Source organism: Apium graveolens, chromosome 11, assembly GCF_009905375.1.
Source record: "Apium graveolens cultivar Ventura chromosome 11, ASM990537v1, whole genome shotgun sequence".
In the NCBI taxonomy this organism is placed as follows: Eukaryota; Viridiplantae; Streptophyta; class Magnoliopsida; order Apiales; family Apiaceae; genus Apium; species Apium graveolens.
This window is the reverse complement of record NC_133657.1, coordinates 15,627,203-15,699,291: the sequence shown is the minus strand read 5'-3', so window position 1 is coordinate 15,699,291 and position 72,089 is coordinate 15,627,203.

Genomic DNA, 72,089 nt, shown 5'->3' with positions numbered 1-72,089 from the left:
GCTAGTAGCCGACTCATTTTATATGAGTAGTCTAGGGTTGAACGAGATGGACGAAATGCACTCGTTCAAAAATTTGAAAAAAAAAGAAGAAAAAGAAAAAAAAATGTGTTTATGTATAATTGATCACAAGTGGCCTCTTTAATACTCGAGTTATTAAGTTCTTAGGGGACTTTGTGCCTAGTGACCTAAGGCTTTTTATAGTCTGGGATCCACTAACCTAACGCTCGCTAAATGGGTATTATTGTATAAGTCTTTGGACCTCACTCATTGCACGGTCAAATAAGCATATTTGTGTTGTTTTGTGAATAAAAGCATGAATCCATGTAAAACTCCGATATAAGAATTAAAGTGTTGTAAGTTATTTTAAGTCTAGCTTTTATTCTATGTATAACCCTGCGATTGCTTTGAAGAGTAGTGAGTCATGATCATTGATCTAGTTGTGATAGTATATCTTTAAGCATTTGCACACACGCACGTTCTGGCTTGTAAGTTAATTTGTGGGGCTTTATTGAACTTTATGCGAATAACTGCATTTGTTGAGATGTTGCTTGTTGGTTGGTTTATTTATTCTATGGGGATCGTTGCATTCATATAGTTTGTATTCACGTATTTTTATTTCTTGTTCTTTGAGTCTGTTTATGCTTGAGGACAAGCATCGGTTCAAGTTTGGGGGTATGTTGAGTGGCATTTGTGACACTTTATAGCACTCCGTAAAGCTTTGAATTGGTGTTTTGTACTCGAGTTGTTAGTATTTTTAACGTGTTTTTGTAGTGTTTTTGTTCAGGCATTCATCATGAATACAGGTGAATTAGCATTGTTTTGATGCTGATATGGTGTTAGGATGATGTCTAGAATAAAAGATCGTGAAAAGACGAACTCAAACCAATAAGAAATGAAGAAGTCAAAAATTTTACCAGAGAGACTGCACGCCCGTGCTGTAGTAGCGCGCGGCCGCGCCCAAAGAGCAGAATGTCAGCGCGCCCACGCTGGTGAAGCGCGCGCCGCACTAGGTCGGGAAAATTAAATCTTGTTTCTTTCGGAATTTTGATCTGTTGGATTTCTACTCTATATGGGCTGCTATATATAAATAACTTATGTTTATTTTTCATAACAAGACGTACCAGAGCTTAAGGAGAAGGCGGAAGACGAGCATAGAGCATAATTCATCCAAGGCGAAGAAGATCTAGTTTATACTTGTGATTCTTTGTTTTAAGTTGTAACTTTGGATGCTAATTTTCTTATTTGTGAACCTATACTCTTGTTTCGTACTTGGTTTATTATTTATTCAGTATAAACACTATGTTTATTATACCATGCTTTCATCGGAACCCACGTTGATGATGAGTCCGATTATGGGCTAATTATTATCGTGGGGTTCTAACGGATTTATTTATGGATTTCTTTAGTTGATTCGTTTTGATGCCTTACTGTGTGGTGATTGTATGGTAGCCTAGTATTGGTTGTGCTTATTCATCTTATGAGCGTCGCGAACTTATAAGATAGTGTGTTAATCTTTAATAAAGCGAAAGTGAATTTAAGGGTTTAAAACTTGCCATGCTAGGATAGGTTCATGTATTTGATATGCATGATTCGTAGGTAATTTTAACCATCTTACTTGCCCTATGTAATCACGATAGATAATTTGTACGTTAAACCGTTATGTTGTCAAATTCTATAGACATTTAGGGTCTCAATATAATTACTATCTATTCAGCTTCTATCTCTTTTGTGGATGTTTGGTAGTATGGTATTCGTACAACGAAAGTTGGCGTTTATCAGTTTTGTGTTATCTGATTAGTTTCATCACCATTACATGCTTAAGTTAAGAACAAAAAGGCTATTGAATGAAGTATTTAATGAAGTTAGAATCCCATATTTGTATCATAGAGTATTCAACTCTCTTTATTCTTTTAGTTAGTGTTCTTTAGTATAATCTTTTTGTTAATCTTAGTTAAACAACCTCAATTTGTTATTCGTCTTAGCATTGGATAATAACCATACTATTGTTGTATAAATACATTGATTAAAGTTAACCTAAACCAGTCCATGTGGAATGAACTAGAAATAATTATATATTACTTGCGATCGCGTATACTTGCATGAATATTAGCGCGTGTTCTGCCCTAACATGAGCTCATCATGCGAGTGCTGGATCAGGATATAACTTTTTGCTAAAGTCTGATGCCTTAGAAAAGGCCTTGTTGGGGAATTCAGATAGTGAAGATGATGAAGGTGATGAGCAGTTGCAATATCTGAATGCTTCTTCCTGGAAGCGGAAGATGGATATGACTTTTGAATCTCTTGGAATGGAGGAGCTGAACAAATCTCTAAAGCGCCTCAAGCCATCTATTGAGGAAGCTGCTACACTTGAGCTTAAACCATTGCCTGAACACTTAAGGTATGCTTTTTTAGGTGATGTATCTACCTTGCCTATGATTATTGCATCTGACCTTTCAGGTAGTGATTAGGAAAAATTCTTAAGAATTCTGAGAGAGTTCAAATCGGCAATTGGATGGACGATAGCAGATATTAAGGGAATCAGCCCTTCCTATTGTATGCATAAAATTCTACTAGAGGAAGGTAGAAAGCCTACTATTGAGCAACAAAGGAGACACAATCCGATCATGAAAGAAGTTGTGAAGAAGGAAATTCTTAAATGGCTGGATGCAGGGATCATCTATCTCATTTCTGACAGTTCTTGGGTGAGTCCAGTTCAGTGTGTGTCGAAGAAAAAAGGTATCACGGTTGTAGATAATGAGAAGAATGAGCTCATTCCTACTCGAATAGTCACGGGGTGGAGAGTTTGCATAGATTATAGGAATCTGAACAAGGCCACGAAAAAGGATCACTTCCCTCTGCCTTCTATAATCAGATGCTTGATAGGTTGGCTGGGCATGAGTCCTATTTTCTTCTGGATGGCTAGTCGGGCTATAATCAGATTTGCATTGCTCCGGAAAATCAGGAAAAGTCTGCTTTCACTTGTCCATTTGGTACTTTCACCTTTAGAAAAGTTTCTTTTGGGTTTTATGGAGCACCGACCACATTTTAGAGATACATGATGGCTATTTTCTCTGACATGATTGGTCAGAATGTGGAGGTGTTCATTGATGACTTCTTTGTGTTTGGCGATTCATTTGATGAGTGCTTGCAGAATCTTGGTGATGTTTTTAAAAGGTGTGTTGAGACCAATCTGGTTCTCAACTGGGAGAAGTGTCACTTTATGGTGCGACAGGGCATTATTCTTGGTCACAATATCTCTAGTAAGGGTCTTGAGGTAGACAAAGCCAAGGTGAGGGTCATTGAAAATCTTCCTCCGCCAAATTTCTGTTAAGGGAGTTCGCAGCTTTCTTGGTCATGCAGGTTTCTATAGGCAGTTCATCAGGGACTTTTAAAAAATCTCTAAACCTTTGTGCAATCTTCTGGAGAAGGATGTCCCATTCAATTTTGATGACGAGTGCCTAGCTGCTTTTGAGTTTTTGAAGAAGAGTTTGATTACGGCACCTGTCATAACTGCACCTGATTGGAATGGATCTTTTGAGATGATGTGCGATGCAAGTGACTATGTAGTTGGAGAAGTTCTTCGGCAGAGAAATAACAACATATTTCATGTGGTCTACGATGCTAGTAAGACCCTCAATGGTGCTCAACTGAATTATACTACTACTGTGAAAGAACTTTTCGCTATTGTCTACGGTTTTGAGAAGTTTTGATCTTATTTGCTTGGGACAAAGGTGATAGTTTTCACTGATCACGCCGCTATTCGATATCTCGCATCGAAGAAAGATTTGAAGCCTAGATAGATTAGATGGGTTCTTTTCTTTTAGGAGTTTGAATTAGAGATCAAGTACAGAAAAGGTACTGAGAATCAAGTCGCTGATCATTTCTCTCGTTTGGAAGATCCAAGTGCAACTTCACAGGATAAGACATTGATAAATGAGTCTTTTCCCGATGAGCAGCTGTTTGGAGTGCAAGAGAAAGAACCGTGTTTTGCAGATATTGTGATTTACCTTGTGAGTAATATTATGCATCCAGACTTGTCGTACGCTCAAAGGAAGAAGTTTCTTCATGAGGTGAAGTGGTACATGTGGGATGACCATATCTGTTTAGGCAAGGAGCTGACCAAATCATCAGGAGATGTATTCCGTACAGCGAAACGGGGGGGACCTTGTGAGACTATCATTCGACTGCTTATGGAGGCCACTATGGTGGAGAGAAGACAGCAACTCGTGTCCTTCAAGCGGGATTCTTCTGGCCTACATTGTTTAAGGATGTGTATCACTTTGTTTTGAAGTATGATCGATGCCAACATGTGGGTAATATGTCCAAGAGGGATGAGATGCCTCTTAATGTGCTTTTCGAGGTTGAGGTCCTTGATGTTTGGGGAATCGACTTCATGGGGCCGTTTGTCTCATCTTGAAATTATCATTATATCTTGTTGGCGGTCGATTATGTGTCGAAATAGGTTGAAGTCAAGACTTTACCGCTAAATGATGCGAAGGCAGTGCTTAATTTTCTTCATAAGCAGATATTCACACGATTTGGGACTCCAAGAGTCATAATCAGTGATGAAGGATCGCATTTTTACAATAGCAAGTTCACTGCTATGATGCAAAGGTATAATTTGAATCATTGCATCGCTACAGCCTACCATCCTCGGACTACTGGTCAAGATGAGGCGTCTAACAGAGAGATCAAGCGTATTCTAGAGAAAGTAGTGTGTCCATCAAGGAAGGATTGGTCTTTGAAGCTTGATAAAGCTGTTTGGGCGTATAGAACAGTATACAAGACTATGTTAGGAATGTCGCTGTTTTAGTTGGTTTATGGTAAGGGGTGTCATTTGCCTGTGGAGCTCGATGAATTTCGGCTTCAAGCGTATGAAAACAACAAAATATATAAGGAGAAAGTCAAGAGGTGGCATTAGGGGTCTGGTGCATAATCGTTTGTGACGGGGCAGCAATTTATTTTGTTCAACTCTCGTCTCCGTCTTTTTCCTAGAAAATTGAAGTCGAGATGGTCCGGGCCTTTAATAATCAAAACTGTGTTTCCACATGGAGCTGTGGAGATTTTTGAGAATGATCCAGGCCAAGCGTTCAAAGTGAATGGTCAGAGGTTGAAGCACTACTATGGGGATACGGCAAACCATGAGGTGGGTTAGTGTCGTTCTATTGTCTACTTGATCTCGAGATTCTACGTCAAGCTAACGATATAAAGCAAGCGCTTCTTGGGAGGCAACCCAAGTTTTTTGTACATTAGTAGATAGATGAAGAAGAAAGAAAGGAGAAAAACACAAAAAAATCAGAAAATCAGAAAAATTCAGTGCCAACTACAGTAGCACGGCGCGCCCGTGCTGAGAAACGGGGCGGCCTCGCAGAAAAGTCAGAAGCACGGCACGCCTGCGCTGGCATGCGGGTCGGCCGCGCTGGTTTTCCAGAAGCACGGAGTGCCCGCGCTGCCAGGCGGGTCGGCCGTGCTGAGTCACTGTATGCGAAAAAAATATAAGTCAGAATAAAGAGAAAATCGAGGACTTTACTCCAAAATCAATTTAAACCCAATTTTTACTCACCCATATCCCATATTTCCCTCTCCAAATCAAACCCATTATTCCCATTATTCTCATAATCAATTCCCAATCCTTTTCCATAATCAATTATATTCCTAAACTCCTATATATACACACACTTATACATAAATTTCTTCATCACTTCTCAAACACACAAATCTCTCTTATAAACTTCTATTCTCTCAAGCTTATTCAATCTCAATGGCACCAAAAAGACAGCGAACCTAAGTGAGCAGCAACACCACTGATTCTTCGAGTGCGGGTGGTGTGAGCCCTAGACTTTCAACTCCCGAGGCTGAGGTAGAGTATGTGAGGCTGCTTTTAAAGCCTATAGCCAAGGAGTGTGGTTTTCTTCCATCGGGGAAATATGGTAAGTTGTTGGAGATGATCTTGGAGATGAGCTGGGTTTCTTTTTACGAGACACCCGTTGTTGTGCCCATGAGTGTTGTGCATGAGTTCTACGCGAATACTAAGGTGGAGAAGAACGGTTTCACGGTGTTTAGGGGGATGACGGTGGAGTACAGTGCTGAGGCTATTCATAGGGCAATTGAGCAGCCCGAGAAATGGCCAGATCAGGAGAACTGGAACGAGAAGACTACGGAGAAGTTTAACTTGGATTTGATTGTTGCTACCCTGTGTGCCTGAGACTCATTTGAAGTTCAAGAAGGGCACGAATGAGTATGCCACTTTCCCTGCATCGTGCATAATTAGGTTTGCGCGTGCATCGAATTCTTTTATTTGTGCTTACATCATGCCATCTTCTCACGTGCATGATGTTACTGTGGAGCGTGCACGTTTGTTATGGGGCATTCTACAGGAAGACTATGTGGATCTTGGGATGGTGATTCATCAAGGTATTATGAGGTTTTTGCGAGGGATTACTACGGGTTTGATACCCTATGCATCCATTATGACGAAGTAGTGTGTGTCGGTTGGCGTTCATTGGCCCGCACATGAGCAGCTGCAGCTCCCGAGTGCCCCGATTGATAGTTCGACGTTGTTGAATATGATGGAGTGGTATGGTGGGAAGCCTGATCCTAAGGGACTTGGATATTCTTATGACCATCTGTCAGGTGGAAGGCCAGCGGATCAGACATATGGTGGTGGGACTTCGCAGGCCCATCGAGCAGCTTTGAGAGCTCAGTTGGGAGAGGAGAATGGTCCTTCGGGATCACAGTAGCAGCAGTAGGAGGAAGCACATGGAAATGCTGGTTTGAGTACGACGCAGCATAGGCATTTAGCTAGGGGGATGGATGCGATGCATGATATCCATAGCAGGTTTGCACATGACCTCACCCAGGCGTTGGGGACTACATTCAGAGACACATGAGTTGACATCCAGTGGCCAGTATTCGGTGAGGATTCTGTATATCCGCCGTCAGATACTCCTGACACTCCACCCCTTGAGGGTGATAACCCTGATTCTGATTAGGTATGCCTGATTTCTTGCTATTACCTTCACTGAGGATAGTGAATATTTTAAGTTTAGGGGGAGTAGTTAAGGATTATATGTTTTGTGTGAGTCTCATATACTTTGCATATTCATGATAGTTTAGTTCATATAGTTGCATATTTGCCATGTAGTAGTTTTTTTTATTTTTGTAGTTTTTTTATTTTGGTATGATAGTTTGTTGCATATAGTTCATGCATTTGCATAATAACATGATCTCTTAGATGATTTTGCCGATTGATTTGTGATGTTGATGCTAGTGTAGTGATGTCGTGCTTAGTGATGTTAAGTCGTATCGAGTTGATTTGCATGCTAGAGATAATTGTATTTCACTAAGTCTTATAGGTTGCTTGAGTGCCAGATCATGGTCATGGTTAATTTGTTTGTCGAGGTTTAATCACTTGTTTATATTTAAAATTTGGGATATTCTTTTAATGATAAAATAATATGGATATTTAAAAATTGGAGAAAATTGGATTTCATTGCTAGTTGTTGTGGCTAGGTGTCAAATGGCCAGTAGCCGGCTCATTTTATATGAGTAATCTAGGGTTGAACGAGATGGAGCGAAACACACTCGTTCAAAAATTATGAAAAAAAAGAGAAAAAAATAAATAAATATGTGTTTATGCATAATTGATCACGAGTGGGCTCTTTAATTCTCGAGTTATTAAGTTCTTATGGGACTTTGTGCCTAGTGACCTAAGGCTTTTTATAGTCTGGGATCCACTAAACTAACGCTCGCTACATGGATATTATTGTATAAGTCTTTTATGGACCTCACTCATTGCACGGTCAAATAAGCATATTTGTGTTGTTTTGTGTTGTGAATAAAAGCATGGATCCATGTGAAACTCCGATATAAGAATTAAAGTGTTATAAGTTATTTTGAGTTTAGCTTTTATTCTATTTTTAACCTTGAAATTGCCTTGATGAGTAGTGAGTCATGATTATTGATCTAGTTGTGATGGTATATCTGTAAGCATTTGCATATACACACGTTTCTGGATTGTAAGTTGATTTGTGGAAGTTGATTGATCTTTATGCGAATAACTTTATTTGTTAAGATGTTGCTTGTTGATTGGTTTAGTTATTCTATAGGGATCGTTGAATTCATATAGTTGCATTTATGCATTTTTATTTCTTGTTCTTTGAGTCTGTTTATGCTTGAGGATAATCATCGATTCAAGTTTGGGAAGGTGTGGTCTGATAATTTTCCTAAGTTATCGACAAGTCAACATTCACTAGAGAACTCTGAGTTATCGATAAGTCAAATTCCACTAGAGAACTCAGAGATATCGACAAGTCAAAATTCACTAGAGAACTCTAAGATATTGAAAAGTCAAATTTGATTTGAGAACTCTGAGATATCGACAAGTCAAGAAGCCACTAGAGAACTCAGAGATATCGATAAGTCAAAGTGAAGATATGAAGACTAGAGATCTCGACAAGCCAAATTCTCTTATAGAGAACTGGGAGACCTCTACAAGCCAAATTAACTATAGAATACTAGAGATCTCGATAAGCCATATACTTATCGAGATGTCAAGTTCTCTATAGATCAAACTAGAGATCTCGAGGTAAAATCTCAAAGTACAAAATTGTAGATCAGTTCAATATTCAAGATTAACAATCAACAAATAATCCAAAGAGCTGGATTGACAAGTCTACAAAAAGCAGTTTGAAGGATGTGCAAGATCAATTGTGAAGATTAACTGACAAAGGAAGATCAAAGTAAACACATGATGCTAAGATATGCTAAGCCAGAAATGGAAGATACACTTTTCCTAAAATGGAACAAGTGACAGTTTACTAAAGTTAATAGCATATCTTATTGTACACTGTGTAAACCGGCAGTTAACTGAATTATAAAGTTAACACTGGTCCTTTAGTCAGTCGTAACAAATTAGATAGAAAATCTTGTAACTCTCTCAAGAAGAAGCTAAGCTCTTTATCAACAAAGAGCCTAGAAATTTTGTAGCAAAACATTCTTAATTTTAATATAAAATTAAGTGAGTTTTGAAGATCTGTGTTCTTTATTCTTGCAAGTTTAATTTCTGCATGAATACATTTTCACTACAAGATTTAATTTACTTTGTTCAACCATAAAAGATTCAAGAAAAGACTAAAAACATTAAAACACATTCACCCCCCCTATGTGTAATTCATTACCTAACAAGTGGTATTAGAGAAAAATCTGAAAATAAACAGATTCAAGATCTTGAAAGAATGAATACATAGAAAATCAATACTATCAAAATTCCTACCTTTTACAAAGCTAACTATACTCTTTGGAAAAAGAAAATGTTGATGTTTATTAGGATGGCCAACCCACTCTATATACAGATTTTCAAAAATGGGCCCTTCACTCCTATGGTTAGAGTTGAAGAAACAACAGATGGTGATATGGTCATTCCAGCTCATTATGCTCCAAAAGACCCTTTTGAGTATTCTGAGCCTGAAAAGGAGAAAGTTTCCCTGGATAGTGGCTTGCAATTGATATTGATTGAGTCACTTGATAATGTGATGTACAACAACATTGTCAACTATGACACTGCCAAACAAATATGGGAAAAGATTAAAATACTCTGTGAGGGAACTGAGGAAGTTAGATCTAATCAAAGAAGGATACTGATTTTACAATATGAGGGTTTCATGGCCAAGCTAAAAGAAAGTATAACTGATGTGTTTGAAAGATTCAATAAGCTGATAAATGACTTGCAGCTTCATGACAAATACTATAAAGCTGAAGAAGTGAACTTAAAGTTCTTTCTTACTCTTCCTGATCATTTGGAACATAAAAGTTGGAATTATTCAGTCTATTTTTGGTCAAACTGGGTATTTATTTGACATCTCGATAAGTTAATTTTTAGTTCTCTATAAGAGTAATTTAAAATGATTTCTCGATATATTTTTCATTTCTTAAAATAACTTCTCGATAGACAAATTCCAAACATCTATTTTTGAGTTCTCGATAAGTCATTTGCTTTTACTATAAATACCCAAACTTCTCGATATATATACATACTTACAATCTTCGAGATCTCAAGTGACCTAGCCTTTCAAGCAAAAACTGATTTCTCTTCCAGTTTTATTCCTTTCTCAAGAAAATTTCTTACCCATTCATTCTCATCAATCAACAATGGCACTCAATGTTACAAGAGCCTCTATTCCAGAGAAAGGAACCAATTACCTCGCTTATATTGATCCTAACCAAGCTCATTGAAAGAGATATGTCCTAAGTCCAATCATGTATGAGGATTTAGGAATAACTTTTATGTAATCCATTTTGATTTCATTGATATTAATAAAAGAATTGTTTTGTTTTTATTCCGGGCTCTATCTATTTTAAGTGTTTAAATAAGATATACCACAGTTAAGAGTAAAGCTTTTTATGGATTGTGATGAGATCATAATAATGAGACCTAAAAGATGATAACTCTAAACTTAAATTGTTCCTGGTCGTAGGATTACTAACTGGTAATTAATAATCCGCAAAGATCGGTACATACTATGCTTGCTTCATTATGAAGGATGTCTGTTCTCATAGACATTTGTGTGGTGACACTATAGCTAGTATGTAGGTGCTTATTATAGAATAAGTTCACTGAACATGACTCACACAGCTGAACAACTGATGGAGTTCACTCACGTGTCAGCAGTTGTTCATATAGTGATAGTTGTACAAGTATCCTTAGACTTGAGGTCATCATAGTTATCTTGTGTACACTGAACTATGCTTTGGTTTAGTTCTTAGTCTCCAGGGACAATTATAAGGGCTCTACTGGGTATAGGAATTTATACACGAAGATAGTATATGATCAATAAAGGATCTACCCCTTCCAGTGAAGGAAAAGAATGTTCAATGCTGATCCACTTATGCTAGTTCAGGAATCTCTGGCCAGAGTGAATGAAATTAGAAAGGAGTTTCTAATTTACATTAAATAGAACTAAGCATAGTGAATGGGAAAGCAAGTGATTAAATAAGATAGGCTTGACACAAGTTCCATGCCTTGTATTTAATCGTGATATTGCAGGGTAGAAGAAATTGATTGTACGGTATTCTAAGCAGTGAATTCGTATTATCCGGATAGTCGTGATATGCTTAGAAGTATCCCTCACGATGTAGAATAAATATGATTAATTAATTAATTATATTTAATAAATTAGAGAATTTATATAAATAATGATAAAATAGTTTTATTATTATTTATTTCAACTACTGGCTTAATATTGAACCTATAGGGTCACACCATAAAAGAGAATGATTTAATGGTGGAGGAAATAATTAATAATGGCTGATAATTATTTATTTATGAAATAAATAATTAATTGGCAAATTTAATAATTGATTAAATGAGATTTAATTGATTATAAATTAATTAAGAAAAGTTCTTAATATTATTAATTAAGAATTTAATTTTTGGAAATTAAATCAATTGAGAGAATTATTTCTAAAGTGTTTAGAAAAAGGATTAATAATTAAAAGATGTTTTAATTATTAGTGAGAATAATAAAGGGTTAATAATAATAATATTTTATGGGAAAATTTTCAGCTGGAAATTTTGCCTATAAATATACTATTATAAACCCTATTTTTGCCTCAACCTAAAAATTTTACAAAACCCTAATTCTCTCCACCCCCTCCTCCTCCATTACATCGTTTACTTGGTGGATACTGGTGGAGTGCTTCACACTTGAGGAGCAGCTGCTAGGGACCTCCGCTCGTGGTTCTTGGATCGATTTTAAAAGTTAGAAACGATCTCTCAATTTAATTCATGATCTGTATGCATCTTATATGGATTTTATATCGTAAAAATTGTTTTTCCATGCTTCCATGATGTTTAAAATCCTACAATGGTATCAGATCATAGGTTGTATGCATATAGATCTGTGATAAAAATTTCAGAATTTTATGTGCTTGTATGAATTAATTATGATTTTTACAAGTTATATCATGGATTAATTATGACTGATTAGAAATTGTTTCTCAGAATTATTTTGATTTTAGATCTGGGTTCTACAAGTGTTGTAGATCGTCTGGGTATTTTTTTCATAATTTTATGATGTATGGATTAATTGTTATGAATTTTTGAAGTTATTTTAATTAAATTCGTAATTAAATATATATATAATCTGTTAGTATATATATATTTATGCTGCTGTGTTTTTAAAAGAAGAGCAATGTTAGTCTATATTGATTGGTGAGGCACGGCCTCCAATGAAGAAATCGGCAGCAGTACAAAGGCGGCGATGACAGTCTGAAACGGGCAGAGGAGCGCGCGACTGACGTGCGCGCGTGGGGCACACGCACTCGTGTCACGCGCGCCGCATGTCAGACACGCACGGGTTAATGGTCAGCCCTGTGCTGACATCATGCTGATGTCATCAGATGACGTCATGCTGACATCAGCTTAGGGTTTAGGGCACGTGTGCGCGTGGGGGCGCGGGGGCGACAGTCTGACACGCGCCTGACAGCGCGTGTGCGCGTGGCGGCACGTGGGTTTTCTTCTCGGGGCGCGTGTGGGCGCGTTCTTTGTCAGAATGAGGCGTTTTAGGTGTCGTTGGATTCGTCTTTTCGAGACGCATCTAATGGTATATTATATGATATTTTCTGAAATTGTTTCGAACTGTTTATAGCTAACAATAGTGTTTTAAAGTTGTTTTTGACTATTTTAATTGCTTTTAAATGCCTCATGTGATACATAGAGATGTATAATGCTTAGACCAACATGCTACATGATGTAACATGCTACATGATGTAACATGCCTACCTTTACGTTTATTCATGCTTATATATGTGATATATGCTTAGTTTATCATGTAATGATAGATTTAGGTGAACTTAATTAATATAAGGCGTTTGTTAGACAATCTAGTATAGTGAAATTGTTTCATGACCTTAATATAAATATTATGAATACGATCATGAGATTCTTGTGTTTATGAAACACGTAATTGAATATGAATTTTTAATATTGAGAGAAAGGATGATTCTGTCAACAACAGATTTCTATCTGTAAGAAAGGGTTATTAAGTGACGCCTCTTGACAATGCTCCACCCGATCTGGGAATCATCTGATTATCGATTATTGATTTGAAATATTTAATTTAAAAGGAAGAATCTCTTTATAATATGATTATGATTGTAACGTAATATAATCCCTTTAAAATTAAATAATATCAAGTAGTAATTGGCCAATGACACAATGGGCTTGTGTCGGTCATAGCCTTCCAACATGGTAGAAAGTGGTTCTTATTTTTAAATCATTGTCGTTTCGTGCTACAGCCGAGGGCTTTGATTTCGAAATAAGAAATACTTGTCTATTACATAGAGATGTGTACATTGAATTAGAATCTAAAGGTCGTTACATGCTACAGCCGTGGGCCGTTGGAGACTGATTCAATTGTACAAAATGTTGGGTTAGACTTGACTTAGAATATTGAGTTTGTCGTGCCACAGCCGTGACTCAATTATTCAAGAGGCTAAAGTTATATTAGGGAATAACATAAGATGTAATTGACAAGAGTTGTCTGCCTATTGAACATCACATGACGTTTCGTGCTACAGCCGAGGTTGTGTGATGGAATGTAGGATCCCTATTCCCACTAGCATTATAAATGCTTAATTTTCAATTAGGGGTTGTATAAATTAGATAAACTGGTGGGAGCCACTTATGAATAAAGACCCGATTCATATAGTGTTTTGAAATGAAATTGAATATTTGTTAAGTGTTGTTATGTGTTTACCATTTACAGATTTACTATATTCGTTATGTCTTCTGCACTATCACTCCGGAGCATACTAGATGATCACAAGTTGACTGGTCCTAATTTAGCTGTTTGCTTTCATGGTAACAAGTTGGGGCACTGGAAGAGGAACTGCAAGGTTTACCTTGCAGAATTGAAAAAGAAGAAGGGTAGTGAGACTACCGCTTCTGATTCAGGCATGTTCATGATCGAAGTTAATATGTCACTAGGTTAAATTTCTACTTGGGTATTAGATACCGCCTGTGGTTCTCATATTTGCAATTCGTTGCAAGGACTAAAGGGAAGTAGGACTCTTGAAAAAGATGAGGTGATTCTACGTATGGGCAATGGAGCAAGGGTTGCGGCCTTATTTGTAGGATCATTTAGTTTACATATGCCTACGGCCAAGACTATTATTCTGAATAATAGTTATTACGGTCCCTTTATTGTGAGGAATATTGTTTCTATTCCTATGTTGGATTTGGATGGTTTTTCATTTATTATTAAGAATAATGAATGTTCTATTCTTAGAGATAATTTTCTTTATTTACGTGGTATTGTAAATAATGGTTTGTATGTATGTGACGTAGAGTATGATTTACTTCAGATTGAACAAACTAATAAAAGAAAACGAGATGATGAAAATCTGACCTATTTATGGCACTGTAGGCTAGGTCATATTAGTGAAAATAGACTGCGGACATTGCATAAGGAAGGGTTACTTGACCCCTTTGATTTTGAATCATATCCTACATGCGAGTCTTGTCTATTGGGTAAAATGACCAAATCTGCATTTAGTGGACATGGAGAGAGGGCTACAGATTTGCTAGGATTGGTACACACAGATGTATGTGGACCAATGTCTACGCAAGCCATGGGTGGATTTTCATACTTCAGTACTTTCATAGATGATAGATCTAGATTCGGATATGTGTATTTGATGAAACACAAGTCTGAAGCCTTTGAAAAGTTCAAAGAATATAAACATGAAGTGGAGAAACAAACCAAACACAGTATTATAACTCTTCGATCAGATCGAGGTGGTGAATACTTGAATGGAGAGTTTCTAGATTATCTCAAAGAAAATGGTATAGTCTCCCAGTGGACTCCTCCATATACTCCACAGTTGAATGTGGTATCTGAAAGGAGAAATCGAACTTTGTTAGACATGGTTCGGTCCATGATGAGCTATGCGAATCTTCCAGTATTCCTATGGGGTTATACATTGGAAACCTCAGCATATTTACTGAATAAGGTGCCTTCCAAATCTGTTCCTCAAACTCCATATGAGATATGGAAAGAAAGGAAACCGAGTCTTAAACACGTTAAGATTTGGGGATGTCCAGCTTATGTCAAGAAAGTTGACCCAGATAAGCTGGAATCTCGATCCGTAAAATGTAATTTTGTGGGATATCCTAAAGAGACTTTGGGGTATTACTTTTACACCGATCATCGGGTGTTTGTCTCCAGACATGCTACCTTCTTGGAAAAGCAGTTTATCCTTGAAGGAAATAGTGGGAGCAAACTTGAACTTGATGAAGTTCAAGAAGCACAAACTACTACGGATCAAGTGGAAACACATGTTCAGACTGAACAACCTTCTGTGGAACAGCCCATTCGTAGGAAAGGGAGAGTGTATCGCCAACCTGAGAGGTATTATGGCCTTGTCATTGAGAATGGCAATGAGTTGTCAATCATTGATGATGACGACCCTGTGACCTATAATGAGGCTATGAGTAGTGTTGACTCAGAGAAATGGCATAGTGCCATGAAATCCGAAATGGAATCTATGTATACCAACCAAGTATGGACTCTGGTTGAGGCGCCTGAAGGTGTTAAGCCTATTGGGTGCAAGTGGGTATACAAAAGAAAGATTGGAGCAGATGGCCAGGTGGAGTCCTATAAGGCCAGGCTCGTGGCAAAAGGATTCAAACAAAGGCAAGGGATTGACTTTGATGAAACATTTTCGCCTGTAGCCCTGTTAAAATCAATTCAGATTTTGCTTGCGATTGCTGCTTACTACGACTATGAGATCTGGCAAATGGACGTGAAAATGGCCTTCCTCAATGGGGAACTTGAGGAAGAAGTGTATATGACACAGCCAGAGGGTTTTCTTTCCAAGGAAAATGAACACCTAGTGTGTAAGCTGCTGCGAACCATATATGGTTTAAGGCAAGCTTCTCATAGATGGAACATCCGTTTTGATGAGACAATCAAAGAGTTTGGTTTTATCAAAAACATAGATGAACCATGTGTCTACAAGAAGGTTAGTGGGAGCGCGGTAATATTTCTTGTATTGTATGTAGATGACATACTTCTTATAGGAAATGATATACCGATGCTGCAATCAGTCAAAATATGGCTATCAAAGAACTTCACCATGAAGGACTTGGGAGAAGCATTCTACATTCTCGGTATGAAGATCTATAGAGATAGATCTAGAAGAATGATAGGTCTTACTCAGGGTACATACATCCCGAAAGTGCTTAAAAGGTTTAGCATGGAAAACTCCAAAAGAGGTCTCATACCGATGAGCCATGGAGTGTCCCTTTCCGAAAAAATGTCTCCTAAGACACCTGAGGAAAGAGAGCGTATGAGTAAGATTCCTTATGCTTCAGGAATAGGATCCATCATGTACGCGATGTTGTGTACAAGGCCTGATGTTGCTTATTCAATTAGTGTGACGAGCAGATATAAGTCCAATCCAGGTGAAAACCACTGGAAAGCAGTGAAAAATATCCTTAAGTACTTGCGAAGGACTCGAGACATTTTTCTTGTTTTTGGTGGTGAATCTGAGTTGAAAATAGAGGGTTATACTGACTCTAGTTTTCAATCAGAAAGTGATAGCAAATCCATGTCAGGGTACGTGTTTACTCTGAATGGTGGTGTGATTAGTTGGAAGAGTTCCAAACAGTCTACAACGGCTGACTCCATAGCGGAAGCAGAATATATAGCTGCAAGTGAGGCTGCAAAAGAAGCCGTTTGGTTGAGGAAATTTGTTTCAGAGTTGGGAGTTGTTCCTAGTGTTGAAGATCCTATTATGTTGTATTGTGATAACAACGCAGTAATAGCACAAGCCAAGGAACCTAGGTCTCATAAAAATTCCAAACATGTCCTGCGGCGCTTTCATCTGATTAGGGAGATTGTTGAAAGAGGAGATGTCAACGTCGAGAAAGTTGACACACATAACAACGTAGCAAACCCACTCACAAAGCCACTTTCTCAAAGTCACTTTGATCGTCATAAAGACAAGATGGGTATTAGATACCAGAGTGATTGGCTTTAGTACAAGTGGGAGATTGAAAGAGATATGTCCTAAGTCCAATAATGTATAAGGATTTAGGAATAACTTTTATGTAATCTGTTTTGATTTCATTGATATTAATAAAAGACTTGTTTTATTTTTATTGCGAGCTCTATCTATTTTAAGTGTTTAAATAAGATATACCACAGTTTAGAGTAAAGCTTTATATGGATTGTGATGAGATCATAATAATGAGACCTAAAAGATGATAACTCTAAACTTAAATTGTTCCTGGTCATAGGATTACTAACTGGTAATTAATAATCCGTAAAGATCGGTACATACTATGCTTGCTTCATTATGAAGGATGTCTGTTCTCATAGACATTTGTGTGGTGACACTATAGCTAGTATGTAGGTGCTTATTATAGAATAATTTCACTGAACATGACTCACACAGCTGAACAACTGATAAAGTTCACTCACGTGTCAGCAGTTGTTCACATAGTGATATTGTACAAGTATCCTTAGACTTGAGGTCATCATAGTCATCTTGTGTACACTGAACTATGCTTTGGTTTAGTTCTTAGTCTCCAGGGACAATTATAAGGGCTCTACTGGGTATAGGAATTTATACACGAAGATAGTGTATGATCAATAAAGGATCTACCCCTTCCAGTGAAGGAAGAGAATGTTCAATGCTGATCCGCTTATGCTAGTTCAGGAATCTCTAGCCAGAGTGAATGAAATTAGAAAGGAGTTTCTAATTTACATTAAATAGAACTAAGCATAGTGAATGGGAAAGCAAGTGATTAAATAAGATAGGCTTGACACAAGTTCCATGCCTTGTATTTAATCGTGACATTGCAGGGTAGAAGGAATTGATTGTACGGTAACTACTCACTGAATAGGTTCTTGGTATTCTAAGCAGTGAATTCGTATTATCCGGATAGTCGCGATATGCTGAGAAGTTTCCCTCACGATGTAGAATAAATATGATTAATTAATTAATCATATTTAATGAATTAGAGAATTTATATAAATAATGATAAAATAGTTTTATTATTATTTATTTCTACTACCGGCTTAATATTGAACCTACAGGGTCACACCATAAAAGAGAATGATTTAATGGTGAAGGAAATAATTAATAATGGCTGATAATTATTTATTTATGAAATAAATTATTAATTGGAAAATTTAATAATTGATTAAATGAGATTTAATTGATTATAAATTAATTAAGAAAAGTTCTTAATATTATTAATTAAGAATTTAATTTTTGGAAATTAAATCAAGTGAGAGAATTATTTCTAAAGTGGTTAGAAAAAGGATTAATAATTAAAAGGTGTTTTAATTATTAGTGAGAACTAGCATGAAAACCCGTGCGAGGCACGGGTCATGTTCTAGTATAAATTTTAAATTTTCGAGAGTTTATGGTGTGTATGATATTCATTATTTGGTGATGAATATGTTGTACTTTAACTATATAATTACCTAGTTATAGATGAAAACTATCCATAATTGAAATATTTTTATTTTGCGAAATGAGTAGTGTAGATACTTAATAGTTTACAAGATTGTGCACAATGTTTATAAACGACTTACTTGTGTTTTTGGTCTATATTTGCAAAGAGTCACATAAATAACAAAACTGTGGACAAAAAATTTCTTTATATACCCAATTCATAAAAGTAGAGTTTTTTTCCAGCTTACATAGTTTCATCCATACATAACAGTTCTCGTGTGAAATATTTATTGGTACATGATGTGATTTTGATTTGAAATGTATATTGGTACATGATGGTCTATTTATCAAATTTTCTTCTCTATAATTGGGTTTATGTGTCCCTGATATACTTCATCGATTCAACATATGTGGAATGTTGTTTGCAATTCACTAAAGGTATGCTCTACTTTATAATCTAATCTAACTTGCTTGTTTTATTTTAAATCATAAAGTAATATAATATAATTTGAATAAATAAATACAAAAAAATAATGTGTTTAAATATTTTTGATAAGTAATAATAATTAAAATACCAAATATTTCTATAATACGCGACACGCGCACACACGTGTCACGTGTATGAGTGGAAATATAAAATTAGGTGGGCGCGTGATCTGATTTTCATATGTAGTAGTTTATTATTATTATTTAACACTACTTTGAAATATAGTTCATCTATATATTATATATAATTTATTCATACTATAATATGAAATAATATATTATAATCCGAATTAAGATATGTAAAACTAAAATTATGATAAAAAATTGATAATAAATCATAACAATAATACCAAATATTATTTTATTCACGCGGCACACACACACATACATACCATCTGTATGATTGAAAACACAAGTAACGTAATTTTCAGTGTAATTATTTATGTATAGTAAATTTACATTATTATTTTATTTTTACACTAAATCAAATAATTTAGAATTGTATAAAGAGACCTTATATGATACATAATATATTACAATCTGAATCAATAAGTATACAAATTTGATCAATATTAAAATATTTTAATAGAAACACAATAATTAAACTATCAAAAATTTCTTCATTCATGTGATATGCACACTCTTATAATTTGTGATATAAAACACAAATGAGTGATTTTCAATTGGTAAGAAAATGTCTAAATTAGTGTATATACTCAATTTTGAAAGCCCTAAATATTAATTATATTTTTAAAAGTAAGCACAATGATAAGTTTGTCATTATATTTTAATTCATGTGACACTCATACACACATATAATTTGAATGATTAAAAAACACATGTGAGTGTTTATTCTAGTGGTAGGAGATGTGCAATCTAGTGTATAGATTCAAGTTCGAATCCATTTAAATAATTATTTTTAAAAAAATTGTAAGTCTAATGAAAATTTAGACATTTTAAACTGAATAAATTATTTTAATATTTATATGGAATAAAATGTCTTTCGAACAAATAGCCCCATGTTGGGCTATCACGGGTCATTATCTAATAATGTTTTAGAATACACAACGTATAATTTAAAAAAATTTAGTTTGTGCCGATTTGTTAGAAATAAAGTATATAGCCCCTAATAATTTAAAATAAAGTGTACGAAAAATATCAGTGGAAACAACTTATTCTCAATCATTTTCTAGCCCATTGACTAAATTCGAAAGTAAAAAAATACATTTTTAGCTTGATAAAGCTCTGACATCATTTGTGAAAAATGGTCAAATTTTGGGTATTTTTTAGAAATTAAGTGACATTCTGATGCTGAGTTCAGAATAAGCTCAAATATATTAGCCCAAACAAAAATTTGAAATAGTTTTACCCGTAAGTACACATAATAGTACTCGGTTTATCTTATTATTGTTGACTTTTATAACTTTACAGTCAATTTGATTAGATGACTAAAGTAGAAAATATAAAAAGAAATATATGATTAAAATTTGGAGAAAAATATCCCAAAATACGTACTTAAGAGTGTTATATGAGCACATAATGTATTTTTACTAGTCTAATTTTTTAATCAAATTCCGTAATCATGAAAATACCCATGCATTTGAGAGCATTAAGCCGTGAAAATATTCGTTAGTCACAATATATATAATTCCAAATATTAACTTCTTTGAGATAGACAATCATATCTCATATGTGTATGATTAACAATATATATGGTTGCGTGACTTATTGGTATTATGTTGTGTAGAGTATTTTTAAGACCGGGTTCGATTCCCACTAAAAGCATGATAAATGTAAAAAAAGACAGATAATTAAAAATTATTCGTTAGTCACAGTAAATATAATACTAAATATTAACTTTTTCAAGACACACAAGCATATCTAACATCTATATGATTAACAACTATATGATTTAATACCTTAGTGGTATGCTGTTGTATAGAGTCTTGCATAGATAATTAAAAATTATTCATTAGTTAGAGTAGATATAATACTAAATATTAATTTCTTCAAGACACACAAGCATATCTAATATGTATATGATTGACAACTCATATGATTTAGTACCTTAGTGGTATGCTCTTGTATAGAGTATTTGCAAGACCAGGGTTCGATTCTCACTAAAAGCATTTTTTTTATAAATGGTAACTATAAGGGCAATTTAGACATTTCAAGCTAAATAAAATGTCTCACCATTTAAATTGAATAAAATATCTCACAAATGCCCTATATTGGGCTATTATATATATAATATAATAGATAATAGATAATAAAGGGTTAATAATAATAATATTTTATGGGAAAATTTTCAGCTGAAAATTTTGCCTATAAATATACTATTATAAACCCTATTTTTGCCTCAACCTACAAATTTTACAAAACCCTAATTCTCTCCACCTTCTCCTCCTCCATTACATCATTTTCTTGGTGGATACCGGTGGAGTGCTTCACACTTGAGGAGCAGCTGCTAGGGACCTCCGCTCGTGGTTCTTGGATCGCTTTTAAAGGTTAGAAACGATCCCTCAATTTAATTCATGATCTGTATGCGTATTATATGGATTTTATATCGTAAAAATTGTTTTTCCATGCTTCCGTGATGTTTAAAATCCTACACTCATGACAGTTTTAAGGGGTTTGTGAAACTTTTGGCTGAGTCTTATCTTGCAAGAGCTTTGACTACAAATTCAGTCTTGTACCTAGACGTGTTGCATGAGTTCTGGACAACAGCTGTGGTAAGGACTGTTATAAATGACAATTATGTATCTCTGGTGGTAAGTTGCTCAGTTGGAGGTCAACAAATTGAATTTAATGAGCAAGATGTGAATAGAGCTTTGGGGCTGCCAACTGAGAATCTAGTGGAGGTGCCAACTCCTGTTGAGCTGACTGAGTTTATGGACTTCATCAATTATGGTGGAAGAATCAACCTATCAAGATTAAACAGGACCAATCTAAGGAAGGAGTGGTCCTTTATCTTTGATTCCGTGGTAAGGGCCTTCACCTGCAGGAAAACAGGGTATGACAACATTTCAAGTGTTGTGCAAAAGATGGTGTATTCAATTGCCCACAACAGACCCTTGAATGTTGGTCTGTTGATCCTGGAAGAACTTACAACCAGGCTAACAATGCCCCTGTCAGCTAGAGGTAAGGAAATTTTCTTTTCTAGATTTATTATGTCCACTTTAAATCATAAAGTAGCAGACATACACTTGTTGAATGGTATAGATAGCACAAAAATAGGCAATTGTAAGCAATTATCCAAAATAATATTTGGTTCACTTACTACAAAGAATAAGGTAAATGTAATTTTAAGAATCACTCCATTCATGCTGGAGAGGTTTAGGACTTACCCTTACCATATGCCTGACATGAGATCCAACATACAATCTAGCACAACTATGATCCCTGAACCTGTGGAAGTACAAGCACAGGAACACCAACAGGGATCTTCCCAAGCTGAAGCCATTCTTTCAAAAACTGTAGAAGCTAGGAAACCAACCACCTCATCTTCTTAAAAGGATGAGGTGAGTAAAAGGAAGAGAAAGGGGGTAACCTTACCAGTTATATCTGAGAATGGTGAGGATATAGCAGAAGTTGAGTCACCCTTGGTCAAGAGATCCAAAAGGAGTAAGAAAACTGTGACTGGTGGTGCAAGACACACAAGGGTTTGAGACTGGTGCACATGGCAGTAACCTAGTCAAATCCACTTCCAATTCAATTGGAGGTTCCCACAACTAGTGTGGAACAACAACTAGCCATTACCATAGAGCAATCTGTGAGTAAAACTGTGACTTCAGTCACAGGTGTTTCTGAACCTTCAACTTCATAACCTCAACAATCACACCTCATCTCTCAATGGCTCCAAGACACTGAAAATCATCCATCTACAATTGAAGATCTTAGGGTTGATCAACTTGGTGGCCTGGCTCAAATCTCACAGCAGCTTCTCACATCAAATATGTCCAATCAAGATTACCAAGCTATCATGATCTCCTACCAGGATGATGTGGAAGAAAATCAGGCAAAGATTGTGGATGAAGCTGGTCAGGATGCTAACTGTGATGCTTGGTTGGACAAGGATTACACAATTGAGATGGATGCCTTATTAGCAAAATTCAGAGAAGAGTACATTACTATCTTGGGAAGCAATGCAAGATGTCTCACTCCACAAGAGGTTTATGATGCCATCAATGAGGTCTACAAGGCTCAAATCCAGGCTTTCCGCAACTTTGGAAAAGCTCTACAAATAACATTGAATGGTCATCAGGACAAAGTAATGAAGATGGTCAGGGAAAAGATGGACCAAATCATCCCTTCACAAACTGAGATCAAAAATCAATTTAAGACCTTCTCACAGCAAATGTCTAGGTATGATCTCAGTGGGGTTGATAAAAGTGTAACTCAACTCAAGGACTCTTTTGTAGCCTTGCACAATCAAGTTCAAAATCATATCACTAAATCTAATGACACAAGGTTGAAGTTGGATCATATACACACTGCAAGATACACTCCTTCTCCTTTGGTCATGGATGAGATTCAGAAATTTGTGCAAGCTAACTTTGGCCAATCTACTGCTATCTCTGCTCCAAGCTCTTCCTCTTCAGACATTCAAGCACTCAAGAATAAGTAGCTTCTTTGGAAACCTCCAATGCTTCTCTCAGCACTCAAGTTCAAGCTTTGACTTCTCTAGTCAAAAGTCAACAGACAGACATCAAGACCCTGGTGGACTCTCACAAGCACCTCCAAATGCAAAACTCTGTTGCTTTGGGAGCCATCATGGGCAAGCTCAACATTCCTCTACCATCACTTCCAGAACATATAAGGCCTGAAATTCCTACTCCCCTTCTCATGCCTGCCAACAAGACTAAGGGGGAGATAGAGGCTAGGCTAGCACAATCCAGATCATCACAACAAGTCCAGGGTGCTACAAAGAATTTAAATCAAGAAGTGGATCTTGACATAGAGAGATTTATTAGGGTTGCTGAAGGACCAAGTCTGAGCAGAGATTTTGATGAATTGTTTAAAGCCCTAAAAGTTTCTCTCAATGATAATCACTTCTCATACAAAATGACCCTGGACAAAACAATAAATTTCTTAAGGGTGGTCATGGTGAATCAAGACAATTTTCTACAAAAGAGGATTGTGATCAATATCAATGTTTCAGGGATAGACAGATGTATGCAGGTGTCCCTCAATTAACTTGTCTCAAGGAGGGCATCTGAGTTGGACATTATGATCAACAAAGTCAGAGTTGTAACTCATTAAACACCCTGTTGCTAACTGAATTGAAGAATGCACAAGTGGCTGCTTTTTCCTAAAGCTTATCTTCAGCCAAGCAAGGGTATAGCATACATCTGTCCAAACACCAGACATTTCAAACATTTTTAAATCCCCAAACAATGTGTCATGGCCAACAAGAAGCTTATCATGATTCTGGAAACTGGCTTAAAATCAAAGAAGAATAAGAATAATAATGATATAGAGATGATAAAGCTGTTGATGAGGTACTTGAATGATGTTGAAGCCAACTTGTCCAAAACTCAAATCAACAAGGATGATTTGGATGATGATGAGCAGAAGAAAGATGATCAAAATCCTTCTGGCTCAAATCCAAGTCAATTCACTAAGCCATCTGGCAACAAGAGTGGTGAGAAGAAGAAGGAGGATGATAAGAAGTATGATGAGAAGAAGAGAACTAGTGAAAGGAGGACTAAGAGAAGTAATGATGGTTCAGAACCACACCAAACCCTAAAAATACAAACATAACTAGCTCAAAACTCAGCTCAACCTATAATATCAACTATCTTAAACATCAAACTACCTCAAACCTCAAAGCCAAAATTTCTGTATAAATAAACAGCCAACTCTTTCCTAAAAATTCCAATCACCACAGGCAAAATAAGTCTCAAGAAAATCACAACCCTACCTTTAGCCAAACCTTCACTAAAAGTCAATCTTAAATCTGTTGGGATAAAGCCTAAGAAAGTCAAGCTTACAAAGAAAGGAGAAGTCACTGAAAGGGCCATCTGGAACTGTTTCAAGCAATCTGACTTTATGCCTTTAAATTTGTGCATCTCAGATGAAGATAATTTTCAACAACTTGCTGAGGAAATAGTCAGAGTCTGGGTTGTATGTCATAAGGAAGTTAGAATTTTCTATGAAGATGGATCCTTCACCTTTATTGGCAGTGATTTAATGGACTCTCTTTCTTCCACAGAAATTAAGAGAATAATAAGTTTTCTAAAGGACAAAGATACTGCCACAAGGGCATGGAGATCAGTTATAGCTGAATGGTTGATTGAAAGGGAAGAAACAAGGAAAAGAAATGAGGCTGGATCTGAAGAAAAAAGGAGGAGGTATGATGAAGAAATAGAGATGTACATAAAAAGATCAGAAGAGCTTAAAAAAAGGAATGGGCAGAATCTCTAAGGATGGGAAATTTCTAAACATCAAAGCTGGTGGATTCTCAAGATTTATAATAGATTTTCTAGATAATGGTTATCCCAAGGTAGCAAGACAAAACTTGTAGAAGCTCTAAGTGGAACACCTATTATAGAAGAACTGGAAATTCTTGATCACTTGAAGGATGTTCTTAGGGAAGAAGCAGATACAAAAATTGTCTTTACCTGATACTTGTAACCATTGAACTTTGTAAATCTAATGGTGTACAAAAGTTTTAATTCTATCAAGTTCTGTGTATTAATTTTATTTTCCATCATTTTAAACTTAGGGTTAGTCTTGTCAACAGGCATGAATTTGTGTTAAGCAATCTTCTCACAAATTGGGGGAGATTTTTGTGCAAGATATGCCTGTACTTTAAAAAGACTAAGACAATTTGTCAACCCTAAGTAAGTTGTATTATTATCTTAATATGTATTTTGTACTTGTAACACTTAAAGTCTGTAAAAATATTAAAGAAGCAGACTGGAGTCTTTTTCTATAAACAGTGTCAAGCCTAAGAATTATATCTGGAAGAAGATCAAGAAGATCATGCCTCAGAAGAATTATGAAGAAGCTTGGAGTTGAATAAATCTGTTTTAGGAAAAATATTCTAAGTCAAGATCTCTACAAGTCACAGATTTAGTGTTATAGAGAAGTCATTCGAGAACTCCAGAATGACTTATAGAGAACTCAAGAAAACTTATAGAGAACTCAGAGATATCGACAAGCCAAATTGAAGACATGAAGATTGGAGATATCGACAAGTCATTTCTTCACTAGAGAACTCAGAGTTATCGACAAGTCAACATTCATTAGAGAACTCTGAGTTATCGATAAGTCACATTCTACTAGAGAACTCAGAGATATCGATAAGTCAAAATTCACTAGAGAACTCCGAGATATCGACAAATCAAATTTAATTTGAGAACTCTGAGATATCGATAATTCAAGAATCCACTAGAGAACTCAGAGATATCGATAAGTCAAAGTGGAAATATGAAGTCTAGAGATCTCGACAAGCCAAATTCTCTTATAGAGAAATGGGAGACCTCTACAAGCCAAATTAACTATAGAATACTAGAGATCTCGATAAGCCAATATACTTATCGAGATGCCAATTTCTCTATAGACCAAACTGGAGATCTCAAGGTAAAATCTCAAAATACAGAATTGCAGATCAGTTCAATATCCAAGATTAACAATTAACAAACAATCCAAACAGCTGGATTGACAAGTCTACAAAAAGCAGATTGAAGGATGTGCAAGATCAATGGTGAAGATTAACTGATAAAGGAAGATCAAAGTAAACACATGATGCTAAGATATGCTAAACCAGAAATGAAAGATACACTTTTCCTAAAATGGAAATGACAAGTGACAATTTACTAAAGTTAATAGCATGTCTTATTGTACACTGTGTAAACCAGCAGTTAACTGAATTATAAAGTAAACACTTGTCCTTCAGTCAGTTGTAACAATTTAGATAGAAAATCTTGTAACTCTCTCAAGAAGAAGCTAAGCTCTTTATCAACAAAGAGCCTAGAAATTTTGTAGCAAAACATTCTTAATTTTAATATAAAATTAAGTAAGTTTTGAAGATCTGTGTTCTTTATTCTTGCAAGTTTATTTTTGCATGAACACATTTTCACTACAAGATTTAATTTACTTTGTTCAACCATAAAAGATTCAAGAAAAGCATAAAAAAGTAAAACACATTCACCCCCTCCCCTCTGTGTGTGATTCATTACCTAACAAAGACTATTTGACAAATCTATTTATATTATAGTTCATAGAGTCTAAATAGTTTTATTGGGTTTTGCCTGATATTTTATATATGAATTCTGATGTATGTTCATTTTGAAGTTAAGGTTTTATTGTGACACCCTTCAAACCCGGGTCAGAAGTTTAGGGTTCACAACCCACAAACACACAATATATAAACTTGTATATACAATACTATATGCATTGACCATTCTTTACACAATCACGGATCACAACAGGTTAAAGTATGAAAAACAAGCCATAACCTTAACTTTTATTACATCGTACCAAATCCCAACTAGTTCGACTTACAGCTGATGATGATATCATTCTTACAATCTTACATAACTCATTTACACTATAAAGCTCCTGCTAACTCAGTCCATCTTATTCTGGAATCCTAGCTTGCACACTAGACTGGGAATCCTTGTTACCAACAATTTCCTTTTCAATTGTAAAATAACATAAACAGATTTGCAAAAGTGAGCTAACTAGCTCAGCAAGTCATAATAGCAATAACTGAGGTTCAACAATGATCAATTAAAATGATTCAAAAGAATCAAGTATCTGGATAAGCAATGATTAGAATTGGATATTCTCTTTTCATTTTAAAAACTAAGGTTAGGCTGCTGATCAGTCACGCACTAACCCCGAGCAAGGCTCCCAGCTCTGCTCTATATACTGGATCCAAGGCACGCATTGGCCTAATATGACCACGAATCTGGTCCATATTTATAAAACCATCCAATTCTAAAACAATTCAATATGATAACCATTGTAATTCAATAAAAACAGAATCATGATTAACATTCATAAAGCATTTATCTCAAAGCATAAAACTTTTCACAGGTATCACCAGGGTGTATCAAGGTGTAAATATGAAGAACGGCTTCAAGCCTGATGAAGAATCAAGTATCTGAAGAACAATGGTTCAAAGATAATACAGGGTATAGATCTTTGATGTGATAGGGTATTCCTGGGTGTATAAGTTTCTGTATGCTCAAGAAATTATGTTAAAATACTTGAATTATGGTGTGTATGTATTTGTGGAGTAGTATAATATTTGTATGGTGTAATATCCGGGAAATCAACCGTTGGTGGTTTACAAGAAATAAAGCTTACTGCTCAAGTTCAATGATACGATCAGGGTTCAAGGTTGAATAGTTTAAAGCGCTTGCAATATAAAACAAGATTTATTTTGAATACTAGCAAAATATTATGAGAAAGTTCAGAAATATTTGCAATATATCTCGAAGAAAGGTTCAGAAGTACTTGCCTTATCACAGATGATTTCCAACTTTATTTGTACTCATCTAACAGTTTTACTTTTTAATCACATTCCTTCTTTTTCTATGCCTTGCTTTCATTCATCAATCAATTGCCTTCTCTTTTTACGCTTCATTCTATTTATGGATCACTGGTTTCCTTTTCTATGTCTCGCTTACTCTGCTAGGCATCATAAGTATCTTTCAATATTCAGTCTCATATTATTATAATCGTCACATAGATGTCATAAGCTTCTATCTACCCTTCGTTTTACCCAAATCCGATTTACGGATTGAAAGTTATGACCAAAACAGTCAAACAATAACCATATAGGCATATAACACATCAATCAGATAGCACGTAGCACATAGCACGCAAGATATTCAACCAAAATAATTTTTCAAAGAAGATTTGGGGTTAAAATGAATTTTCACGTATTTAATATTAATTTTTTGAATATTTTTCGGAATTAAAACGGGTCTCCAAATCATTTTATAATTACATAACAGGGTTCGAACACCTGAATCTGACTTTAAAATAATTTTATAATAATTATCGAGCTTTGAAAATAATTTTAAATAATATTTTAAAACTCGAAACTATTTTTCAGAATTATTAAATCAAAATAAATAATTAAATCTAATTAAATAATCAATTAAAATTAATTAATAACTAATTAAATTAATTAATAAATTCGTATTTATATTAATTGACTAATTAAATCATTAATTATTAACTAAAATCAATTAATTAAATAATTTAGATTTAATTTGGAAGTAAAAATAATTTTCAAAATTAAAAATAAAGATTTTTGGAATAAAAAACAATAAAAACAATTTTATAAAAGTAAAATAATAACATAATATCATTTTTGTAAATTTTATAAACAGAAATCTAATATTTATAAAATTTTAAAACAACAGGGACTGGAATGCAAATCTAACAAAATTGCAGGGGCATTTCTGTAATTAACCACCCCGTTGCCGCTTACCGGCCGGACGCCATTAACGGCAGTCCAAGCTTTTCCAGCGACGTTCAAATTTGTCCAGAACATCACGAAAAGGTGCATATTTACAGAGTATCTTGCCAGGAATCGACCTGCAGAACCAAAATGACTGAACAATCACTTATTTGATCGGAAAATTGACTGGAAAATTCGCCGCCGACAGGGTTCAAACTTTCCGACAACCTCGATTAGAGCAATCCAGGAATCGTCTGCTAATTTCAAATATACCAATCAATTTATTTTTCCACGATCTACACAACCATGTAATTAATTTCATCTAATAACCCCTAACAAAGAAATGCCTAATTTTCAATTAAGAACATTCAAACACATAAACCCTAATTTTTCAATTCGAGAATCAAACAACATTTTGAACATGTTATTGAACTCCAAATTAGTCATATAATATACCAAAATGACCAGGAAGAAAAGATCTACATGATTATAGCACCAAATCACACATATAACATCAAGAACAAAAATTCATATTTTAATTACTAAATAATTCAAAATAAAATAATTAAATAAGAAAATCATCTTGATTTCTGCACAAAAATGATTGATTGATTCAGAAAGAAATTTTCGAGAGCTTCGATTTGATATATGGCACGCTCGAATCGGAGTTCGATAACGCCTTTGTTTGTGCATTTGATTATAATGAACGCGACATTTAATTAGGGTTTTCTCTGTATTTTATCGGGTTTTACTGACTAATTATGATTATACGAATAAAATGAAATAAGAAAAGGGCTATTTATATTTATGGAATATTATTACGTGTTGGATCGTTTTGGATCGATAAATAAGTTACTTAGCCGCTAAGTAACTGCAAAAACGATCCGATCGGATAACGTTTTGGATAAACATCATCATGTTTTGGATAAGCATCAAAAGTTTTGGATAATTATCACAACCGGGCTTTTTATAAAATACTTTTATGAAGATAATGTTATCGAAATGATTATCGTATCGAAAATTTTGCGTCGGGCCGCGCACGAGTCAAACCGTAATCCGGATCGAAAAAGTCAAAACACGGAAAATGTCTGGAATTATCAGATTAGGTTAGGAAGGAGTTTTCAGAAGAGTTTTGGGTTGTAAAGACGTAAAAACGGTTGAGGTTGGACGATTCCCGGCTTTAGAAAATAGTTTCGTAATTATTCAGAAAATAATTAATAAATTCATAAATCAATATAAAATCATATAACACTTCAAAAATTACCAGAAAAATACCTTAATTATCTATATTTTATTCTGGACATAATAAAATTAACATACTTATACTTTACCACATATAAATATCCACATATCAACACCAATCATCAGATAATTCACCAAAAATCACATAATAACTATTTATCGAAAAAAATAATTACACGTTGTATCCCGGATATTACATCCTTCCCCCTTAAAAGGATTATGTCCTCAGAATCACACTAAGGATCAGATAATGATATATTCAAGTATCTCACTTCCATTTTCTCAAGTTGATCCCTCAACCTCACAACTTTTCATAAACTTTTACTCGCAGCATTACTCATTACTTAACAGCCTCTCGCTGACATCATATTTCCTCACAACTTTTCATAAACTTTTACTCGCAGCATTACTCATTACTTAACAGCCTCTCGCTGACATCATATTTTATTAGTTACTCATATAACTCAAGCCTCCATTTTATATATATATAATGGAGTTAGATTACTTTTCCTGAATATACACATATAAACACCCTATGAACCTACTATATATATGGCGGTGAAGCCAACTCACTTACACTTATCCTGCCTATTTTACTGTTCCAAGAGGACCAGCATAATGCATATTAATTCTCTTTTCTTTTTAATTCTAGTAATTTGTGCTCATGAACGTTTGCAATAGTTACTGGTTATTGAATCTCATTCCCACATGTTTCTCTGTTCAATTAACCTAGTTTGTAATCGCTTCCAATCGTATCCGAGGCTCTTTAATCGTTCCCTTAATCTTCTTGTCCATCTGCGAATGATATACTGAGACCATGTCGCATTCGATTTCTGACGTTCTCGAAATTACTTTAGAATTAAGAATCAACGAGAAAATCTTGACTGGATATGATTGACGCACAAACTTATCACCATATCTTATTTTCCTTGACGTCTAGTCACATATAATGTTTATTCTTTCATTGTGCCATGCTATCAGAAAGTCTTCTTTGGCATCTATGTCTTGTATCATATTTGAATCCCTTGAGTTAACGATGTTTAACCAAATTCCTATCTTTTAGTTCTGTCTTACCCAATGTCCGTTCATCCAGGAGTGGTATATACTATTTTGGTTCGACATAATTCATCATATTCTGAATATTCCTGTCAAATCTCAAATCAAATAATATTGATCATTTACAATCAATTTTTGGATCTGATGGCGTACCACCATTTTTTCAAGCAGCAACTAACCCACTTATTGGACAAACTGTTTACTAATAAATGAGAATGATTAGGTTTGGATAACCTATCAATAATGAAGCAATTAACGCTTTCCTCGCCTTTGGTTCTCAGGTGACTTCACTACGATGTCTCCTGAAGAAATGTATCCATCTAGTCTTTGACGTCCCGCCTTAATTCTTGGGTAGGTATAACATTTATTTACATATTTCCTCCCATTTCCTCTTCATGTCTAGTCACTAGATATCTTCTTTTAGCCCTCGGTACTTGATCGTACTCCTGGGATGCATTCCCTATCTCAATTTACCAATGTTTCCTAAATTTTTCACCTTACTTATGTCCTTCATATTACCCATATCTTACCTATATCATGGCATTTTATAAAGTTTCTTTATCATCCTTTTGATTTCACTTTCTTTCCTATTTCCTTTTTTCATTCTCATAGCTCATTCACAACTGAACTCTTGATATTAATACTCATTTTGATGTCATATCAAATTAGATATCAATACAAACTTTGATGCTCACAACATCCCATACTGAAGTAAACATCAATCATCTATATTAATACCACTTTTGATATTTAACAATGACCTAATTTAATATCAATCAGAAACTGAACTAAAACTGTATCTCACATTTTATCCAAAACAGAAATACTTGATAAATCATTTATTGTATGATTATCAAAACAATTTGGAAACAAGACGTCCTTTAATAAAACTTTATTACAGATAATAAAATCTCTTTGATTGTCTAATAAAATCCATATTGGTGTAGTTATTAATCTCTTCTTTATTCCACCTCCCTTCTTCCTTTCCTTCCTTCCTTCTCTTTGCTCTATCTTAAATCTTTAGTTCTTGAAAACATTCTTCTTACTTGTCCATACAAATAACTTTTTATTTCTCTTGTCCATTATAAAGGGCATATTTATCAAAGTAAAGCCTCACACACTTGCAACAATTTCTGAATTCTACCAGTGTCCTTACCATCTCTAAATTCCTCATTGCTTTGATTTCGGATTGAAAGTCACATCAAAATTTGACTTAATTTAATTGGAATCGATTTCCATCCAACTTGTAACGTCTGGGAAAAATTACGCTTGTATTATATCATATTTATAATAAATTATGTGTGTTAATATGTCATTTATGTGTAATTAGTTGTAAAACCCTAATTGTTACGTGCTATTTGTATTCTGTATTGCCCGGGAATTTTCAGGGTATTTTTCAGATATTTTATTTTGTATTTATAGCCATCGTATCAAAAGCTATAAGACCCGAACTATGATTTTATAGCTTATATTTCAAATAAACTAATGGGCTTTATTTTTCTTCAAACGGCTTGTAACATCGTGTTATTCCGAACATCTAGGTATTTTATAAATTTTCTCGTTTCGTAAAAGATGACTTTTCCGGGCCCCATTGGGTGTTAAAACCCCCATAAAAATCACATTTTTATTTTTATAAAATTATAGGACTTTCATTTATACCATTTCTTTGTATTTTTGTATTATTCATAATTTTTGGAAAATTTTGGCATATACATTGTATATATATAATATTTAAAAATTAAATTTTAATACTCAAAAATTTCAAAATTAGGGGCCAATTAATTTTAAAAGATGTAGAATTAGGGCCTTAATTTTAATTAGGAGTATTATTTTACCTACTACAAATAGCCTAATTTTATTTTAATTATTATTAATGTTAGTCCCTTAACAATGAAGCAAGAATTACAGAAGGGGGGTTGAATGGAATTCTTGAACCTTTTTCTTAAAATAACAATGTTCAACTCGATTATTTATATATTTGTTTTGACTAGCACAATGCGGAATATAAACTTGAATGAATCAAAAAACAAGTAATTAAAAACAAGAGTCTTTAAAAACTTTCTGGTGGATTTAAACAATTCCACCAGAGATATATATAATATATCAAGAGGACTCTGTGTGCAGAAATGGCCACAGCTGCTTACAAATTGAACTGCTGAGAAAACAGGAAATGCTAAAGATTATGCTTACAAAGATTTCTCTGTTTTTGTGTTTCTCAACTATCTCAGTTATTTTTCTATTTGCTACTCTCTTGGTTTATATAATACCAAGATTACAAAGTCAAAAAGACTGAACAAATATAAAATCTAACAGTCTCAATCTTTGCTGCTTTTTGTCCTCTATTACCCAGTTAATGGGCTTCCACAATGTGTTTGTATCCAACTCGACGGCTGTGTGTCAGCTTTCACTGTTCAACTGATGTTTGAATTCTTGATATGATCATCCGTCGACTTTCAGATCATCCGTCGATGACTTGATTGATCATCCGTCGACTGCTATGTTAAACATCCGTTGATAGTCATTTGATCATCCGTCGAAGGCTTTGTTAATCATCCGTCGGTAGCTATTTTGGCACTTGACTTCATTTCACTTATACAGAATTACAAGACATTACTTATGTACAATTAATCAACCTATTCTGCATATCTAGTTAAAGTCAACATGACTTATATGCTACTACAGATTCTATACAAAAGTGCATACATCACTGTGATACAAACTTATTATTACATAAGCTACTCACTCGATGGATAATAAGTTAATCATCCGTCAGGACTATAATGAGTTCTCCGTCGGGACTATAATTCTTATCCGTCGAGTGCTACATTATTTCACTAAGTAAAATCTACTTAGATGTTTTGTTTAAGTGATCATCAAGTACACAACATATTCACAACAATCTCCCCCAATTTATGTCTACTGGAATTGTAGCCATAAATTAAGAGACACTTGATGATAACAAAACATCCTAAACATATATCTTTAAAGATAAGTAGATAAAACTGAAAGTGCTTCAATTAAACAAAATATACAAGGTTTGGCTCACAGTCAGTTCAAGATTCTCCTCTAGCCTGAGCAGATTTTTATAGTTTCTTGAACGTCTGGATCTTCTTCCAAGCTTTCTGTTGTTTTCTTCAATTTGATTATGGAGCTGCCTGTGGAATTCTAGTTCATCAGATTCTGAAAGATCTAGCATTTCTTGCATCTCCAAGAGAGTCTCATTGCTAGAGATACTCAATTGGTCTTCTAGTCTGAAGAATCTTCTCACACCCTTGTCATCCATGAATTCCATCAGCCATTAGGGCTTTAGATGCACTCTTCTCCCTGTGTATGGGATGATTAGAGTCTTTGGGAGTGCATCTTTAGCTCTAACACTTCTCAGCTCTTCAATCTTCTTCAATACTAGTCTTCTTGCAGTTACATTGAACCCAAAGTTTTTCTTGAAGGATGAATAGACTTTGATCAACACAGCTTGGCTTTCTTGAAGTATCATGTGAAGAGGCCACTGCATCTCCCTTCCTCCTTTGTACTTGAACACCAACCTTTCAGGTAGGTTTCTGTATGCATCAATTGCCCTTACTTCATCCAGTTCATCCAGATAAAGGTTTAGATCTGAGAATTCTTTGATGTCACACAAGTACAAGTAGTCTCCCCTGTTGACCTTGGATTGAGCTTTAACTACTGACTTGGATTTGAGAGGTGACAACTTCACTTTCTTGACTGCCCTTGACTTTGTCCTTCTTGGCTTAGTAAGAATTGGCAAGTTGAAGTCAGGAATTGGTAATTTATCCCACTCTATTGGCTCATCCTTTGGCACAATAGGCTCTCCATGTATGTTCCTGTAGGGGTCCACCATCCTTATGTCTTCAAATACCACAGAGGGCTTTGATGCTAGAGTTTTAGCTTGAGTGGATTCCTTAGGAAATTTATCTTCCAATTCCTTGTCAACAACATCCAGTTTCCTTTTTGTTCTTCTAGCCAATTCCTTCTTTCTTGGGGATTTCTTCTATTCTTCAATCTTCTTCTTTGATTCAGCAGCTTCAGATGGTTGAGAGGGAATTTGTTGAGAAGAGTTCACAGCCTGTAGCTTGGCTAAGATGGCAATCTGCTCTTTCTTTTGTTTAGATTTCTTTGCATCTAGAGCAGCTTGACTCTTTTCCTTCTTTAATCTTGCTTTTTCTTCTTTCTTTGCTTGAGCAAATTGTGGATGTCCAGCTACCACATAAATTTCCTTTCCATTTCTGAATATCTTAGCAATTCTCCTTTTTGAGGCTGAATCAGCTGGATCTTTATAGAAGACAGTGGATCTTGACAAAAGCTTCTTTTCATCAGGCTTGGGTGTCTCATACACAGTGTCCAAGGGATTCTTTAAAGATGACTTTGGATAATTTGCCCTTGGTTTAAGAATTGTTTCAGCCTTTTGTGATTTGATGCAGGAAGATTGTCCTTTCTCCAGATAGTTCATGCTCATCTCATTCACACTGATTGGCTTGACATGAGAGTGATGGATGGCTGACTTAACTGGCTCCTTGACTAGTTCAAACTTTTTCTGAATTTCCTCATCAATCTTTTCCCAGTTGATTAAACTCAACTTTCCTTTTTCAGCACTTTTAAATTTGTTGCTGCAACTTCAATTAGATCTATACCATCTGTAACTGGTGGCTTGGAGATAGTAATTGAAGGTACAATTACTTTGCTGATTTGTACTAGAAGTTTCTCCCCCTCTGTTGGTCCTTTCTCCCCCTTACTTGATTCTCTCTCCCCCTTTTTTTTATCATCAAGTTGAGGAGTTAGGCCTTGTGCTTTAGCCAGTTGCATGAGAAGATTGGTCTGAGTCTGTTGATTTTGAAAAAGAATAGCCACTGAATCTTCAATAACTTGAACTTTGTTTTCCAGCTTGGCTAGCTTCTTTTCAGAGTCTGATTCTCTCCTCAATCTTAGTAGTAGATCTTGCATGGTACCATATGGCATTACTGAATCCAGCTTCTCAGAGTTATAGGTCTTCAAGTCCGCTATATCTCTTTTCAATTCATCCACACTGAGATTCTGTCTTAAGTGCTGGATCTTCATTAGATGTAGAGAGTCTAGATGAGCTTGAAGAACAGCCTTGGTACCAGCATCTGAAGTTTCCTGAAGGGCCTGTTGAATAGCTATTACTTGTTTGACCAAAGACACCTCAAATTATCCTGGTGTTGATTCCTTTGCCCATGCCCATTCAGGTAAACTTAAAGGAGAACTTGGGCCTTCAGCTCCCCCTAAGTTCATGCTTCCATCCAAAGAACCAGAGTCATCATCATTAGAGTTTACTCCAAATTCTTCAGATGGCTCTCCAGCTTGAGAAGGCATCCTGTTCACAGCAGCTTTATCTCTTTGAAGAGATTCTGTGGTGTGCACCAAATTCAAAGTCTGCTCTGCCTCCACATTGCCCTGAGCAGCCAACAATTGATAGGCTGTCACAGGATGAGTAAAAGTGTCAGCATCCAAGGAAATGTTATCAATTACAGCTTTGTAATGTTGCTGAAATTGTCTTTCCTTTTCAGCATCATCCACAATCATTGACTCACTAGCAATGGCTGGATCCACCCTTATTTCTCCTGTACCTGCCTTTCTCTCATATTCTCTCTTTTGTTGCATCAGGGTCGCACCCTGGCTCCCCACCCTCACACCCTCCTTTTCAGCATCATCCACAATCATTGACTCACTAGCAATGGCTGGATCCACCCTTATTTCTCCTGTACCTGCCTTTCTCTCATATTCTCTCTTTTGTTGCATCAGGGTCGCACCCTGGCTCCCCACCCTCACACCCTCACCTTTACCTACTAAGGTGGGACTCCTCTCACTCACTTTTGCCAATCCTTAAGAAATGGATTGCTGAGATTCACTCTTTTCCTCTCCTTTAGCCTGGGAGCAACCCAGCCTCTCACTCATTGCACTCTCCTCTCTTAGCTTGAGAAGGCATCCTGTTCACAGCAGCTTTATCTCTTTGAAGAGATTCTGTGGTGTGCACCAAATTCAAAGTCTGCTCTGCCTCCACATTGCCCTGAGCAGCCAACAATTGATAGGCTGTCACAGGATGAGTAAAAGTGTCAGCATCCAAGGAAATGTTATCAATTACAGCTTTGTAATGTTGCTGAAATTGTCTTTCCTTTTCAGCATCATCCACAATCATTGACTCACTAGCAATGGCTGGATCCACCCTTATTTCTCCTGTACCTGCCTTTCTCTCATATTCTCTCTTTTGTTGCATCAGGGTCGCACCCTGGCTCCCCACCCTCACACCCTCACCTTTACCTACTAAGGTGGGACTCCTCTCACTCACTTTTGCCAATCCTTAAGAAATGGATTGCTGAGATTCACTCTTTTCCTCTCCTTTAGCCTGGGAGCAACCCAGCCTCTCACTCATTGCACTCTCCTCTCTCAGTCCTAAGAGTGATTGTATTACCACTAAATCTTCTGCAGTTGAAATTATTGAAGTTTGAAGTTGTGCAAAGATACTCGACAGATAAGTGATATCCGTCGGGTGAGTGGTAAAGCTATCCGACGGATAACTGTTGTTAAGCTTATCCGTCGGGATACAATCACTACTCGACGGATGAACAATATCCATCGAGAGAGTAGAAATGAATGAGGTGGGAAGAGAAACTATTGTAGACTCTGTGTTGATTGAAGTTATTTGAGGCACAGAAGTCACAATAGAATCTGAAAGAATTGGCAAGTGAGCCAACAAATCATCTAAAAGATGATGTTCACTTGCACTAGATTTTGGCTTCCCCAACAAAGTTAAAGAAGGGGAATCAGGAATTGAAGTGTTTATCATGTCCAATTCCAGTGAGTTAGTTGGTGAGTATGGTGTTTCAGTGGCTTCTATAATGAGAGATTTTGGCTGTGACTCCCATTTATTGGAGCCACATCAATCTGAATTTAAGAAGGTGCAGGGACTGTGTCTTTAGCACCAGTTTGCACTGTGTGTATGCCCTGTGCATCCCCAGTTGTTTTGGATTTCTTCTTTCTAGTGTAAGTTTGGGGTGAGCTTGTGTCCCTAACCCTTTTGGCCTGTGCTCTTGGATGAGAGCTTTGTTCAATAGCCACATCCTTTTGGGAGGATGCAGCTAGAAGTGAGCTTTTGTCCTTTTTAAGCACTATAGTTTGTTGGGAAACTGCAGTGTGGCTAGGCTGGGACTCACTCAACTCTCCAACCTTATCCTTGGGGTTTCTTTGATGTTCACCCCTTCCCTCACCTATCTGACCCTCATTCACACTCCCCTCTTTGGCTTTGGTAGATTTTTCAACTGGTACCTTTTGAGAGATACCAGAGGGGGTTTTCTTTGATTTGGATTTGGAAATTACAGTTGATTTGGCAGCTTTGGTAGGCAACTGTTTGGTCATTGTCACAGTTGCCATAGCTATGCCTGAAGTCAAAGAAATAGAGGAGATTGGAATAGTTGAGGGTATGGATGAACTTACCTCACTTACCTGAGGTGTCAGCATTACAGGGAAATAGAACATTGGCACATCCCTATGGTGGTTGGCTCTGTTCAAATCTGTAATGATTCTTCTCTCTTGAACCCAACAAGCTAATTTGTTGTTTTGGTTCTCAAGTGCAATCTCTTGACAAAGATGGTTAGCCAATAGCATAAAAAATCTAGCATAATATATGTTCTTTCCCCTTTTGGCTAACTCACCCAGTTTAAAACCTAACTCATATATGACAAGGTCACTGAAATTGTAAAATTTGTCTGTAACTAGCATGTATAGCATGTTAAGCATGGAAATGTTCACAGAATCAAAATTACTGACTTTTCCAGAGAAAACTTTAGTTACAACATCACACATAAAACTTCATTCCTTCCTAAGACCTAATCTCCTAATTTCACTTAGCTTATTAGTAGGAAGTGGATAATGCATGGAGTTAAGCATATTGATCAAATCAGTGTCAGTGTGTGGTGAAGTTACATTATCATCAGGAATCTTGAAACATGCTTTTATCACATCACTATTGATACAGAATTCATTACCTTTGATGGTCAGAGTGATGGTTTTGTCAGTAGAGTTATAAATTGCAGAGGTCCACATCTCTTCTATAACTTCACAAAAGATTGTGGGTGATTCAAGCATGGAAAAACTTAACTTGCAGTTCTTCACGAAGTCCATCATCTTGTGATAGTCTTCTGATTGCTGAATGCCCTTGTTGATCAAAGCAGTGAAGTTGTTCTACTCATAAAGGAACCCAGTCTGAGACATAATATTTACTACAGGTGCCATTGTTAGAGAAGAAAGCTTGAAGAGAAAGAGGATTTTTGCTTGAGAGAGAATGAAATAAACACAGTTGAATTTGAGAATGATAAAAGAAAATGATTAGAATGAAATAAGCTTTTATACTTTGCTCAAAAACAAAGGATGAAAATAATAAAGAAAAGTAAATTACCCAATAGAAATTGCCTAAAATAGCCATTTAAAAATAAACTATAAAAATTCCACCCATTATCCGTCGTGTAATGCTTACAAACTGTAAGTATACTCGATGGATAATGTTCAGGGAATTAACGGTTAAGATTTAGACACTTCGACGGATGAGGATAAACTGTTATCCGTCGAGTTTTAAAAGATTCCAGAAAAATAATTGATTTTTATTTGCACATTGTATATCGACGGATGACTCAACTCGATGGATAATGGTCATCCGTCGAGATGAAAATTTTGACTAGCCAAAATTTCATCCAAGACTAAAAAATTAGTTAAATTTCTGGCTACTTTTCAACTTACAAAATAACTCAGATAGATTCAAAAGTAATTAAGCATACCTAACTCACTTACCAACCTAAAAAAGGTGGATTCATCCAGTGGCTTGGTAAAAATATCTGCAAGTTGCTTCTCACTTGGAACAAAATCTAACTCTACAGTACCATTCATTACATGTTCCCTTATGAAATGGTACTTGATGTCTATGTGCTTTGTCCTTGAATGTTGCACTGGATTTTCAGTGATGGCAATTGCACTTGTGTTATCACAAAAAATAGGAATCCTCTCAACTTGCAAACCATAGTCTAGCAATTGATTTTTCATCCATAAAATCTGTGCACAGCAACTGCCAGCAGCAATATATTCAGCTTCAGCTGTAGAAGTAGAAACTGAATTTTGCTTTTTACTGAACCAGGACACAAGCTTGTCTCCTAAAAATTGACAGGTTCATGTTGTGCTCTTTCTATCAATTCTGCAACCTGCATAATCTGCATCTGAATAACCAGTAAGATCAAAACCAGAATCTCTAGGATACCAAATGCCAAGTTTTGGTGTTCCCTTGAGATATCTGAAAATTCTCTTGATAGCTATCAAGTGAGACTCTCTAGGATCAGCCTGAAATCTAGCACATAAACATGTAGCAAACATTATATCTGGCCTACTAGCTGTTAAGTACAGAAGTGAGCCAACCATGCCTCTATAGCCTGAAATATCCACAGACTTTTCAGTAGTGTTTAGTTCAAGCTTAGTTGCAGTGGCCATGGGAGTTTTTGCAGATGTGCAATCCATTAGATCAAACTTCTTTAAAAGATCAAAAATATATTTAGTTTGACTAATGAATATTCCATCACTAACTTGCTAAACTTGTAAACCAAGAAAGTAAGTTAGTTCTCCCATCATACTCATTTCATACTTACTTTGCATCAGTTTGGCAAACTTTTTACAAAGTTTCTCATCTGTAGAGCCAAAGATAATATCATCTACATAAATTTAAACAAGTATGCTAGAGCCATTAATATTTCTGAAAAATAAAGTTTTATCTACAGTACCTCTTGTGAAGTGATTTTCCAAAAGGAACTTTGATAAAGTGTCATACCAGGCTCTAGGTGCTTGCTTCAGTCCATAAAGTGCTTTCAGTAGATAATAGACATACTCTGGAAAATTTGGATCTTCAAAGCCAGGAGGTTGACTAACATACACTTCTTCCTCCAAATCTCCATTCAGAAAGGCACTTTTGACATCCATTTGATAGACCTTGAAATTGGCATGGGCTGCATAGGCTAAGAAGATTCTGATGGCTTCAAGTCTTGCAACAGGAGCAAATGTTTCATCAAAATCTATTCCTTCTTGCTGGCAATAGCCTTTAGCAACCAATCTGGCTTTGTTCCTTACTACTATGCCATTTTCATCCATCTTGTTTCTGAATACCCATTTGGTGTCTATTGGATTCTTTCCTTTAGGCTTGGATACCAGCTTCCAAACTTTATTCCTTTAAAATTGGTTTAGCTCCTCCTGCATAGCTAAAACCCAATCAGGATCTAACAAGGCTTCTTCTACCTTCTTTGGTTCTTCCTTTGACAGAAAGCTGCTGTATAGACATTCTTCTTGAGTTGCTCTCCTGGTTTGAACTCTAGAAGAAACATCACCAATAATTAGTTCACAGGGGTGATCTTTTGTCCATTTCCTTGGTTGAGGCAGATTAGCTCTAGATGAAGAGACCTCAATGTTGTCTTGATGTGTGATTGAGTTTTGATCTCTAGAAACTCCCCCTGAGTTTGTGGATCTTTGATTTGAGAAAGGGGTAGAAAGGGGTACTTTCGATGGGTGACCTTCCTTGATTTCCTGCTCCTTTAGATAACCCGACGGATGGTGAATTTGAGTACCGACGGATGAGGCAGGTTATCTTCCGACGGATAACACAGATTGCCTTCCGACGGATGAAGCATTATGTAACTCGGTGGATGTTGAGTTATGTTAGATATATTTGATAATGTCATGGCTAATATGTTTTATGTTTAGCTTTCAGATCTTACGTGAACAGGATAAATCAGTACTTAACTGTTGATCAGTACTTATACTGGAAGTCAGGACTTAAGGATATCAGTACTTATATTATCAGGAGATAATCATCAGAAGATAGATATCAGAACTTAAGTGCTAAAGGACAATCAGATAAGGACAGTAGCTGATTAAAGGAAAGAAGATTGAGATAAACATAAGAAGAGATATGCATGAAGAAGGAATTCCGTGAAGAATGGAATACTTGGAAGAAAAGATATCTGATTGATATATTTTAGGAAGCAGAATTATATTCCATATCAATTAGCGATTATCTTGTAACTGTGTAGTATATAAACACAGACATAGGGTTTACACTATAAGTGTTATCATTATTAGAAAAGATTATTCATTGTAACCCTAGCAGCTCTCGTGATATTTGTTCATCACTGAGAGGTAACAGTTCCATACTGTAACAGAGTTTATTGTTTCAATAAAGTTTGTTTTCTGTTACTTAAGTTCTTAAAGTTCGATTTGAGTGTACTATTCACTGTATTCACCCCCTCTACAGTGTGTGTGTGTGACCTAACAATTGGTATCATAGCCTATCTGTTAACTTACATACAGTTAAAGATCCAAACACAATCATGTCGGACACAGAAACTCCAACTAAGCCTACCACAACTGAGGAACCACCAAAGACACAAATTCAGAGTCGGTATGAGACCATCAGAGTCCCCATACTGAGACCATCTGAATATCCCATATGGAAGGTAAGGATGACCATGTTCCTGGAAGCAACAGATCCAGAATACATGGATAGAATCAAGGAAGGTCCTCACAAACCAACCAAACTCGCTGTTGCAGTTGCAGGTGAAGCAGCAATGACCGTACCAAAGGAGAAGAGTGATTATACTGCTGAGGACATAGCATCAATTGCTAAGGATGCTAAGGTATGACACTTACTGCATAGTGCCATTGATAATGTAATGTCAAACAGGGTAATCAACTGCAAGACTGCTAAGGAGATATGGGATGCTCTGGAAACAAGGTGTCAGGGAACTGACACAATTAAGAAGAACAGGAAGACAATACTCACTCAAGAGTATGAACACTTTGACTCAAAGACTAATGAGTCATTGAATGATTTATATGATAGATTTGTCAAACTTTTGAATGATTTGTCATTGGTTGATAAAGAGTATGATCTTGAAGATTCAAACCTTAAGTTCCTGTTAGCTCTTCCTGAATGCTGGGATTTGAAGGCAATGACAATAAGAGACAACTACAATCTTGATGAAACAACTCTTGACGAAATCTATGGAATGCTCAAGACTCATGAGCTGGAGATGGAACAAAGAAGCAAGAGGAAAGGAGGAAAGTCAAGGACAGTTGCTCTTAAGGCTGAAGAAGAATTCCCCAAAGCAGCTTCCTCGAAGAAAGACAAGGGTAAAGCTCTTTTCATAAAGTCTGATACTGAGTCATCAAGTTCTGAGAGTGATGATGACTCAGATTCTGAAAGCTTGCCTGAGACTGATGCTGATGAGGAGATGATGAAGCTGTGTGCTCTTATGGTGAAAGGAATCACCAAGATTGCATACAGGAAGTTCAGGAAGGGAAAGAAGTTTTCCAGAAAAAGCATAAGTTCTGATAAGAAGAATTTTAGAAGATTTGAAGGCAGAGGAGGAAAGTCTGACATAGGAGATTACACCAATGTTAAATGCTATAACTGTGGTGAGAAAGGCCACATATCTCCTGACTGCAAGAAGGTAAAGGGTGACAGAGGCAAGGCTCTTGTCACAAAGCAGAAAAGCTGGACAGACACTTCAGACTCTGAAAGTGAGGAGAACTATGCATTGATGGCAAATGCTGATAAAGAAAGTGCTGAGAGCAGTTCTGAAGCTGCTGAAACAAAGGTACCTCAGACTACTTATGCTTTTCATACTGATGATATTAATGAGTTGAGAAGATATCTTAAAACCATGTTTGTCAGCTATAGAGACCAAACTTTAACATGTGAAAGATTAACTTCTGAAAATCTTGCATTTAAGAAAAGGAATGATTTCTTAGAAAAAGAGTTAGTCATGTTCCATCAAACTCAGAAGGATAGAGATGATGCTTTTTATGTAAGGGATGAAGTGCTAAAAATGAATGAATCTCTAAAAACTTAGTTAGAAAAGGAAAGAGAGATAATCAGGACTTGGACTAACTCCGGCAGAACAACTCAAAATTTGCTAAGTAGTGAAAATTGGAAAGAGGGCTTAGGTTATGGAGAGAATAAGAATGATAAAGGAACTGAAGAAATTAAGCCTGTTGTTAAGCAAAAGCCAAAGTTAAAACCTGTTAAGTTTGTAACTGTAAAGTCTGATAATGAGAAATCAGAAGTTAAAGAGGAATTAACTTCTGACAAACTAAAACAGGAAAAGACAGCTGAAGTAAACATAGGCTTAATGACAAAGAAGCAGCTTAAGCATAAGCTGAAAGATGTCAAGAATGCAAACAAGGTAAAATCACCTAGGAAAAATAGGAATGGAAAGGAAGGTGTGAATAAAAGCAATGATTATAAACCTGTTCCTGATGCTCCTAGGAAAACATGTCATAACTGTGGCAGTTCTAACCATCTGGCTTCTTTTTACAGGAAAAATAAGAATATTAACTCCTTACCTTCAAAATCAGGAGTTAAGAGTCAGTCTGTTAGATACAAACCACAAAATCCTTGTTTTCATTGTGGTAGTTTATGGCATTCCATTTATACTTGTAAGGAATATCATAGTTTGTACTATGATTATTATCAAATAAAACCTTCTTTGAAGAAAGTTTCCATTGTTCCTTCTAGTGTAAATTCTGATTCAAAGTCTGATAATGTAAATTCTGATAAGAAAAATGTTAACATAAACTCTGATGCTAAATCTGCTGCAAATGTTAACAAACTTAATAAGGCCAAAGGATCCAAGCAAGTCTAGGTCCTTAAAACTAATAATTAGTGGTCTTTGTGATTGCAGGGCAACAGGAAAAATATTCTAGTTCTGGACAGTGGATGTTCAGGACATATGACTGGAAATAAGGCCCTGCTATCAGACTTTGTGGAGAAAGCTGGCCCAAGTGTTTCTTATGGAGATGGCAACATTGGAAAAACATTGGGATATGGCAATATCAATCTTGGAAATGTCATAATTAAACAAGTAGCTCTGGTCTCAGGAATTAAACACAACCTACTGAGTATAAGTCAAATCTGTGACAGAGGTTATCATGTTGATTTCTTTGAAGAACACTGTGAAGTTGTGAGTAAATCTAAAGGCAAAGTTGTTCTAAAAGGATACAGACGTGGTAACATTTATGAAGCTAAGCTTTCAACAAGTACTGATGGCTCTGCAATTTGTCTGTTAAGTAGAGCATCAATTGAAGAAAGCTGGAATTGGCATAAGAAACTCTCTCATTTAAATTTCAACAATATAAATGAACTGGTCAAGAAAGATCTTGTGAGAGGATTGCCAAACACAGTATTTGCTCCTGATGGTCTTTGTGATTCATGTCAGAAAGCCAAACAAAGAAAATCTTCATTCAAGAGCAAGACTGATTCATCAATTCTTGAGCCTTATCATCTTATACATGTTGATTTATTTGGTCCAGTAAATGTCATGTCTATTGCAAAGAAGAAGTATGCGTTGGTCATAGTGGATGAGTTCACCAGATACACATGGGTGTATTTCTTGCACACAAAAAGTGAAACTGCATCTATCTTGACTGATCATGTCAAACAGCTGGATAAAATGGTCAAAGATTCTGTGAAAATTTTAAGGAGTGATAATGGCACTGAGTTCAAGAATTTGATAATGGAAGAGTTCTGCAAAAGCCATGGAATAAAGCAGGAATTTTCTGCTCCTGGAACTCCACAGCAAAATGGAGTTGTTGAAAGGAAGAATAGAACTCTCATTGAAGCTGCACGTACAATGCTTGAAGAAGCAAAGCTTCCAACCTATTTCTGGGCTGAAGCTCTGCAGACTGCTTGTTTTACTCAAAATGCAACACTCATTAACAAGCATGGAAAAACACCATATGAGATGGTGAAGAAAAAGAAGCCAAATCTGAAATATTTTCATGTATTTGGATGCAAGTGTTTTGTTCTCAAGACTCATCCTGAACAGCTATCAAAGTTTGATCTAAAAGCTGATGAAGGAATCTTTGTTGGATATCCACTTTCCACAAAAGCCTTCAGAGTCTATAATTTGAGAACAAAAGTGGTCATGGAATCTATCAATGTCTCTTTTGATGACAAGAAGATCACTGGTCTTAAAGATTTCGTTGACCATGATCAGCTGAGATTTGAAAATGAAGACTCATATTCTGATACTGAAAATCCTGACAGTCTAAGTCCTGATACTGCAAACTCTGATGGATTAAACTCTGATGTTATTGAAACTGTGGTGACTACGTTAAAGGAAGATGCACCTATGCAGGGGGAGCATACTCAAGATCCTACCACATCTCAAGAAACATCCGAACATGCATGTGGCTCTTCAAGTTCTGATTCGTCAAGTTCTGATAAGCCAAGTTCTGATAGTGCTGAAAATCTAAATACTGAAGAATCCAACTCAGAGAGCATAGTTTCAGGGGGAGCATCAGAAAATGAAAATGAAGATAGCATGGATCATGGGGGAGCATCCAGTTCTAGAGAAAACCTTCCATCTGCAAGGAAGTGGACAAAATCACATACACCTGATTTGATAATTGGAAATCCTGATGCAGGTGTCAGAACTAGAACAGGTACTTCAAATGAGTGTCTTTATAATTCTTTTCTCTCTCAGACTGAGCCAAAGAAAGTGGAAGAAGCTCTTCAAGATGCTAATTGGGTGCAAGCAATGCAGGAAGAGTTGAATGAATTTGAAAGAAACAAAGTCTGGACCCTAGTACCAAGACCAAAGAATAGATCTGTTGTTGGTACAAAGTGGGTATTCAGAAACAAAACTGATAGTGATGGCATAATTACAAGGAATAAGGCAAGGCTGGTTGCAAAAGGATATTCTCAACAGGAGGGAATTGATTATGATGAAACATTTGCACCAGTTGCTAGGTTAGAAGCCATAAGGATATTTTTGGCTTATGCTGCTCACAAAAAGTTTACTGTCTTTCAAATGGATGTGAAAAGTGCTTTTCTAAATGGAGAATTGGAGGAAGAGGTATATGTTGAACAACCTTCAGGTTTTGTAGATACCAAACATCCAGACTATGTCTACAGACTTGACAAAGCACTTTATGGACTTAAGCAAGCTCCTAGAGCATGGTATGAGACTTTAGCTCAGTTTCTTCTGGAAAGTGGATTCAACAGAGGGACAATAGACAAAACACTGTTCTACCTCAACCATGGAAAAGACTTACTTCTGGTCCAGATTTATGTTGATGATGTCATTTTTGGATCTACAAATGACAAACTTTGCAAGAAGTTTGCCAAACTAATGCAGTCAAGATATCAGATGAGTATGATGGGGGAACTTAGCTATTTTCTGGGCCTTCAAGTCAAGCAGAATGAGGAAGGCACTTTTATTTGTCAAACCAAGTACACCAGAAACCTGGTAAAGAAATTTGGAATGCAAGATTGTTCAAGTGCATCCACTCCAATGGCCACTGCAACAAAACTGGATAAGGATACCGGTAAATCAGTAGATATTACTGACTACAGAGGTATGATTGGCTCTCTACTCTATCTAACTGCTAGTAGACCTGATATCATGTATGCTACCTATCTTTGTGCAAGATTTCAAGCAGATCCAAGAGAACCTCACTTAACAGCTGTAAAAAGAATCTTTAAGTATCTTAAAGGGACAGCTGCTCTGGGATTATGGTATCCTAGAGAATCAGATTTTAAACTAATAGGTTACTCAGATGCAGATTTTGCAGGTTGCAAAATTGACAGGAAAAGCACAAGTGGAAGCTGCCAATTTCTTGGAGGCAGATTGGTTTCTTGGTACAGCAAGAAACAAAAGTCAATTTCCACATTAACTACAGAAGCAGAGTATATTGCTGCAGGAAGCTGTTGTGCACAGATTCTTTGGATGAAGAATCAGTTACTGGATTATGGGTTAACATATTTCAAAATCCCTATTTACTGTGATAATCAAAGTGCTATTGCTATGACAGGTAATCCAGTTCAACACTCAATGACAAACCACATCAGCATCAGGTACCACTTCATCAGGGAACATGTGGATGAAGGTACAGTGGAATTACATTTTGTTCCCACAGATCAACAGTTGGCAGATATCTTCACAAAACCATTATGTGAAGCTACTTTTACAAAATTGGTAAATGAACTTGGAATGGTTTCAGGTTCTTTCTCTAAATCTGCTTAGACTTGTTCTGTGTTATCAGACTTTATGCTCAGTATTTACAGAATTAATCTCATTGTGTATTCTGTGCTTAATTGATAAATGTCTTTAAGTACTGACTGTTGTCTGATATATGTTTCAAAACTCTGATAAGTGATATGTCTGTTCTAGTACCTATTCAATCCTATGAGGATAACTGTGCTAGATACTGACCTAGTAGTCTTCTATAAACAAATGATTCCATGGAAGAAGTAATTATTTCAGTGGAAATCTTATGACACTAGCAAATTCTGATAACTGAGCTTAGTTAAGTTCACTTTGTATATCTTATTACTAAGTCACAAATTAGAATAATGCTACTCATCTGTTAAGTTCTAATACTAGTAAAACTGCTGAATGTACTAAGTGCTGATAGACCTCTCTTATCAAAAGAAAAAGCAAAAAGATCAAAGATTAAAATCAGGTACTCCTTTGAGATCTAGAGTAAAAATATGGAAGGGACGACCCAAGTGCATTGCTGGTATTAAGTAAATATGTATCAGAAAAGCAAAATATTTTCTTGGTGACTTTTCAAACTCTATGATTACTGGAGAAATACTCTGAAAATAGCATAAATTCTGATAAACAGTCGTGACTCACTTACACTGAGAAACCACTGTAAAATAGAATTTCAAAAGATGCATAAAATTAGCACAAAACAGTTGAGGTGGACTCAAGCATAACTCATTCTTCAGTAGGTTTCAGGACAATGACAGATCTTTAGCAAAATTTTAGTTATGCCTTATTTCTAAGATGTACTGAAGTGAATCAGACTTTACTCTTTGTCTGTTTTTAGCTTAATGCACACACTAATTGTAATAACCCCAATTTTTGAGAAATTTTGAAACCCTTATGAATAGTGTTTTTGCTGAACGAGAAAACTTTTCATGCCACGCTATGTAGGGGTTCTGTTATTGATCTTATGGGATATTATTAGTACTCTATGTGGTATATAAGTGTATGTAAAGATCGTCAGAATCCAATTCCGAACACTTTGATTTTTCCCGGAAATTCACAAGATACGGAGAGAATTGAGTATAAGGTAACAGGATAAAAAGGATTTAAATTAAAGGATTATAGGAGAGGATCATAAAAGGAATATAATATATTGAGAAAGGTTAAGGGAACCTAAGTAATAAGATCCCGGGTATGATCCCTCAAACGATAAACGAGAACGAAAGATAAGCGAACCGTAAAACAAATAAGTGACCAAGAGACAAGCTTGTACAAGAAGCCAGGGATTGTGACATCATCAAACCACAAGGTGTGGACAAGTGGGAGCATTATGACATGTGCAAGGTGACATAGGCATGACAAGAAAGGAAGGAGATGTGGTGACTTTTTAACCACACAAAACCAAGGGCAACTAGGTAATTCACTAAAATAAACAACAAAAATCAACCAACCAAAAGCAAATCAAGCCAAAACACAAAATTCTCTCTTCTTCTTCTTCATGCTCTCGGGTGGTTTTCTTAAAAAATGAAAGTCCAAGCTCCTCCACTTACTATTTAGCAAGGTAATTATCTAAGCTTCCCCATGGATAGTTACATACTTCCTATAAGTTTAAGCTTCTAATTCCAAGCCAATCTTTTTCTATAAATCATGAAAGAAGATGGTGAATAGTGTTTTCAAGAACTAAAATTTGTGTTCTTGAAGTTTTGTTTAGATTAAGCTTGGATAAGGACTTTAAGGGTGATTCCAAGCCATTCTCTTGATTCTCCACTCTCCAAGGAAGGTATAACTTCTCAAACCCTTAGTATTAAGTTTTGTTGGTTTGGATTTCATAATGATAGATGATGGGTTAGTGTAATGAGTGTGTACTCATGATAGAGCTTTGTTTAGTAAGTGGTTTTTTTGATTTTGGAGTTAGGAATGATGCTTGTTAGATTTGAAGTTCTTGGTCACATTTTTGACTTGGTATAGATGAATAAATTGGTAATATTGAGTTGATTTGGGGCTGTTGTGGTGTAGTTTAATTGGAGGTTTGATTGGGTTGTGAATTGGAGTTGAAATTGTGGTTGATTGAATTGGTTTAAATTTGGGAAATCGCGTAAATATAGCCGTCGTAACGTCCGATTTCCTGTAGACTGTTTTTGTGCATAACATTAGGACCCGAGAACCCCCTGCTAGATTATCACCACTGCCATGTTTAGATAACTCATGTTACGAGCTTCGTTTTGATATGTAGTTCGTTCGATTCCGACGCACGGTTTAGGAGAAACGACCGTTTCAAGTAACGGCGTTTCGCGAACGAAACTTTTCCCCTCACCTTACTTTGAAACATAGGTTAAAGACCAAAAAGGGTTAATTAATGTATGAAACATTTATGGTAAGTGTGTTAGGCAGTTGGTAAGACACTCGCGAAGGAATCGCTTTAAAACTCGTAAAGGTTAAATTATTAAAAATGGTGGAGCCGAGGGTACCCGAGTGACTTAAGCGAATCAGTGAGCGCAAAACAAGCGTTAGAGTCTAAGTTAGTTAAAGTATAGATTTACAAGTGACTTTGGTTTAATTCCAACTTACTTGTTGCTTATAGGTTACCAGACTCGTCCCGAGCCATTCGTAACCCCCAGTCGCTCAGGCAAGTATTCTATCCGTTATACTGTTGTTGTGATGAATACACTTGTATATGCATTATCTTGCGATAGATGCATGTTGGTTATTTAGCAAATTCTTGCGATATATTGTAGCATGTGATATGGTATATATGCATGCCTGTTTCATATTCTTGAAATATATATCTGTTGGTTCAGTTGATAATACCTATGCTAGAGGATAGCGGTATCTTGCATATACCCTTAGTATAGGGACCCAAAGGTGAAAATATTTTCTAAAACCGGGAGTCGAGGATCCCGAGTAGATTTTGTATATATATGGATATGGATATATATATATATATATATATTTATATATATATGGTTATAGTTTTCCAAACTATTAATCGAATAAGGTTTATTCGATAACTTTAAACTTTATTTACTATTGAATATTATTTCGAATATTATTCGAAGGCGTATGACTCCTTTTATTTATTTATCTGAATATTATTTGAATATTCATTCGAGGGCTTATGACTCTTTTATATTATTTATTGAATATTATTTGAATATTCATTCGAGGGCTTATGACTCTTTTATATTATTTATTGAATATTATTTGAATATTCATTCGAGGGCTTATGACTCTTTTATATTATTAGTGAATATTATTGAATATTCATTTGAGGATCTATGACTCCGATTATTTGCTGAGATATATTCTTTATTTTATTAAAGAATAAGGTGTTAATAATCAAACTTATTTTCGATTATTCAAATAAAGATAATACTTTCATATAAGTATATCTTTGGTTATTTAATACTCGTTTCAAGTATAAGTTTTAATACTTCTACTTCAATTATTTTTATAAAGACTATTCTTTATGGGAATATTATTTAAATAATAATATTCGGTCATTTTCTAAATATTCTGGGGACTGATTTACTTCATTAAATCAGCTTTACTCCAAACACTCTTTAAAGTGTTTTCGAGTCTTCAAAATGATTTTTAAAAGTCAGAGTGGATCCCAAACTCTTTTTTTTATATTTAAGATCTTCCTTTTAAGGGGATTTAAATACTCGCTCAAAACCTGGGGAATCCGGCTCTGTGGTGTATTTTATATTCGCAACGAGGTTGCAGTTTTGGTAAATGAATTGATTACTTGCCCAACGTTCGGGAAGTAAGCCCATCTAATTGAGTCGGCATAAGCGACAGGCCGGGGTACGGTCTATTATTGTGTAAGTGGCTGGGTGGCAGTCCATCAACGCGTGAGGGGCCGGGTAACGGTCTAGCGCGAGGTCCTAATGCGGCCAGGGTGATGACCGGTGAGGAATTTATCCATCTACAGTAGAAAAGGTTACTTATTGGTATCTTTGCCTAATCAGCAAGATATCTGGTTTATGCCAAAATTCTTTTCCTTTCCAAAATTCATTGGATGTTTCAAACTCTGTTCATACTTTACATAACAGAGGTTCCAGGAAATGATTAAGAGATATATATATGTGGATATATATATATCGGGACTAAATAAAGTATCTCGTAACTTTATTTCATTCAATAATATTTCAAAGATTGAATCTATTCAAATCTTGTCTTGTAGTCTCATCTATGTGATGAACTTTTGAAACTGATTATAACTTGAACGGTGGTAGTTCAAGTAGTATTGGGAAAGATATAAGTATATTGGGGTATTTGGTAACCTCATCTTTTAAACTTATATCTAATTAATAATTGTCTTATGAATGACAAAGATTTTCAGAAAAACGTTGAGACAAGGTTAGATATATGAGATCACCTTGCAACGATATTTTTTTATACAGTTATACACTGGGACTTTGTGTATATTATGCATGGAAGAGGACTTCCAATATTTTGAAAAGTATATATGTATATATACTGAATATTTTGCGACTTCATCGCATTAAGATATCAAACTTGGTTCATTTCTTTTGACCAAGACTTTCATGAGTATTATGAGTAGGCTCATATATTGTAAATCATTATACATATTATTTTGGTGGGCTTGCTGCTCACCCTTGCTTTATTTCTTCATCATACAACAACAGTTAGGAAAGATGGCCAGACTCCAGCAGACCCAGCGCAAGCGCGTGGGAAGCGTCCCGCGTCTTCCCGTTGATGTTGTAGCTGCTATAGCTGTAGAGGTAGATCTATTGTAGATCAGACCATCTACTTTTGAGAATCAATTATGTATAATTATAACTTGTGGCAGATAATGGCAATTAACTGTAAATTTATCAAGAAATCATTTTGGGTTGTAATAACTTTTAAATTGTGGATTCAAAGACTTGTACTTATTTAAATTTCATCTCTGAGACTATAACGGGTTGTGGTGTGTGTTAGTGTGGGGTCACAGCATAAGGTTATTTATTATTAATTAAGTGAAGTGATATTGTGGAAAGAAAGACCGTGACGACCCGGATCCCCGACCCCGGATCTGGGGGTGTTACAGAAATGGTATCAGAGCTAAGCGTTATAAACCTCAGAGATGATGTGACGTTAAGATAATAAGTTCACTAAGATAATAAGAACTCTTGCCAAGTTCATAGTCGGGCTACCTAACGTAGTACTGACAGTTAAAACCCTTATGGGAACCCTTATAAATATCGTGATAGGAGCGTAGTTCGTTATCGTATATGGTAGCGGGACTCCGAACCCTGAGGTTGAGGAGCAACATCGCGATGATATTTTATTACTAATTGGAGATCGGATTGTGGATCCGATAGAGTGTCCTAATGCAGGACCGGATGATGTTGATATTGAGGATTTAGCGGTTGAGGATGTTGTCCTAGAAGGGATAGTTGCTGAGGAGGATCCCATGGAGGATCCTGACAAGAATGAATAAAGGACCACTGATGAATTGATGGGCCATGGTTTGGTCGACTACCAGAGGTAGGATTGGCCGGTCACTACCGGAGGTTCGTTCAAGTTGTAAAGATAGTAGCCCCTTTAACGCGGCTTACTCGTAAGACTGAGAAGTTCGAATGGACAGAGAAATGTGAGAACAGCTTTCAAGAACTGAAGCAGAGGTTGGTGATGGCCCTTATGCTGGCATTGCCGGATGGAAAAGGAGATTTTGTGAAGTGTAGTGACGCTTCGCACAAGGGCTTAGGGTGCGTGCTTATGCAGCACGGTAAGGTAATCGCGTACATATCAAGACAATTAAGGTAATATGAAATTTGATATCCCCGCCCATGAGCTTAGGCTCGTGGCAATAGTTTTACCCTAAAGATTGGAGGCACTACTTGTATGGAGGGAAGTGCGAGAATTACCTAAGCCATAAGTGCTCTAGTACATTTTCACGTAGAAAGAGCTCAACATATGCCAGAGGAGGCAGTTAGAGCTAATCAAGAATAATGATTGAGAGATTCTTTATCATTCGGGGAAAGCCAATGTGGTGGCTGATGCCCTTAGTAAAAAGGAGAGACTCAAGATGATAATGTCTTTGGGAGAGTTTATAAGAGATTTTGAGAAAATGGAAATAGTAGTGAAGGTAACCGGAGCCGGTACCGAAAAGCTGTTTGAGATAGCAATACAGCCCGAATTATTGGAAAAGATCATATTGTGCCAGAAAAAGTTATGAATGAAGGCAGAGAGCCAACAAATAGATAAGAGGTTAATACCGAGAAAGATGAGAAGGGAATAATGAGGTATTCCTACAGAATTTGGGTTCCAAATGTTCAAGAGCTTAAAGATGAGATCTTAGATGAAAGCTAGTTTGAGGAATAAGATTTAGAGCAAACCCTGAACGTGATAGTCAGGGAGGTCGCCATCAAGATAGAAGGAACCCATGACATAATGGAGTGGAAAATGAGGATTTTAAATTAAAAGATGACCCCAATTATGGGGAGTAGGATGAAACATTTCATACTAAGGAAACAGAAAGTCGAGTAAGGAAAGGAGACCCGAGACGGTACTCCTATACGGCAATTCATGGACCTGTCTAAAAAGAACTTAGACTATTATCCCCAACCACCACCCTGAGGAGACAGTGCGGTGAGAAATTCTTTCAGGACCTTTAAGTCGCTAAGCTCTCAGAGTTCCATGGAACAAGCTGACCCAGCCGAGGCAAGAGCCTGGCTAAAAGAAATAGAGGAATCATTTGAGATTCTAAATGATTGACGAACCACAAAGGACTGTTTTTGTCACTTACCCTCCTAAGAGAGAGGCCACCCGCTGGTGAAAGACCAAGAAAGGCACGGAGCCAGAGGTTATGATAAACTGATTAAAGTTCAGCCAATTGTTTTCGGGAAAGTAATTCCCAAGGTTATGGAGAGAGTGTAAAAGCTTTAGAGCCAGAACAAAGGCAGACGAGTATGATGAATTGTGAATCTAAGTTGTAAAAGTTATCAAGATTCGTTCTGAGGACACGAATCCAGAATGACGGGATGTTTGAAATCAATGCTTAAGTTGTGTTGGTTCATGAAATAATGATAAGAGAAAGGAAAATAAAAAGAAACTGAAGTGGAAAGGAATATAAAGGCAATAGAGTTTGAGGAATGATAAGGGAGTTGGGTATGAGGAAACCCTAAAGACTCATAGCAATAGAAATAGAAAAGTATGTAATCGTCAGGATGATGATGATCCATCATGAGTTAAAATTGATGGTTGAAGGCATAAGAGATACATATATTGTACCCCCTTTAAGTTGGGAGGATTCGAGGAAACCTTGAGATAGTTCGAAGGATAAATATTGAGACACGGATAGACTGAGGAGACAAGAAAGTAAGAAATCAGGAAAAATTGGATGAAGGAAGTGACCTTCAATAATGTGAAATATAAGACCGGTGGCTCGATACCCAGAAAGGGAGACGCCAGGTATGAGAGATATCCCAACATTGAGATGACTGTTGAGATAAACAACAAAAGTAAATAAGGAATTATTAAGAAGAGGTTCACGTTGAACATGACCAATATCTTCCAGAACATCCATGTTATCATTACCAAATCAGGAAAGAAAAGCGGATGACCATTGTTATCTTTTGGAGGCCATATTGATTGACCTCATGTTGTATACAGATGTTATTGTGAAATTAGGCATATACTATCGAGGTGGGAATGATTGAATAAGACACCCTTATCAGGGATATATGACTTGATTTATCCATGGAAGGATGCAGGTACCTTTTAAAGGTGGAATTAAGGATAGAACATCGGTAACTTAAAATGAATCCTAGGGGAATGCATAAAGGTTGGCATTTCACCCTTAATAGGGACAGTATGAGTTTTGACAGGATGAATTGGAAAGGGTTAAGGTAACAACAGCCTTTAAGGATCAGTGGGGAAATTTTTCAGAAGTATATAGACAATGGTTCTAGTAATAGTGAATGGTATTTTGATATGCCCTGTATCTAGGGAATACAGGAGGAACGATTGAAGGATAACCTTAGAGGTTTTACAAGGAGAAAGGTAATATTCAAAATTCTCAAGAATAAAAATGTTGATAAAAGAAATATGACGTAATTATAATGGTGCCAAGTGGGGCACGTGTTAAACCACGAGAAAGTATGGATCGAACCAGTAAAGGTCGAAATTGTTCAGGGCAATTAGGACCTAAGACAAAAGATGTTCTAAGTACGATCGAGAGTCAGTCGCGACAGTGATTAACCTCTAAAGACTGAGGCAATAACTTATGGAAAAATGGTGATTTTTTTTTTACTCATCAGATTTTAAGGAATACATCTTCACAAAAGCAGTGATTGAAATAAGGTAGAAAATTTATTTGGAGGTAGTTAAAATGACATTGACTATAAGGAAATTTTAATATCAGGAAAGGCCAAAGAGGTGGCCGACACTTTAAAGATAAGAGGATAATTATAGGCGCTTGTGCCAGAGGAATACAGTGATGATGGTTAAAACTGTGAAGGTTGTATTATGGTTTGGAAGATTGACATTCCTTCTGATGACTGTGCAATACCCAACCGTAATAGTAGTTGGTAAAAGTTTAATTCGTGTAATCGCCATGAACGGGCTATCTATCTTAGGAGGTCCTATCTTGGGATAAGCCAGGACCATGTTTCTAAAAGGACTAGATGAACCTTTGAGTTAAGTCTTCTATTTAAGGCATATGATTAAGAATGGTATTAACCTGCTATCGTTGCCTTGATTAAAACTCTTCTGCACTTTTATCTGCTTCATGTCATGAAGGTACGTCAGAGTTTGGAGTATTCTTCATGAATTGTGATTGGTGGTTATGTTAACTCCTTAGGAGAATTAGATACGAGATGTATGGACTCCGTATGGTTAGTTATTAAGATTTCATGGAAAATGAATGACTACAGTGGGTCAGTGGTGGACCATAGTAAGGCAGCAATGATTCTGCGAGTAGTGAGCTGATTACAACCATGAGAGTTGTATTGGAATGGGTGTTGAGATTGAGTACCACTAATCGGGTCGTGGTAGTGTATAAGTTATCATTGATAGACTAATTAAGTAGAGTATCTACATAGTGAATTATTATTCTTTCTTATCAATAGAGAGTCGTATTATTATACGAGGAAGGTTGCGGTGCAAGCATAGAATTCAAGTAACGATGATGTCTAGAATGAGATCCCAGATTCGATTTTCGATGTCGAGGGAGTTTCAAAGGTAATTGTGTATAAGCTCGAGGAAGAGCATGGGTCCATAGAATGATGGACGGGATAGCGAAAATATTTAGGCACGTGAAATGCGATGCTATAATACTTGATGTTGATATAAATACATATATGTTTTGTTCTTCTATGACAAACCTCTATAGTTCAGAGGTAGATTCCAAGCCAGATATTTTATGGCAATAAATTTTTTTATGAATATACAATTCTCTTCAATTTGTTCTTTTCTCTTCTTTTCATTTCATGTAAGCTGAGAAGAACAACCCTTCCAGAAGGGGAGGTATTGCCGAATGACTATCTATCTGTGTGATAGAAGCCGAGTAGGATACCAGCTATTGTTTAATTGCTTGTCAAGTACTAAAGGCTGGCCACCTTCTGTACTAACTATGCGATATAACAAGTGTTCATGATCATAGTGATCTCTCAACAAATTCCTTTACTTCTACATGATTAATCAAACTTTGGAAAATAGAAACAACTGAAAAAGGAGTAATAAAGTGGTGGTAGTATGCGGAATGGGAACACATTCGTGATACTAAGGTTGTCGTGGTTATTAAAAGGTTATAGAACGCTAACGAGCAAAAGTATAACTAGTATAATATTAGGAACGGAAGGTAGTAGCGACTACGAACTGAGAAAAAGGATGGGTAGTGAGAAGCAAAAGCTCTAATGCTAAAAGCTATAATGAGAGTCTGTGCAATAGACTTGAAAGAAATTGGAATGATCACTAAACACGGGTTGAGTTTTCTTACGACAATAGATCATATGTCAGTATTGAGGTATCGCCTTATGAGATCCTTGAGGGAAGATAATGTCGATCTCCCTTATGTTAGGATGAAGTTGTAGAGCGCAAGATGCTCGGACCCGCAGTAGTCCAAAGGACCAAGGATATGATAGATCTAATCAGAGGACGGCTGGTAGTAGCCCAAGATGGTCATGATAAGTATGTTGATTTGACACGAAAGGATAAAGAGTATGAAATAGGGGACCTAGTAATGTTATAGGTATCCCTTGGAAAGGATTGATGAGGTTCGGAAAGAAAGGAAAGCTAAGTCTACAATTTGTTGGACCCTTGGATATATTAAGACGTTTGGGAAGTTAGCATATGAGCTAGCCCTAACCCCGAACATGTAGCAGGTCGTAACGTGTTTCACGTATCAATGTTAAGGAAGTGTAATTCAGATGCCAGATAAATAGAGGCATATGAGCGCATAGATATGCAACCCGACGTAACCTATATGGAGCAACCAGGAAGGGTTATAGAGTGAAAAGGAACAAGTGCTTAGGAGAAGGATTATCAAACTAGGAAGAGTTTGGTGGTAGAACCACAATGTGGAAAAATTGACTCGAGAGTTAGAAAGTGTAATGCTAAGAAAGTATCCCCATTTGTTTTCTATCTGATTCCGAGACGGAATCCTTTTAAGGAGGGGAGACTGTAATAACCCCAATTTTTGAGAAATTTTGAAACCCTTATGAATAGTGTTTTTGCTGAACGAGAAAACTTTTCATGCCACACTATGTAGGGGTTCTGTTATTGATCTTATGGGATATTATTAGTACTCTATGTGGTATATAAGTGTATGTAAAGATCGTCAGAATCCAATTCCGAACACTTTGATTTTTCCCGGAAATTCACAAGATACGGAGAGAATTGAGTATAAGGTAACAGGATAAAAAGGATTTAAATTAAAGGATTATAGGAGAGGATCATAAAAGGAATATAATATATTGAGAAAGGTTAAGGGAACCTAAGTAATAAGATCCCGGGTATGATCCCTCAAACGATAAACGAGAACGAAAGATAAGCGAACCGTAAAACAAATAAGTGACCAAGAGACAAGCTTGTACAAGAAGCCAGGGATTGTGACATCATCAAACCACAAGGTGTGGACAAGTGGGAGCATTATGACATGTGCAAGGTGACATAGGCATGACAAGAAAGGAAGGAGATGTGGTGACTTTTTAACCACACAAAACCAAGGGCAACTAGGTAATTCACTAAAACAAACAACAAAAATCAACCAACCAAAAGCAAATCAAGCCAAAACACAAAATTCTCTCTTCTTCTTCTTCATGCTCTCAGGTGGTTTTCTTAAAAAATGAAAGTCCAAGCTCCTCCACTTACTATTTAGCAAGGTAATTATCTAAGCTTCCCCATGGATAGTTACATACTTCCTATAAGTTTAAGCTTCTAATTCCAAGCCAATCTTTTTCTATAAATCATGAAAGAAGATGGTGAATAGTGTTTTCAAGAACTAAAATTTGTGTTCTTGAAGTTTTGTTTAGATTAAGCTTGGATAAGGACTTTAAGGGTGATTCCAAGCCATTCTCTTGATTCTCCACTCTCCAAGGAAGGTATAACTTCTCAAACCCTTAGTATTAAGTTTTGTTGGTTTGGATTTCATAATGATAGATGATGGGTTAGTGTAATGAGTGTGTACTCATGATAGAGCTTTATTTAGTAAGTGGTTTTGTTGATTTTGGAGTTAGGAGTGATGCTTGTTAGATTTGAAGTTCTTGGTCACATTTTTGACTTGGTATAGATGAATAAATTGGTAATATTGAGTTGATTTGGGGCTGTTGTGGTGTAGTTTAATTGGAGGTTTGATTGGGTTGTGAATTGGAGTTGAAATTGTGGTTGATTGAATTGGTTTAAATTTGGGAAATCGCGTAAATATAGTCGTCGTAACGTCCGATTTCCTGTAGACTGTTTTTGTGCATAACATTAGGACCCGAGAACCCCCTGCTAGATTATCACCACTGCCATGTTTAGATAACTCATGTTACGAGCTTCGTTTTGATATGTAGTTCGTTCGATTCCGACGCACGGTTTAGGAGAAACGACCGTTTCAAGTAACGGCGTTTCGCGAACGAAACTTTTCCCCTCACCTTACTTTGAAACATAGGTTAAAGACCAAAAATGGTTAATTAATGTATGAAACATTTATGGTAAGTGTGTTAGGCAGTTGGTAAGACACTCGCGAAGGAATCGCTTTAAAACTCGTAAAGGTTAAATTATTAAAAATGGTGGAGCCGAGGGTACCCGAGTGACTTAAGCGAATCAGTGAGCGCAAAACAAGCGTTAGAGTCTAAGTTAGTTAAAGTATAGATTTACAAGTGACTTTGGTTTAATTCCAACTTACTTGTTGCTTATAGGTTACCAGACTCGTCCCGAGCCATTCGTAACCCCCAGTCGCTCAGGCAAGTATTCTATCCGTTATACTGTTGTTGTGATGAATACACTTGTATATGCATTATCTTGCGATAGATGCATGTTGGTTATTTAGCAAATTCTTGCGATATATTGTAGCATGTGATATGGTATATATGCATGCCTGTTTCATATTCTTGAAATATATATCTGTTGGTTCAGTTGATAATACCTATGCTAGAGGATAGCGGTATCTTGCATATACCCTTAGTATAGGGACCCAAAGGTGAAAATATTTTCTAAAACCGGGAGTCGAGGATCCCGAGTAGATTTTGTATATATATGGATATGGATATATATATATATATATATATATATTTATATATATATGGTTATAGTTTTCCAAACTATTAATCGAATAAGGTTTATTCGATAACTTTAAACTTTATTTACTATTGAATATTATTTCGAATATTATTCGAAGGCGTATGACTCCTTTTATTTATTTATCTGAATATTATTTGAATATTCATTCGAGGGCTTATGACTCTTTTATATTATTTATTGAATATTATTTGAATATTCATTCGAGGGCTTATGACTCTTTTATATTATTTATTGAATATTATTTGAATATTCATTCGAGGGCTTATGACTCTTTTATATTATTAGTGAATATTATTGAATATTCATTTGAGGATCTATGACTCCGATTATTTGCTGAGATATATTCTTTATTTTATTAAAGAATAAGGTGTTAATAATCAAACTTATTTTCGATTATTCAAATAAAGATAATACTTTCATATAAGTATATCTTTGGTTATTTAATACTCGTTTCAAGTATAAGTTTTAATACTTCTACTTCAATTATTTTTATAAAGACTATTCTTTATGGGAATATTATTTAAATAATAATATTCGGTCATTTTCTAAATATTCTGGGGACTGATTTACTTCATTAAATCAGCTTTACTCCAAACACTCTTTAAAGTGTTTTCGAGTCTTCAAAATGATTTTTAAAAGTCAGAGTGGATCCCAAAACTCTTTTTTTTATATTTAAGATCTTCCTTTTAAGGGGATTTAAATACTCGCTCAAAACCTGGGGAATCCGGCTCTGTGGTGTATTTTATATTCGCAACGAGGTTGCAGTTTTGGTAAATGAATTGATTACTTGCCCAACGTTCGGGAAGTAAGCCCATCTAATTGAGTCGGCATAAGCGACAGGCCGGGGTACGGTCTATTATTGTGTAAGTGGCTGGGTGGCAGTCCATCAACGCGTGAGGGGCCGGGTAACGGTCTAGCGCGAGGTCCTAATGCGGCCAGGGTGATGACCGGTGAGGAATTCATCCATCTACAGTAGAAAAGGTTACTTATTGGTATCTTTGCCTGATCAGCAAGATATCTGGTTTATGCCAAAATTCTTTTCCTTTCCAAAATTCATTGGATGTTTCAAACTCTGTTCATACTTTACATAACAGAGGTTCCAGGAAATGTTTAAGAGATATATATATGTGGATATATATATATCGGGACTAAATAAAGTATCTCGTAACTTTATTTCATTCAATAATATTTCAAAGATTGAATCTATTCAAATCTTGTCTTGTAGTCTCATCTATGTGATGAACTTTTGAAACTGATTATAACTTGAACGGTGGTAGTTCAAGTAGTATTGGGAAAGATATAAGTATATTGGGGTATTTGGTAACCTCATCTTTTAAACTTATATCTAATTAATAATTGTCTTATGAATGACAAAGATTTTCAGAAAAACGTTGAGACAAGGTTAGATATATGAGATCACCTTGCAACGATATTTTTTTATACAGTTATACACTGGGACTTTGTGTATATTATGCATGGAAGAGGACTTCCAATATTTTGAAAAGTATATGTATATATACTGAATATTTTGCGACTTCATCGCATTAAGATATCAAACTTGGTTCATTTCTTTTGACCAAGACTTTCATGAGTATTATGAGTAGGCTCATATATTGTAAATCATTATACATATTATTTTGGTGGGCTTGCTGCTCACCCTTGCTTTATTTCTTCATCACACAACAATAGTTAGGAAAGATGGCCAGACTCCAGCAGACCCAGCGCAAGCGCGTGGGAAGCGTCCCGCGTCTTCCCGTTGATGTTGTAGCTGCTATAGCTGCAGAGGTAGATCTATTGTAGATCAGACCATCTACTTTTGAGAATCAATTATGTATAATTATAACTTGTGGCAGATAATGGCAATTAACTGTAAATTTATCAAGAAATCATTTTGGGTTGTAATAACTTTTAAATTGTGGATTCAAAGACTTGTACTTATTTAAATTTCATCTCTGAGACTATAACGGGTTGTGGTGTGTGTTAGTGTGGGGTCACAGCATAAGGTTATTTATTATTAATTAAGTGAAGTGATATTGTGGAAAGAAAGACCGTGACAACCCGGATCCCCGACCCCGGATCTGGGGGTGTTACACTAATCACTCCATCTGAATGATGAAAATTTCTGTGGTGGTCTATGTTATTTTAGATAAACAGTCATTGTGTCATTATTGCACAAATTCTGAGGACAAGTTCTAAGTTACACGTTCTGATGATTAAGTTCTGACGTCCATAACTCAGAACTTGTATGAGTATTTACTAAGATGGACATTCCTTTTTCGAGTTAAGAAATTATGTTCTGATGACTGTTAAGTTCTGGTATAGGTCTAAGTTTTGATTTCTCAGTCTAATCCTTTACTTGGCTTATCTGTGAATAAAATTTGATAACAGTCTCAGTTAGATCTAGAATATGTTGAAGTGGAAGATTAATAGTCACTATGATTAGGATTAATGGTATTCGTACTTGAACAGTCCACTGTTTCTTGTGTCTTGTGCGGCCTAGACCATGCTTCCTCTTTCCAATGACTGTTATTCTTTTTCAAAGTCTAGGGAGACGAGGTAGAAGTCAGCATTAAATATCTTTGCGTCTCTTGGAATTCTCTTGCCTATATAAACAGCCACTTCACATTAGTCTTCTCATCACACTTTTATCACAAATTCAGTCTTGTTTTTCATTTACTATCACAAATGGCTGAATTTGGATGGTTCTACAATTACGGTGATGAGACTGTGCATGTCTTTTTGAATGGAATTCCAACTCCCTACCCTATCACCAACATCCCTCACAATCTCTGGATTCAATTTCCAGAGGTTATCAAACGTGATCTGGTGGCTGTTCGAAGAGACCTTCACCTTCGTCGTATCCGTCAGCAAGAGCGAATCATACGACTCGCCATCTTGTTTGTCGAAGATAGGAAGAGGAAGATGACTTAATCTCATCTTCTTCCTGTTCTTCTTCATCCTCAGCTTTGTCAGGCTTTTTAGCTAGGACTAAAGCTGTTGATGTTAGGATTAGGAGCTTAGGGAAAATCTTGTATAAGTATTGATGTAATTTCCATTTCATAAATGTATTGACTTGATATATTAATGAAAATTGTTTCTACTTCAAGATTTTGTCTCTGAGTTATTTTATCTTGTGTTGATAAATCCTGATTGATATTCTGATGACCATTTAGATTTTGTTTTTATTTAAGTTCTGATTCTCTGTCAGCACTTATTCATCGAAATTATCTCGGTCATTTTTAACATGATTTATTTTCAGAATATTAATGTTGCAGTGACAAATAATTCCATCAGTACTAACGGGTTAAATTTTGAATTAAAATTGTTTCCCTTGATAAATGGAACAGTTTTTCCTTGAAACTCGGCAAATGGGTAAGTAATGATTACTGTTTTCTCGAGCCCAGTAACTATTCGTTATTACTGCATGTCTGACAGGTGTCCAACGGTAATATTTTTTTGTATAAGTACAGCAGAGAGAAGATTTCTATAATCTTTTTAATTTCTTCATCTTTTATCTCTCTTCTTACTTTTACTCTCCTTCACTTTACTTTTTCCGTTGTTTTCATACAGATATTATATCAAACACCTATCAGGCATACTTAATTCTCAATTTTTTCACATGGCACCAAAGGATTTAATCATTGATGGAGCAAAGTTTGTTCCAAACAACTATGCTGCAATTCTTGATCATGCTGAAGCTCCATCTGAATTGCACTTTGTGCAAGATCTTCTTGCACATAGTGAGGTTGGGTACGCCTTAACTCAGCCTGAATTATTTTCAAGTCAACAAGTTCTGAGGTTCTGGAGGACTGGCATTTTTGATGATGGTGGTAACCGTGGAACTCCCAGTATTATCTTCCAAGTGGGTGATTCATCCTTTGTAGTCACTCCTGGTACAGTACGCAGGGCTTTACATCTTCCAGAAGATTGTACTTTCTCAATTCCAGAGGACTCAGCCCTTCGGGAGTTAATGGCTGAATTGGGATATGAAAAGAGTCTGACGAAACTTGGACAGTTTAAACGGGCTAATATCAGAAGAGAATGGAGTTTCTTCTTTGATTGCATCACCAAAGCCTTTGGGAACAAATGTTCAAATTTTGATGCTATCCCAATTCTGAGTCAGCACATAGGGTATGCTATTATCCATCAAACTCATTTTGATTTTGCAACTGGAATAATTGGTTTTATTGGGGATAGGATGACAGAGGATCGATATGTTGTTTATTTTGCTAGATTCTGTCAACTTATTTACACTTACTGTACTGATGAACCTCATTTAGTCAGCACTCAAACCCCACCTTTTAAGGTTGCAAAAAGGTACTTTAATGATCTGGTAAATGCTGATACTAAGATGAAAATGGTTAGACCATTACAGATTCCTAAGTCTGTAAAACAGATCCTGGTAAATGCTGATCCTGATACCTATAGATCTGTTTACTCTGATGTCCAACCACCTCCAACCATCCAAAATCCATCAACCTCAGTACCTACCTCTCATTCTACTCAACCTACCCTCAGAACTTATCTCAAATCCTATCTCTCCACTTCACAAACTACTCAACCTTCTTCTTCAGCACCTACTGTGAAGTCTTCATCCTCTAAGCCAAAGAGAACAAAAACTGTTCCTCAAACACCTCAAAAGAGGAGGAGATTTACTTTGAGAGATGAATCAGATTCTGAGGAACAGATTCCTTCTTCAGAACCTGTGGTGATTGAAGCTGAGAAAGCAACTTCTCAGAAGGATTCTGAAATTGGGGGTTCTAGGCTTCTCAAGAGGCTTAGACGTATGATAGTTCCTGAAACTCCCAAGGAATCCAAATCAACAAGGAAGTACAAGAAACAGAGGGCACAAAGGCCAATTTCAGATGATGAGGAGGAAGCAGCTAAGGAAGGGGATCAGGAATCTCTGATCTCACAAGGCAAGGAATTTGCTCCAGTCACTTCTTCTCCATCAACTCCATCTCAGGAAGCTGTATCTGACAAGGCTAACTCACCATCTGTGTCTCTTGTTGATCCAGGCACAAGTGCTGAAATTGATATTCAGAACTTGGTTGTGCCTGCAATTCTTTTCTTAGAAGCTCCAACAGCAAATACACCTTCCACAACCCCTATTACTGATGTTGTTCAAACTCCAGAGTTATCAACAACACCTTCTCTGCATCAAGATGTTGATGATCAGATTTTAGGTGAGCATCAGGATATGGTTGTTGATCAGAACTTAGTATCAGATCAGCAATTAGAGGATGCTGAAGCCTCCATTGCTACTCACACTGTTGTCTTATCAGAAGATACTGATTCTTTAAGTTCTGATGCTGGAAATGTTGAAGATACTGGTGAAGCTGCTACAACTGTAGATGCTGATGAAGCAGGTCCTTCAGGACATACTCCTCCACCGACTCTTCCTAAGTCTGAACTGGTAAAGGAGTTTGTTATCAGGGATGCACCAGTGCCTTGGAGTGAAACTCCTGCAGGTCAGGAGTGGACTAAGGAATGGAACTCAGTTTCATGTGTTCCAAATGCTTTACATCTTGCTGAGCACTTGACTAAAGCTGATGAAATGTTAAATTCTGATGATTTTAAAACCCAGCTTAGAGTCACTGCATTGAGTACTAAACATCTACAAGGTCTTCATTCCAATACTCATGCCGAGCTACACAAGATTCAGGAGAACTTTATCAAACAGGAACAAGTTTGGAAAATTGATAAGAAAAAGTTCTTCCAACCTACCATTGACAGGGTTGCTTATATTGAGAAAACTCAAGAGAAACAACAAGCTCAGATTGATCAAATTCTGACAAATCAAGCTTCTCAGCAATCGCAACTTACTGAAATCCAGACCTCAGTGGAACTACTTCTCTCTATTTTATTACCTGCTGATGCCAAAAAGGGGGAGAAGGTAATTAAGTCCAAATGCACAACCAACAAGACACTGCAAGGAAAGGATGATGGAAAAGATGACCAAGGAACCTCTGGAATGGGTGTTGGTCATAGTCAAGGTAGAAGGTTTACATCAAGACAAGCTAGTCACAGAACAAGTTCTGATACTGGGAAAAGAATAAGTTCTGCTGCTGGTAAAAGGATAAGTTCTGATGAACTTCTAGATCTTGATGAGGAAATGTCAAGACAGTTATTTCTTCAAGAAAATCCAGGAATGGACTTGGAAAGTTTAAAGGAAGAAGAAGCCAGACTTAAATCAGAGAAAGTCACATCTAAATCTGAAGCTTCTGGTAAAAAGTTACTTCCAAAACCTAAAGGCATTGTGATCAAAGAAAGGACACATACTGAAGCAACTTTGGCTAGATCACAACCACAGATAGATCCAAGATCCAAGGGTAAAGAAAAGGTTGGTGAACCTATCAAGCCTTATGTACCTCCTGAGGAAGAAGAAATTACTGATGGAAAAGATGATCTTGCTCTGACTACAAGAAAAGTTCTTAAAACAACCTCTGACATGGCTCAAGTTGTTCAGAGTCAAGAAATTGTAAGTTCTGATATTCAGAAGAAGCAAGTAACCTCTGACAGTGCTCAAGTTAACTTGATATCAGAAAATAGATCAAAGACACTCCTACCAGGATTCACTAAAGCAAAACAGACTCAATCTTTGAAGACTACTGCAAGTGGTTTTGAAGCAAGAGTAGTTACTGGAAAGGAAGCTAGAGATAAAACTGGATTGGGAAGTGCTGATGAAAGAAGAGTACACAACACTACCAATGATCCAACTTCCTTGAGTGAACCAGGTATTGGAGCAACTCCTGAGAGATTGAATCAACTGGAATCTGTACAGATGGTTTACCATACCTACTTGAAAGAATACATCATGTTGTATTTCATGACAGATGGTAGGGTTTATCATATAAGACAAAATGCCATTCCTTTGAAGTATTTTGAAGAATTGGAGCATGTACTTTTCTTACTTCAAGTGGATGACAGAATAACAGAGACTGCTGCAAACTACTTAAAAGAACAGATTCAGAGACAGAAAAGGCTTTATTCTTTTAAGTCTGACAGCAGATATGTTCCAAAGTACAGAGATCACAATGGTGATATTGTTGATATGAAGCCTAATACTGCACAGATCAGAACGTATCTTGGTATTAAGGGACTTGAATTCAATCTTGAGTCAGAAAAAGCTTATGTCATAAGACTAGATCAGGAGTTAAGAAAAGCAAAGATTAATGATCTCAGAGCTGCAATCTTTCAAACTGGTGAAGATATTGCAGAGCTTAAAGGTGTTAAAAGGAGAATGATTGATGAACTAAGATATGCTGAGAAATGTTTGTTGAAGAACTATCTCAGAACAACTCCTGACATCAGAGAGATCAGAAAATGAAGAAGCCAAGTCGAAGATCTAAAACTGCTTAAATTCTGATATTTATACAGATTGAAGTTGTTATCAGAAGTTGAAATTGGTAAAAACTTTAAGGACTGTAAGTTGTAGTTATCTAGTCTATTTCTCATGCATTTGTACTTAATGTTTTTGACATCATCAAATATCTGTTAAACTTGTATATTTTGTTAATTTACAAGTTGGGGGAGATTGTTAGATATATTTGATAATGTCATGGCTAATATGTTTTATGTTTAGCTTTCAGATCTTACGTGAACAGGATAAATCAGTACTTAACTGTTGATCAGTACTTATACTGGAAGTCAGGACTTAAGGATATCAGTACTTATATTATCAGGAGATAATCATCAGAAGATAGATATCAGAACTTAAGTGCTGAAGGACAATCAGATAAGGACAGTAGCTGATTAAAGAAAGAAGATTGAGATAAACATAAGAAGAGATATGCATGAAGAAGGAATTCCGTGAAGAATGGAATACTTGGAAGAAAAGATATCTGATTGATATATTTTAGGAAGCAGAATTATATTCCATATCAATTAGCGATTATCTTGTAACTGTGTAGTATATAAACACAGACATAGGGTTTACACTATAAGTGTTATCATTATTAGAAAAGATTATTCATTGTAACCCTAGCAGCTCTCGTGATATTTGTTCATCACTGAGAGGTAACAGTTCCATACTGTAACAGAGTTTATTGTTTCAATAAAGTTTGTTTTCTGTTACTTAAGTTCTTAAAGTTCGATTTGAGTGTACTATTCACTGTATTCACCCCCTCTACAGTGTGTGTGTGTGACCTAACAAGTTATGTGCTTCATTGGTGGTAGATTTGTCTGCATTATCCTTAGACACTGTTTCTTGATCACTCTCATCATCACTTTCATAACTGACCATCTCAACATTGTCGAATTTGAGGCTTTCATGGTAATCTCCATCTTTCAGTCCTTCAATCTTTTTATCATCAAACACAACATGTATAGATTCCACAACAATGTTGGTTCTTAGATTGTAGACTCTATATGCTTTACCAACAGCATATCCAACAAAAATTCCTTCATTTGCTTTAGCATCAAACTTTCCATTTTGATCAGTTTGATTTCTCATAATATAGCATTTACAGCCAAAGACATGAAGAAAGTTTAGAGTTGGCTTCTTGTTCTTGAACAATTGATAAGGAGTCATGCATCTTGCTTGATTAATCAGAGAGATATTCTGAGTGTAGCATAGTGTTTACAGCTTCAGCCCAGAAATAAGTTGGTAATTTTGATTCTTCAAGCATTGTCCTTGCAGCTTCAATAAGAGATCTGTTCTTTCTTTCCACTACTCCATTCTGTTGTGGAGTCCTTGCTACTAAAAACTCATGCAAGATCCCATTTTCCTCACAAAATGCTCTCATGACATAGTTCTTGAACTCAGTTCCATTGTCACTCCTGATTCTTCTAACTTTGAAATCAGGATGATTGTTAACTTGCCTTATGTGATTGATGATGATTTCACTAGCCTCATCTTTAGACTTTAGGAAATATGTCCAAGAGAACTTTGAGAAATCATCTACATTTACTAGGCAAAATCTTTTCTTTGAAATTGACAATACATTGACTGGTCCAAACAAATCCATGTGAAGGAGTTGCAGAGGCTCTTCAATTGCTGAATCAAGTTTCTTCCTGAATGATGCTTTGATCTGCTTCCCTTTTTGGCAGGCATCACACAGTCCATCCTTTGTAAACTCCACTAGAGGTATGCCTTTAACTAGCTCTTTCCTTACCGGCTCATTCATGGTCTTGAAGTTTAAGTGGGATAGCTTCTTGTGCCATAGCCAACTTTTATCTTGACTTGCTTTGCTGAGAAGACAAGTTACAGATTCTGCTTTAGTTGAGTTAAAGTCAGCTAGGTACACATTTCCACTTCTCACACCAGTGAGAACCACTTTGTTATTTTGATTGTTAGTCACAACACAAGCTTCTTTGTTGAAGGTTACTGAGTTGCCTTTGTCACAAAGCTGGCTAATACTCAACATATTGTGTTTGAGACCATCCACTAAGGCAACCTCTTCAATGATGACATTATCCTTTGAAATCAAGCCATATCCCACAGTATATCCTTTGCTGTCATCTCCAAAAGTAATACTTGGGCCAGCTCTCTCCTTAAACTCTGTGAGCAGGGTAGAATCACCAGTCATGTGTCTTGAACAACCACTATCCAAGTACCAAAGATTCCTTCTGTTTCCCTGCACACATCAAAATCAAATCAAGTTGATTTTGGTACCCAAGTTTCCTTGGGTCCTGCCTTGTTAGCTTTCTTCTTCTGTTTCTTAGGTCTTAACTCATTTGACTTAGGAATTTCAGATTCTTCCTTAGTTATTTGGGTTGGGCCTTTGAAACCACTAGATGCAACAGAATTATCATGCATGTTATGGCTAACAGGAAATGGCATGCTTGGTGCAAACATGTTATTCCAGTAAGGCATGCTAAATGGCATTTGAGGCATATTGTATGCAACATAATATGGATTAGGTGCAAATGGCATATTAGCAAACTGTGCATTCATATTATGTGTAGGCATAGCATTAACAGGCATGGGAGGCATGACATTCATGTTAGGAAATTGAGGCTGAACAGACATGGGAGTAGGCATGGCAGATTTGCAATTAACTAACAAATGATTTACACTGCCACACTTGACATAGATTTTTCTAGGAGCATATTTATCAGGTGTGTAGTTATTGTGCTTGTTAATCCCTACTTTACCATTCCTATTGTTTTTCTTTTTAGTCTCTGTTTTTACCTCTATCTTCTCAAGTCTGTCACTTAGCTGTTTGACAGTCATGTGACCAACATTAGCCTTTTTCCCTTTCTTAGCTTGACTTGACTCTCCTAAAACAAAGTTCTTGGAAACAGACCCATACTTATCATTTAGCTTGGTTAATTTATCTTTGCTAATGGGTTTGCTTACAGCCGACGGATGAGGATTTTTATCATTCGACGGATATCCGTCAAGTCTACATCTGTCAGCAACCCATCTACCAAAATAGGTTCTAGTTTTTCCTTATTCTTTTTCCAGGCTTCATCACAAAAAGACTCAATTCCTTGAACCTTGGTGATTTGAGCATGAACATCTCTGGATGTTTTCCATGCTTTAATCACCTCTTGTTCACGATCGAGCTGCTTCTTTAAAATTTCTTCCTTTTTCAAGGACTCAGTTAATTCCTCCTTGGCAATCCTACACTCAATTTTTAGTTTTTCAAACTCAACAAACTGAGACTCAAGCACATTAT